Here is a 72,089-nt window from a genome sequence, read left to right as displayed (position 1 = left end):
CTCCTAGCGTGGAAATGTTTGTGAAAACGTGTGCAAAGTCTCCGAAAATCCTAAAAATAAGCTCATATTTGAATTCCCCATAAAAAAACACATCATTCAGTAAAAACAAGGCCCCACTGATCATCTACTCTCTGAGACGATTCCAGGGATGTCTGGCTTGAGTTTCTACCACCAGGGAAAGTGGACAAAAGTGCCCGAGATCAGCCTCTTAATTTACCCAGGGCCTCGTGCTTGGCTTTTGGCATGAACATTCAGGAAACTCCCTTGAGTATTTTATTAAATATCTGAACTTTGGAGAGGAGTTGGGGGACACACGACACATCAAATCACATCTACAGATCAAGACGAAGCGAATGGAAGTACTCCTAGCGTGTGAACATGTTTGTGAAAAATGTGTGCAAAGTCTCTGAAAACGGAGCAGTGGCTGTGATGCTAGCTTTGCGGCTAGCGGTTAGTTGTTATTGTTTGAAGTTGTTGCTATGGAAACAACATGACGGAGAAAAAATTAATATCTTCTACATATAATAACGGACAAAGTAAAGAATGAAGTGTCGGCTATGTTTAAATGTTCGGAATTTGACCGTGATGGCCCTCTTGAGTTGCCGTAAAATATGACGAATATGACGGATGACGGATGCGACGGAAATACACCCGAACATATCTGGTAGCCCGAACATATCTGGTACTGACACCGGTTGGTCAATCCCCGACCCGTATTGCGCATGCGCAGATCCAGTAGAAATGATAAAGTAAAAGTCTGCTGCTTGTTGTTCTACTTGGCCAACATGTGTGTGTGTGTGTGTCTCACGATAATTAGTTTTGTTGGATACATTTTCCCGGAAATGATTGCGATAAACGATAATATTGTCGTCACCGTTGTATGACCATTTTAGACCACAGAATAATGATAATATATAATAATAATTCAAGTACATCCTTTCAAACTGCTAGTCACATCCTCATGTAAATGTAAATGTATTGAGTTCATTTTAATTTATCGTACGATAAGTTAATTAATTGCTTATCGCGACAGGCACACAATAAAACAGTGGAAACAAACATGTGTTTGACTTTCATTAGTGAATGAAACTTTGTGCCCTTTATAGTCTGTGTCCAATATTGTGTATTTGTATATATTATTGTATATATATATCCTATATATATGCTAAGGTCCCGCTGCTGACACGATAGCAGTCATTTAGTGCGCATATGTGTAATTAAACCATGAATTAAACCCATGATATCAAAATCTCACTCCAGCCAGGTACCCAAAGTTGGCAACCCTGTAATAGACCTTCAGAAACTAGAGTGTGTTTGGCCAGTGTACGACCTTCTCTCAAATGCCACTGGTTAGTACAGTGAGAGTTCCAACACAACTTATTATTCAATATCAACCCCAGTCAGTCCAGTTCCAGCTTACACTTGTACATCATTTCCCCTACAACTAAAGACCTATGAATTAGAATGTCAAAAGTGGAGGAACCAGGAGGAAGTACCAGAGTAAAATAAATGAAGACTTATGTCATGCAGGCATTAGGAGAGCAGGAAGTGTATATGATGAGCAGTCTCACAACATGAGTCAAGACGTTTTTCAAACACAGTGACTGACCATGCTGGAACAGATGAGATGTAAGGTGAGTATATGAGTGCGTCAAGATGTATCAGAAAGTAATTGCCAGCTTGACTGTGTGTACAATCCAACTGTGATTTCCATTTCTTCTGCAGACAGTTACGACTGGCTCTAACAGGAGAGAGCCTTGACTTTTCGAAGCTGTACACATCTTCATCTGAATTTCCAAGTATTCAAGAGGCTTCATCATGTTGTTTGTGAGTATCCTCAGCAGAGCAAGATGGATTAGCCCCCAGTGTAACCCATCCAAGTGAAAGCACATCCTGATAGCAGGGCTCCAGAGAGAGGCAGAGATCCAAAGTCGAATTTTATTATTGAAAATGGTTTCTCATATTAATATTGAATATCTACATTCTGAGAGCCATCATGTTCCATCTCTGTCTCTATTTCCCTGTTTGCCTCCCTCCCTCTTTCGACCTCCTGGTTTCTCAAAGGAGAACTGACAAACTTGGCATGCAGACTCGTGCAGACAGAAAAGCATTTAGTTAGAAGGGGGGTGATGGAGAAGGAAAGACAAAGAGTGAGAAAACTAGAAGGGACAGAAAAAAAGGAGAGGAAGAAAGGGGTAAAAATCTCCAAATAGTTTCTGCTCATCTATCTCAGTGCGTTCCACTCCTCTTCAATTGCTTTTGCTCCTCCCTGCCTCTGTCCATTTCTTCTTCCCTTCCTTCTGAAGTCTGAAATCTCTAAGGAAGCTCGCTCGTGAGGCCTAATTTATTTACCACCACCCCAGCTGTAGCACTTCGTCATTAATTTACCAATGTCACATTGGTGTGAACAGTAGGACACCAGCTCATGCCAAGCAGCAACTACTCGGAACATACATGCAGTAAATCTCATCCATAAACATGTACTCTATTATTACTATTCCCCGCAGAGTTAAAGCACTTGGTATGAACCACTAATGAGCCCGATCCGACCTATATATTTAAATCATCGATGTTCTTCTAATATCAGCTGTTTCAACATTAGCATGAATCGCCCTCATGTGCTGTTTAACACCACTACATGGTAATAGTGTTGTTTCCATTTGTTTAACAGCTAAATGAGAGCAGTTTTAATGAATGTGGAAAAGGAAAATAATCCTAGCCGAGCCAGACTTTTACATTTCAAGAATTTAGTCAAATGCATTTGCTAAAAACACACACACACACACAGCGATAAGGTGTTTGGAAGACAGAGACCATCTGTGTTTGTGTGTGGGTGTGAAATAAATAAGTATATGTGTGTTGAGTAATGGAATTTGCAAATCTTCATTGCTCACTTGCCTGCTAAATATTCAGGCTAGTATTACATACATTTTGCATCACTGGGAAGAACATTCCACTTCATTAAGACTCACGTGAAACATATACATTCATGATGTAAGAAGATAATACAAATTTGATGGAAACCTTTCAATTATACAATCGCGTAATGAAGCAATAATTCTCAATGCTGGCTTGGTTTACCACAAAATGTCTGTGTTGATGTATTAATTGATCATTTGAAAGTACATTTTGAGCTTATTTTTGTAGAAATAGTGGAGGAATATTCAGCTTTGCTTTTTAGCAGCAACACAGAAGGAGGGAGGAAGGCCATAGATGGTTTCATGGGGCTGAGATTAATGAGATGAAACTGCAATAGCTCGCTGAATTGTAACCTCTGTGCATTAACAATGTGCGATCTGCCCTGTTGAAATGTAATGTCATCTCAGTCTCAGTGGGGCGCAATGTAGATGTAAAGTTGTCAATGTGGAAATGATGTGTCTGTGCTGTGCAGCAGAAAATCCCTTAAGTGGATAGCAACTTTACATCTCTTTCAGACTGCAGACTGACCAGGATTAAAGCTGCATTTACACTTCGATCTGACAGGGTCTGCACATGTTGTCCTACCAGGCTCCAAGACCCTCCCATGAATGAACGTGAGTGAAATGCTCCTTTGCTTTGGTTGACTTGTAGGCATAGGAATAGTTGGAGACTCAGTGAACAATGATTACCTGTGACAGTGGTCTAATGAGAGTGTCACGCTGAGGTTCACTGAGTAAAAGGGATAAGCAAAGTAATGACGCTATGGTGGCACACAAACATAACTAGCAATCGTAGAACCTTTAAAAACAAGTTTGTTAAACACTGAACACTGTTTATAACTTTTAACTTTTAATTAAAAAGTGGCAACCTCTAAAATATTTAGCCAAAAACTGAAAATAAGTTAGTTGAATTGCCACTTGAGCTGGCTTGAAAACCTATTCTATCTAGCAGAAATCAACATGTTTACAATTAACAAATAACCGTGTTGGTCCTTAAAACTGATTAACCTGTTCAAGACAACGGTGCTAGGGCGGGGGATTTTTATATAACTCACTAGTTTCAATTATATTTGGTCTTAGAGTTGTGCAAAAGGAAGGCAGTGACCACTTTAACTAACGACAGCGTTCCCTGCTCGCCCGCTGTCTGCTCTGCTGCTCTGCTCTACCAATTATCCAATTCTTTGCCCGTTTTTAGATTGACTAAGGGCTAGTTGGTGGCGTCATTGCAAGATTTCGATGACCAGAGTGGTCCACTTTATCTTTTAAGAAACTGGTTGACATCATGGACAATATTTTAATGTTTATTCATTGTATGCTTTGAATGCCACTATGTTTACTCCTGCCCCAGTGCTACAATATCTGTGCAAATTAACTACATTATTTATGACGAAAGTTTGTGGAAATGGAAAATGGTTAATGTGTGTTTTAAGGTTAAGAGGCTTAATGTAATTGGCTATATGCATAAGATACAGAAAATAATAGACTTAGTCAAGGAAGTCGAACACAAAAAAATATTTTCTGATAGCTGCATAGCTGGAGGTTGTAAGAAAGAAAATGGCAATGTGCATACAATGTTTGAAAGCAGAGAGCATGTCAGTGAGAGAGAAAGATGGGAAGGGTTTAATATTTAATTATTCTTACCATCCCCTGCAGTGAAGACCCCCCATTACTGATGGGGTCTGCATGGGTATATATGTGTGTATGTGTGTGTGTGTGTGTACATAACTTCATGTCTACATTCATCTGTTAAAAATACTATCTGAAAAGGGCCATACTGTAGATGAATAGAACACAGAGTAAGGTTAGAGGATGATGTTTTATAGTGATGATGACACTCATGGTCACAAAATCACAGGCAAAGATCATAACTAGAATTATAATTAAACCACTGCAGCTTTCTTTGGTGTCTTTTGCTTGACTGACTGAACACAAGTGAACAGTTCATTTGTATTTGTTATTAGTTTTTTGTAATTTAATCTGGTTTAAGTTGTACAAACCACTCCAATGGAAAGTATTTGCCTTGCTCTGGTTCTGTACTGAAAACATACAGAGCTTTCCTAACAAACTGTAATCATCTTTGTATTGCATGCATAAAGTGACTCAGGGTTTCCCACATACTTTACTTGGGCGCGCCGCCCAGGTATATTAACGTCAGCCAAAGTATATTTTGCGACCCATTTAGGTTTAATCTTTTTGTATCCGTCCGCAAGCATGACGCCATCTGTGATCGATTAACTACCCCTCCTGTACCTGTTCGTTCTGCTATCGCGTGAAGGGTCTGCTTCATGCGCTCCACAGCGCGAGGCTCCGGCGAACAGTTCAGTTGCATACAGTATCATTTCATATGTCTGAGTGATTCTCCATGGTTTACAGTTTAAAAAGAAATCTCTCTAATCTCAGGATAATTCTCTTTAATTTTGCACTGCTGATTAATTCATTGTATCACTGTCCACAGTAGCCATTATGAATTGCCAGAGAGAATGTTTTGAAGTCAAACCCACTCAAGTGCCTCAGGCTTTCTAAGTAAGACACCAGTCAATAAAGCTGAGTGAGTGTTTTCATGTCACAGAGGTGAGAATCTACATTTATACCGGAGAGCAGTTTTTAACATACAGTGAAGAAATGCCAAAAGCATAAATGCAAACAGTGCACACAGACACAGATAGGCAGAGGCAGCAAAGTATACAAACGCACACACAACATACTGTATACTACAACAAATGCCTTTATACAAATGCCAAACACTTTACTTTAACCTTAATACAAATGTACACAGTGTTACTTCAGCTGGTTTCCGGTGTTCAGTAATACCGTCTGGCTGCTGACTTGTTTTGTGTTGTGTTTATGTGTGAGCATAGAAGTCACAGCAGCAGGGAGGTGTTGATAACTTATTTGGCATTTTGACAGTGATAAAGGACATGTGTTGCCCTTAGCGATGCTGAAAAACACACACAGGCATGCAAATACACACTTACTCAATGTATGGCAGTCACCTTTGTATATAATGACTATATAAACTCAAGAATGATATTTATAGAAACAGAAATATTGTACTACTTTGCCCACATCCTGTTTGAAATAATTCCAGGGGATGTATCCTTTGACAGGAAGAAGCTATAATAAAGACAACAAAGTAAATAAATAGCAGCATTTTCTTTCTCTCTCTACCTCTCTTTTTGTCTCTTTCTCTCACACGCACATAAGCTCATTGTGTACACATATTTTGACCCACACAAATATTGACGCGCACAAAGACAATCACTTAGGCATGTTGCAGCATGCATAATCATTACATCCTCTGGGCAACCAAAAAATTAAACAGAAGGATACGCTTCATATATCACAGTTGTTCCTTTAGGGCCCAAAGATGGCTGCAAGTGAAGCTTTACTGTGTTGTCAGTACTGTCAATGTGGGGGTGTGTGTGTTTGTATACATATTTTAGTGTCACTATGAGAAAAAGTGGGAATCAAAGTTGTTTGTGTATGTTCAAAGCACAGGCCCAGCGAATAGTGACATTCTTGACAATACCACAACAAAGCACACAACGTACTATAACCCACATAAATAGTGTTTGTGCACCCTGCTGCATGACAAACGTAAAGAGGGATGTTAACATAAATTAGAAGGAAGAATTGCTTATATATAAGGCAAAAACAAGAAAGAAAATAGTATTAAAGAAAGAGGTACAAAATATTTTCTTTCCATGGGCACACACAGCATGAGATGCCACACAGTCTGTATTTTATTAGCATCAATCTTACAATATTTACAGTCTTCTCCCTGTTTTCATTTTCCATCCTCTAGACCGCTGCGTTTAATTTTTTCAACCAGAGCGGCTTTATGTTTTTCTAAACATTTAAGCGTGTTTTCTCTCCCCTTGCTGGAGCACTTCTGGTTGAGAATGATCAGTGGTTCTGTAAGAGCCATAAACAGAGAGACAGGAGCCTTTCCTTATCTGAACATACACAATGCAAACACTCTCATGGCGGGTGTGTTGAATTCACTCATTATATGACAAGAAACATCTGTTTATTTGTTACACTTTATGTGTTACGTTTGTGTTTTGTCTCTTTTCTGTCACTCCTTTGATGGTTTTGTGTGTCTGTGTGGTCTCTTATACACATCCCCTGTTGATTCTGATCTGAGTTGAACCCTTATCCGATTGGATCTTTCTCGCTCCCAGGGGAAGGGTCTGGAAATAGGCTTATCCTCTGATTGGATCGTTTGCCCCTGAGGGAAGGGTACAAGGGAGGTCAAAAAGCCTCCCTATCTTTTGGTTATGGCAGACAGGGATCCCGCATTAACAATCAAACACATACAGACACTAAACACATCAAGGTCTCTGGGGATTACAGTGAAGTGTTTGATGGCCCCATAGAGCAAAAGCAAAGACATTAGTGTGATCGCCTCCACAAAGAAAAACAAACATTCAACTTGTTGACCTCAATGACCTGCGAGAAAAACAGGAGCTATCCAGGATTTATGAGGATCAATCAGCAGTGTGTTGTGTTTGGGACATAGAGATGGATATGGTGGGATGCTGGCTTTGTGATGCTATGTGGTTGGTTTTTTGTCTCACAATACTACCGTATAGATTTTCTGTTTAAAATCATGAACTGTTTTCAAAACATATATAAAATCCCCAACAAACAAGTTAATGGGATGAAGAAGGTTGAGGATATCACTGTTCACAAATGAAAAACGAGTCTTCAGGTGATAAGATTATAAACATCAAAGGCTATTGCAATATGTGAGGCACCTGAGGCCTGTAAACACAACACTGATGTAACAAGATTTCTAGGTTATAGTCTCTCCGATTCTTTTTCTGGAAACCAAGTGAATCTTTTTTTATTTCAGTTTTTGGTCTCTACCAACTCCTCCTGAGGTAATTATCTGTCTCGTTAACGGCTAAGTATTCCAATATCTTCGCAAGCTAGTCCTTAAACATCGTTGCCTGTTAGGCGCTGGAAAGGAGTTTTCTTCAAGGTTGTGTCTTCCTGGTCGAATGTACTTATTGTAAGTCGCTTTAGACAAAAGCGTCAGCTAAATGCAATGTAATGTAATGTAATGAAAGGGAGCGCACAAGGAGGATTATCAGATACCTGAGCCTTCTAGGAACAACATTAATAAAAGTGATGAGAACGGACTAAAACAGTAAAGCTGTTGGTTGTTAAAGAAAACAAAACCAGGTACTACAAGAAACAAAAACAGTCCTGTGCTGAGGAAAAAATGCCTAGTTACAATGATCTTTTGGGTCACCACTATGAGCTTGCCTTTCACAATGTACTGTACATATTTGATACATTGTTAACATACCATTTTTGATTACTGCAGCTATAAATGAGTAAGGCTAAGTTAAAATAATTAAGTCCATTAAAGCACACAATGCTTAACCGTCCTGCAAAAATAAGTTGTCAGTTGTTTCAATAGCAAGGTAATGTGCAATTATTAGCCTGTAGCTAACTCAACGGTGTTGTTGTCTCCGTATCAAGCACCATTAGGCTGGTAACTTACAATTGTTTCAGAAACATCAAAAAAAATTGACTCGGTGTGAATTTTAATGCTGATCTTCAATTTTAAATTAAACAGCTGTTGAGCACACATGCAGTACATTTGCATGGCTCTCTGTCCTTAGAACACACACACACACGCACACACACACACACACACACACACACACACACACACACACACACACACACACACACACACGAACAGTTGGTGTGTATGTAACACTTGTCTGAGAAAAGATAGAAATAGATCAAGACGTGGCTTGTCATAGCAGGAGTTAGCCATAATGACAAGAGGTGTTAGATGCAGAGGAGATGGGAAAGGAAGAAGAGAGGAGAGCGAAAGAAGAGTGGTATACAAAATACACAGAAGAAGTAGAGTGACAGAGTGGGAGGTGGAGAAAGATACAGTCAGGGAAAGTTGCTTGACTGCAGGAGAAAACATGTTAAGACTAAAATACAGTTTTAAAATAAAAATATTTTAAATTGCCTATGTATACAAATCTAATTTGACTTGATTTGAAAAGCAAAAAATACACTCTTGAAATCCGAGACTACAGAGCTAAATATACATTGCATGGTTAATATAATAGATTATTAAGAGAAAAATTATTAACTACAATTTTAATCAATTTTATTTGTATTGTCCTCACATTTTTCTACCATTAGGCATTACCTTGGAAAACTGAAAACATTTGACGACTAATTGCACTATTATCTGACATTTGATAAAAGATCTGACTTAAAAAAAGACGTGGTTGATATATACCTTTTTTTTATTCTGATGTTGCTGCTGCTTTAATTTAGCAGTGTGTGGGCAGCGCAACCCACTCCCAGAACCACAGACCCTTCATGCAAACCAGTTAGACACATCTGTTACCTTGTAATCACATGTTTTGCTTTGATTGACCAGCTAACCTTCTCTAGGGCTCTTGATTATGGCATGACTGGTCTTGTCTGACCATGTTTTAACTCATTATAATTACTGATTTAATGGACTATATGCTAACAGATTTTCTTGATAAGGTTGGCAAATGCTCACAAATGTTTCCTGAATAACTGACTCTTGGTGGTTGTTGTCTAGTGATGGAGATATCCATTGTCTATTGGATAATTGGTTTCAACAGTTCATAAAAAAATCAAAACAGAAATTGATCCACTGATATTGATAAGAATGTTTTTCATAAAAAGTCAATGTGGGTACCTATATATAGTTCTGACAGAATGACCTCTTATTTGAAAGAATAAATAAACCACGCAAACAACTTTTCAGGCTGATTTGCCCAGTCAGTTTGTTTACTCCGGGGTTCTATGTTCTCCCCAAATGTCTGCAGAGGATGTGTCAAGTTGGCCCCAGGCATGCTGCCAGCTTACCTGCAGAAAGTGTCTTCTTCTCCGTAGAAATATAAATAAATAGCCACGGTGTTCACGGGAATCTATTGGTTTCTGTGATGGATATCTCCCCCTTTCTACTCTGCTGACCTTCCTCCTTAACCTTCCCTTCCTCAGCCGTTTAGCATCCCAGAAACAAAACCTGACACGCTCATCCATGCGCACCGCTAACATTACAAACACACATGCAAGGTGCGCATATGCACAAACAGACACGCAAAGACACAAACAAATGAAGCCAAGCATGAAAGACGTGTTGACAGGTCTGAGAAAAGAAAAACAGATATTCAAATGTATTTAATAAGTTACACAACGTTGTCTAACACCCTATGAGAAAGAGAAAGAAAACAGCCACAGATAAGCAGGTAAAGATTGGCACGACAAAGGATCTTGTACTTTAGAAATACAGGAGAAGCAAAATAGAGCCAGAGAAGGAAAAAGCAAACACAATTTGCTAACTTGCTGAAACAAAAGTCCACTTTTCAGCCTGATGACAGGTAATCAATGTGGAGAACAGAAGAAAATATGATAACATGACGGATCACAAAGAGAGCACATGCTGCAGCGGCTGGACACAGAGGTAAAGACACACACATAAACGTACTTACACACACATGCACACCACACACACAGAATTTAAAGGTCATCAGCAACTCTGAGTACCCAGAAGACGCCTGACAATCAACAGAAGAAAGAAAAAGATGGAACCACAAGCAAGGCTGTAATTTGGGTACTGCGAGTATTTTGTTCCCTTAAAGACGAGTGAACTTGGTTTTTGTTTCAACTGACCTTCAAATGGCATCCGGTCTAAAAAAACATTGAAGGACATTACATTGTTTCTCTGTGCAGCCATCAAAGCATTGTCAAAATGAGATTGAAAATATAGGCCACATACCAAACCAGCAATTTGACTGAAAGACAACATGTCAGCCCGGCAGGCCGCCACTTACCTCCCGGTCTGAGTGTGCTAGCTGTTTCAATCTTAGCAAGAGAATCGCCTTACTGGAAGAAAGAATATCCATCCTTCAGCGGATTAAAGAAGCCTAACAGCTCCCCGAATCCCACGTTAGCTTTGGCCTCTCTAATGCTATCATGGCTGGAGGGAAACTCTACTCTAATGTGCCAATGTGCCATGCTCAGAACCAACTCCTCCCAAGGCTGGAGAACCCTGGGGCAAACTAGGTGCTAGACTGAAGGCTTCGACCAGTTCTACCAAAAAGAAGCTGTGGACCTCTGTCTGTGAGAGCAAACACAGCAGGAAGATTCATTGTTCCCTCATCATTCCAGGATTCCATCCAGCTTGCCAACTAATGTCACATAAACAGGATTTTCATGTATTACCTCCCCAAAGGAAGCGTGGACTGGAGTGTTAATCTACTCCATCCATTCCACATCACACTCCTACCACGCCATCACATCAAAACTGTGACTCCATAGACCAGAAAAGTCAGGATGAAGAGGGCAAAATTATTCTGTTTTCCAGGTGTAAAGGACCAGGAAATAGCCGAATCCATTATGCGGAACTATCGAAGGTTGAATTGAACTGTTGTTCATATGACAGAACCAACATCCCTAATAAACAGTACCAACTGGTCAAACTGGACAACAACCGCTTGTTAAAGCTCCTGGAGACTATAGTCATTATCACAAAATCAGCTTTTTAGGTCAAATAAGGAGTATTTTGTAAGAATTAGATCATCTCTTTTGTTCAGCATTGTACAAAATGATTCATTATATTGTCTTCAAAATTCAATCAACCGTTTCCAAAAATACCACAGCTTCTCCTCAAATATGAGCACATTACCCCTATTCTCGCCTCATTGCCCTGGTTACCCGTGTTGTTTGGAATTGATTTTAAAAGTGTATTCCCTGTTTTTAAAACAGTGAGCAGTCTTGCCACATCTTATATTATGGATTCTCTCGCCCCTTACACCCCTCCTCAAACTCTCCTATCTGCAGATCAGCTGTTGCCCTCTGTCTCCATGGCAAAGCTTGAGACAGAATGTAAGGGTTCCATAATTGAGGATAACCTTCCATTGGGAGTCAGAAGCTACCTAAAGCTAAACGATGATGATTTTATTAATTTATTTTCTGGATTGCACTTTGTATTTTTTCGACTTATTATTATTATAGAGAAAACAAGTACAACATGCTCATTTGGGCCTCTGGCTTTCACTTAATTTGTCATATATAGCGTTTTTCTATGATCTCTTCTTTCCTTTTTCTGATTAATCCAGACTCGTACCGATGTTCTGAATTCTGAAAATCACATTATAGATATGTTTAAATTAGTTGTGTGTCTTCCGCAAAAATAATTTCTCTCTCTCTCCAATAACACCACTGTCAGAGCGAGACATAATGAGGGTTTATGCACGTGTGTCTGTCCCAATGTTGAAGAGACATTCATATCTAGGCTGTGGCAGTGCTCTGTGAAATGTGAGCTCTCATCCCTTTGCATGATACTGAATGAAAGTCAAATGGATTTACACAAGTGTGTGTTTCCTTGTGAGAGTGAGCCAGTATGGGATTATACGTGGCAAGGATCAGTTGGAGTTTCTTTCGGTCTATTATTGTCACTAAACCATTTGTGTCATATTGTTCCTGCCAAATTAACGTGAACTGCAGTTTGTGGTAATTTTGCTCGGCTGAATACACCTAAAACGTTTCCATGAAACAAAGAGGCAAGGAGGTATCCTGGGGAGCCATGCAAGGACACGTTTTCAAGGAAGCAGGGGAGAAATATTAGTATGGAGCTGATATTTTACCCAGAGCAGCGAGGGTAATATAGGTATCTAGAAGGCATTAAAGCTTCGTGCTGCAGCTGGTAGCAAACTATTTTCTACCTCCGGGCACGAAGAAGAAACCTGTATACAGGTGTTGTTAAAGTCTTGTTTGTTTGGGGAAATACATGTGGAATATGCCAGCAAGCATAGTCTCAGCTAATTATTCACACACACCCACAGTGTAATAAATGAGTATGCTTAACCTCTGTGTATCCCGACACACCCCCCCACCCTCCTTATCGGGGGCAGGTGACACAAATGAGGGTGGCTCTAGTAGTCAAGCAGAAAATCATGCCGTTATTGGGGTATTTACTATAACACACACAGAAACGAGCCATTCTCTTGGGACAGTCACGTCTCTCTGCTTGATAATCTATCTCCATTAGGCACAAGTGATAGGTTCTGATTAATAGGGACGCAGGCTATAAACACCCATACACAATCACACAAAAATACTAACATAAACTCTTATCAGCTTAGCACCACCATCAACATCACAATGATTTATTATTATCGTGTTGGTCACAAATGAGAATACAATTTATACAATTATGGAAGGCATTTATTCTTTTTGTTGCCTGCCTAATGTTTTGGTTGAGTGAAGAACAATGCAAATTAATTTTAAAACCGTTTTTATGGCATCCCACATGTTGATTCATTACTACGATTATTCAGTTAAAAAATATTTTTCGCTAAATATTTAGATATGACATTTATATGTATTTAGTTACATATATTTAAAGTGTTTTGTAATGCATTTGTCAACAACTAAACTCCTCTCATATCTTCCTGACACTGTATAACATAGATCTATGAGTTGACACATGATCACAATTGATATATTAACTGTTTACACACATGTGTCTCTACTAGGCTATTTTTATTATATGTACAGCACTTTGGCTCGACCAAAAATCGTTTATAAATGTGCTATATAAATAAAACTTGATTTGATTGATTTGAATTGATGTACAAAAATGTAACTATATTGTAAACACTCATTAAAGTCTATATACTGGGTATCATTACCACTGTTGTATAATGTTACCAACTATTTATACAGTTATGAAGTCTTTACAGGAGGAATTGTAGAGCTCATACCTTACATTAAATAATGATAATTTTCAAATACATCATCAACCTGCTCTCAATTAAGTTGTTGTGTGCTTTATTTGTTTATGTGAGGAGCTGATAATTGGTGCAATATCACAACAACTATAAGAAATTGTTATCTAAATCTTCTGATTTGGTTTCAGATAGACAGTAACATGTCACACATTCTCTATTTGTGTCATGAACACAATCATTTACTCTATAATAAGCAGTAAATTCAAATGACAGACGAACAAATCACGCTTGCCATCACTGACAGATGTAGTGTCACATACTGTAGTTGTAATTTGCAAATCTATCAAAAGCAAAGTATTAAACTTTGGATTTTATCAACATGTAATGTTTTTTCTTTATATTTTAAAGGCACTATAAGGCAAACATTTTTCAACTCAAATTGGATTTGAGTGAATAGGAGGTGATTCAAGACAAAGGTATGTTTGGGAATCAGAGATTTTAGTTGCCAATTCTGGCAGCCAATTAAAGTAGCAACTCAGTACGATATGTTATATACTGTACCCCAAACACTTCTTTTTAATTAACATTTGTGAATTATTACACTGTTGTGTTTTTGTAACCTTTTTTATTTTCCCCAAACAGCCAACTGCCTAGATGTTTACAGTAACAAGCTCATTTACCGTGTGTGTAAAGTGTGCAAGTGCTGTGTTAGTGACACCAGACCGTTTCCTCTTAAAAAAACACAACAGTTTTCTGTAATCAAGCTCGTACTTTCAATGAAGGTGCCATAAAAGAGATGTTTATGTTAATAAGCAAATGTATGCACGCATAATGTCTGTGTTTGTACATCACAAACAAAGTGAGGACCTACATGTAAATGCAGTGCTCACAAGCTCACAAACTTGAGCAGACGTGTCTCTGTCTATCCAAACAAGCAGTCTTTTATCACCCTCTCTCTATCCATCTCTCGATCTTATCACTTTCTTGGCTTTGCACATACAGCAACAGATCCAGAACAGCTCTTTGCAGTCACCCTTTCATCATATAACTAGAAATAGATTTGACTCAAGAGTTTTTCACACAGAGAGCTCACAATACAAGCTTCTCCACTCTGACATGGGCTCTAGACACAGCCATTTTCATTTCTGCCCGTGTCTAGTTCCATTGAATCCATATCTGTTCTCACAGTTGACATGAACCATAAGTGGCATGTGCACACACAAACCCCCCCCCCCCCCCCCCCACACACACACACACACACACACACACACACACACACACACACACACACACAAGCACGTGCAATTCACCTACATGAGACAACAGTGCATTATTTCCCCTGTGACTTTGAATGGCAGGGTTGAGTAGGAACATTGAACCAGATGCTCTTTAATCCTGTAATGAAAAAACCAGCCAACCACGCATGCAGGCAGTCACACACACACACACACACACACACACACACACACACACACACACACACACACACACACACACACACACACACACAATAATCTGTTAGACACAATGAAACAACACGGTCTTTTAATCCTGATCCCTCTCTCCCTCTTAATGATGACACTAAGACTCCCTCTTCTCTATTGCAACTAATCATTTATCTGTTTATCTCACTACGCACACGGAGAAACACAGATTGCCTTTGTGTTGCAGTCTGTTCCATTCCAACAGACTGAGAGCAGGACTGACAAGCTGGTTAGCAGAGTGACAGACAGATGTGCAGAGAGACAGCTGCACACTGATCTGGGGTCGGATTGCGCCAGGGCGACCATGGGTACTTAGCATTCAGGATTAAGTTTGGCAAAGTAAATTGGGTATGTTTTACACAATGTCCATGCCACCTGAAAATGAGAGATGTTTGTATGAGCATGTAAGTGTTCATACATTTATAAGGATGGGGTTATATGTCTAAAATGGTATGCATGCAAACTGCAAGCAAACTCCAGTAACCAGGCAACTGATTCACTTCTAAATCTTTTTAAACCTCAGATACGATTGTCATTGTTTTAGAAAGTGAGCACACAAATAAACACAATCCCTATGTGTCAGGTGTGTTGCACTTAGAATAAAAACACACCATTTCTAAACTGTAAAGCATTTGAAAGATATTTTCTCATAGACATGCTGGCATCCAGAAATAAATGACAGAGAGAGAGAGAGAGAGAGAGAGAGAGAGAGAGAGAGAGAGAGAGAGAGAGAGAGCTAGAGAGAGAGAGAGAGACGCAGCGCTCACGAGCTCGAGAGCGAGCTAGCATGACTCTCTCTCCTCTCTCTCTCTCTGGCACTGCCTATCTTAGCATTTCTCTTCGCCCCTCCGTAATCACCGCCCCCCATTGGAGATGGTAAAGGGTGGTAATCCACAGTTCCACCCAAACAGATCTATTTTACGCTCAGCACTGGCTGGGCCTCAAAAATCAATTAGCCACTTCTCCTTCTCCCTCGCTCTGTCACCCAATGCTGCCCAGAACCAAACTTCAACCACACACATGCCAAATCACACACACAAACATGCACTCACACACACATTGTTGACAGAAAGAGATTAAGCATGCATGCACTTAGACAAATGCACACGTGCATACGCAGCAGATGATACACAGATCACTTTAACACGCTCACACACACAGTCACGCCTGTGGGCCATCTAACTGCCACCAGATATGAGGGTTTGATCAATACAGTAATATCAGTGTTTACCCCAGCCACACTCTGCTCCAGCTTCTCTTTCCTTTTCACCTCTTTTTTCAGAGCCAGAAATAAAAAAAATAAAATCATACACCCACATTTATCATACATTGCTGTTTAGTTGACACACGCGTAGTTAGCCTTGTTGCATGTGTATGATCCAAACACACACATCTATATATATGCACAACATACAGAAGTATTGGAGAGAGTCGGTGTGAATAGGAATGGGTTGTTTTCTGTTCTGCCGATTGCATACAATCATGCACATTAATGCTCAGTTTGTATTATACATTTACGAAAAGCGAGCCTTTGTGCATCTGTCTTTGCATTTGTCCTGATGTGTCTGCATCTATGTGTGTGTGTGTACGTGTGTGTGTGTGTGTCAGGATAATGGCTTGTTTGTTTATTTGCCGTTTGACACCGGTCCGCCCTCTCCTATTGATTAGTGCTCCTGCCTCTCTCTTTAGATCTCCTCCCAGTTGGCTGGTTATGAAAACACTATTGTTGGGCAGACAAGTACTTTGCCTAAAGGCTCCAAACGCTCTGCGCTGTGATTTCACAGGTGGTCATAGCAAGGCATATCCAATATCCATGGGTGGAATCGACCACCAATCCCTAGTTGTGATTTCACTAAACCAGTACTTAAAGGTTAAGTCAGTCGTTCACGAGAATTACTGTTGATATTTGAACTCATCACCCAAACAGATATCCCTCTGTATGAACGCCACCTGTTTGACTGGAATAGGGTTCTGTGGCACGGTCTGATCCTCTGTGCATGTTTCCCATTTACAGAGCCAGGGCTGAGTGTGATTACCAGATTTATTTTTCAGTGCACAACGGACAGCTGGTTGACCATGTGTAGATATTTTATGAATTTAACAAAAAATGTATTGGATTACAATTGCTAATTCCACCTTAAATGTCTTCCTGCGACTCACATTAGCCAACCTTTTTTGTTTCAAGGCCTGGCTTTGTCATTACCATTCTTCTCCTGCACACATCACATCCAGAAAGCCATTCATACAGAGCTGGTTTCAGGTCTGATGTCTGTAGGCTGGTTGAGTAGGTGACATATTGCGACTTGTCTCGTGAGTCTAAAACAAAGTACCCCCTGGTGCTGCAATAAATCTATGGAAACCATTAGCTGGTGGCTTGGGACTCAACCTCATCATTTAAAGACACACATACACACTCACTCACTTACTCAAACACACTCCAGCCCAGCACAATCCAAATTCTGCAGACTTCCATTGTGCTTTAGCTTGATGTTTCTGAAAGCCCCATGCTTTTAGCAATAGTTTATAGCTAATCTCTTTACAGCCTTACATTTGTTTCATCAATACCTGCCATCTAAACCTAGGTGTTCACCCTGTGGCCCACAATGCAACTGAAACACAAAGATTGCTGTGAGCGCAGAGGTCTTCCTTTATCCACCTTGTGTATTAAATGCTCCATCTATTTGAGTGAACATTTGAATGTAAACAAATATAGTCAGAGCTAATGGAAAACAAGTCTTGCTTGTGTTTATATTCCTAATATTTCCCTTCTCCCATCAGAGGAATAAACACCCTTTTTGGCATTCTCTCCCCCCGTTAATCCATCTATCTCTACCTTCCCTGCATCCCCCACTCTATGGTATCTCCCCACCACTCACTCCTATCTCCATCCCTCCATCTTTCCATTTCCTCAACATGCTTACCTCTCTATCCCCTCAGCCTCCCTCCATCCCTTGAGGAGAGAGATACTATCTGTTCAGCCCTCCCTCCGACACCCCTGTCCCCTTGACCCATCTGAAGGACAAAACAGCCCAAGCCAGCAAACTTAATGTAGCTAAGGCCTAAACGCTTTAGAAAAATCTCCTTTTGTTCTTTGTCCTTCCTTGAAACATGCCTGCAGGACAATTTTTCCTGTCGCCCAAAGTCTTTGTGCACCTCTAGGGCCTAATTTTCTCGAGTCATTAGCACGTATTACTGTCTCCTTTGCTTCTAACTTCAAGTGAAACTCATCTCCAGAACTCCCTATCTATCTGTCACAGCTCCATTAAAAAAAACATCGTCAGAGGGTCATGTTAACATAAAACGAAAGACTGAAAAACCTATCCAATGACCCACTAATTTGTGAGAGAGGAATAGAGACAAAGTGAGGACTTAAGAAAGGACAATCGCGAGCCGGAGAACTCAGCCAGCAGTGAAACCCAAAGTGATGGTTTACTAAATGCGACAAAATGAGGAGAGACCGTGATTAATCAAACTGATGAATGACAACCTCTGGGCTCATGAATCTTTAAGGGAACAAGGGAAGGAGATTAGAAGAGAACTGTAAATGAATGTGCATTTTTCCAATGTAAACACAAATAAATAAATCCTTCATCCTGCATCTATCACAACAAGCTGTGTTTTGACCGTTTTACGTGTCTCTGTTTGCTTGTTCCAAGAGCATACTGATATTTACACTAACTACCCGCTCTGCAGTGCCAAATTAAATTAATCTGGAGGCAGCACAAACACAAAAAGATCTAAAAAGTGTGCAGGTTGTTTTGTCAAGCGAGTGCTGTGCATAGCAGCTAGGCTGCCTGCTACTTTGTCAGCTGACATCTAACAATCTGTGGGCAATGTTGGCCTGGTTGTTTAAAAAATAAACACATCACTGCCAGGCTGGCCTAAGTACAAAGCTTTCTCATTCATACTTGCATATCTCAAGAAAGGAGGAGTATTACCCACACACAAAGAAAGTCAGATGCACAAAATAATACCTCCCGTGAAATCAGGAACACCTGCATCGTCCATTGAAACAAAACTGTGGGACCGCATTACCTCACCTCTGACTACAGTAGGTCAACTGCATCTTTATTCCAGAAATCAGCCCTATTAATAATTCACCCAACTCCATCAATATTTTAGTCATAAGCAGTCATATTTCTGTCCTGCCTGTAAGACTGCATCATTAATGGCCAACGTAACTCTTAGAAACAACACAGCAGCAGAGAGTTGGTGTACGGGTGTTTCTGTCTATCTGCACGTGAGCTTCTGACCCGAGTATGTCAACACGCTCTCATCACTATATCTCATCCGCCATCCTCAAATCACTTCTGCAACAGTGATTTAACACTCTGGGCGGCGCAGTCTATGCTGCTGATTAAAAGGAAATTAGTCTTTATTTTTAAACCGCATCATCAGTTCAGACTTATCTCCAGGCCTCACTGGGAAGTACCATGATTTCATGCTGAAATTGCTTTTTTTGTGCAGCTATCAAGTTTTCAAAGCAATTTACTGGAAGTGTAATGGCTTTCACATTGTTGTGTAGTTCATAAAGAATGTCAGGCCTGACTTAGGGCTGCAGTGACCACGCAGCTTTGGAGCAATAAACAACACCAATATCCCCAACTGCTTCTAAGATGAGGAGTCAGAAGGCATTGTTCTCCTTGTATTTCAGCAGACGCACTACACTCAAGCAATTAAGCTGTATAAAGATTTGAAATGTCTGCATCGTTTAACAAAGACCTAAAAAAGGATAAAGATGCTGCATATCATTTAAAAAAAACATTTTAGAGGTGAATGGGGCAGGACTGCCAACACATGAAAGCCATACCAGCGTCACTAACACGAGAGCTTGCAAAAAATCTTCACAGCTCCCTGGTTTCATTGTCATCAGTATTCACTGACCAGAATGGATGAGAGTAATAGCTGGTAAAATGGTCTGACTGTCACAGAGCAAATTACTTTCATTTTAACGCGGCACCATCAAGCAGTGAAAGCCATTGACATGTAAATAGGAGACCAAAAAAGAGAAAGGCACTTACACAGAAGTCATTGGCATGTAAATACCATCGGAGTGAGATGAGAGATGAAGGAGAGAGAGAGAGAGGGGGGAGACTCAGAGAGGGGGAGCAAAATATATAGATACATACATACAGACAGTCAAAGCGACAAAAGGCTGTTGAATTGTGAAGTGCTGCAATGGTCCTCATTCTCATTCAGGTGTAATTTAAATGAATAGGTGGGCAATTTGATTGATAGAATCTTGGATGAGGCTTTCAGTTCTGAATGTAACTCATGAAGAATGGAAATAACACTCTGCTCTTTATGAGCATCCCTCTCCCACATGCTATCTCTCCTCTCCAGCCAAGTGCAGCGCCACCCATGTGAGACAGAGTTGTACATGAGTCACATAATATCCTCTCTTTGCACCGAAATGGCTTCCTCAACGCGTCAAGCTCTGTGCTCCATTGGCTGTCTCTGTTGCATCTCAGGCCTATGCTGTATGAGTGATGACAGGGAGCAACTGGCTTCCATTGGGATCTAATCAAATGTGAGGGCCCATGCGGCTGCAGCCTGATAGAGAGGCGCTTTAACAGAGCTGCTCAAGGGAGACTCATCCATCAACCTGCAACCAACCAAAGAGCACCGGGCTACCACTGGCAATGATGGAGAGTTCGCTGACTGACTCAATGGAGGTGTGTGTGAGTGTCTGTCTGCACGTGCATGCATAAATATGAAGGGGCAACAGATATACAGTAAGAGCGAAGATAACCATGTCATCCCCTGCTTTAACCCAGACTTAAAATGAGCTATGTTTGACGTATATCTGATATCTGACAAGATCAGATAAGGCCTTCAAGAACAGCAAAGCAGCATGGCTCGTGAAATGTAGTGTCAGTATCACTGTCATATCATTGAAGGAAAGTTATCAGCCAATACAGATAGGGGTCTTTTGTTGTGAACTGCATGAACAATAGATTGTGAGAACAGATCATGACAAGATTATCTTTTTTCTTAGCTTTTGGAAGAACAGATAGAAAAATGAAAAGCTGGATAACCCGGAGCGAAAGAGACGAGAGAAATGAAATGAATGAACATCTGATAAGAATCAAATGGTTTACTGGGTTCAAGATATAGCATGGAGTTGTGTGTGTGTGTGTGTGTGTGTGTGTGTGTGTGTGTGTGTGTGTGTGTGTGTGTGTGTGTGTTGTGTGTGTGTGTGTGTGTGTGTGTGTGTGTCTTGCTGTTTCTTTATCAGTGGAGACAGCAGGCCCATGAGGTCAGTACCTAATCACAGTGGAGGTTAGATTTCTATCCCCCCCATTCTCTATCTTTCCATCTCACTATTGGCCTCTCTCTCAGCTACTGTCTGGGATCCGCTATGGGGCAAAGGATTCAGATAATATTACTGATATGTTTCCAGGTAGTAACAGAGTGGAAAGCATTTGGATTGTTTTGGCTAAAGTAAGTAAGCAGGGGAGGTTTAGCCAGGGCAGCAGCAGGGGTTGTGTTTCTAATCAAGCATATCATGGGCGTTATGTTTATTTTGTGCTTATTTATTGTTTACTTAGTCACATTACCTCTCTGCTGTGTCCCTTCAGCGACACAGCGATAATTCACTCCCATAATTAAATATCTGGCTGAAAACTCAAAAGCCTGATTTTCTCCAATTGAATTCCCAATTCCTCACAGATACGCTGCATCAGCTTACTGAGGCCCTGGGTTGGAAGATGTTTGGAGGCAGGGAATGAAAGTGGATATTGAGAGGGAGGGGAAGATTGAAAAGGAAGTGGGAAGAAAAGTTCAGGAAGGGGGATAGGAAAATAAGTGGATAGAGAAGGAATAGGAATTCCGACAGGAGCGGAAAGTAAATTAGAGAGAGAGATTTAGACCAGAGAGAAGCTGAGAGATGTAGACTTTTGTACCAGAACAACATTTGGCCAACTCTATCAATCTGGCAGTGGTCCAGGCACTTAGGGATGGGTGACACACACTGTTGTGTGTGTGTGTGTGTGTGTGTGTGTGTGTGTGTGTGTGTGTGTGTGTGTGTGTGTGTGTGTGTGTGTGTGTGTGTTTGGTCACTGGAGTTTAGAGATTACCGCAAGAGGTGATGCCAAACTGAACAGCTGTTGACATACAAACCGTATGACATTGATTTATTTTTTGATTCCATCTTAAAACCCTTTCCTAACCCCTTAACTAACACACTCTCTCACACACGCAGTTATAAGTCAGTATGATTGATATAAAAGCTGTCATCCTCACTCCCTTGCTGTCAGGCTCCTCTTATCTCCATGTTGACACAGTGACAGGGCTCCATCTATCCAAAACACTATGACATACACTCACACACACATACGTATTGGTTCACACAAACACACACATCAATACTCATGTAAACAAATGTGCACATATAAGGCCTGCATGCAAAAATATAGCACATTTATATTTGCTCGTTGCAATTATTTATGTCCTCCGTTCAACTCTTTTTTGCCTTCGTCTTATCTTTGAGGCTGCCAAAGGGACCCTGTTTCTCCACACGGATCATTTAACTTTCTTTTGAAATCTTACTCACACACACTCATGCCACACTTGAAGGCCTGTGATGTTTGAGCTGATTCTACCAAGGCTTCCACCAGGGCACATCTGTCATGCAGAGTCTGGGACCAGAGATTTTGAGGGAGATTTAATAGGAGTTACAGCTGGATACTGGGCCAGAATGACAATAGCAGCCTGCCTCCACACAGGAAACTTCAGGAAGCCACACACACACACACACACACACACACACACACACACACACACACACACACACACACACACACACACACACACACACACACACACACACACACACACACACACACACACACACACACACACACACACACACACACACACACACACACACACACACTTGATATTGCAAGATCTTTGCATCAGAGCTTTTTAAAGTTGAAACTTTAGTCAACAGGTCCATCAGCTGTTAGTGGAGGCAGAAAAGCTAGAGTAGGGGTCTTCACATTTGTCATGCCATGGAACAGGAAGATAGACTGAGCTGGAACCCAAAGTCTTCTAGAAATGTATAAAACTAAGTAGCATATTATGGACTACAATGGGCATGTTTAAACACTCCTTTTCATGTTGCATGCAACACTAAACTATTAAAATAATATTACATAACCACTATTTTTGCCAATCTGGATAGGTGCCACAAAGTGATTCAGTACATGTTGGCTAGCTCACATGATTGCATGAGAATGAATGGGTAACAGTAAGGCGAAGGCTATCAATGCTGTTTGAATAAAGTGGGATGGATTTTATTTATAATTTGTTTCGCCATTTTACTTTAATCCGTGATTTTCCTATTACATTTACAAAACAAAAAAAATAACAAACATTTGTTTAGAGGTCCCCCAGCAATTAATCTGAGTACCCCCTTGGTATCATGGATCGAGATTTTAAAAAATGAGAGAAGCATGGGGTGACCAGAGCCATTCATTATGGATTACTACTACCCTCTACTGGTCATATGGGTAACCTGCAATATAATTCTGTCTTCACTTCTATGTGCTTACTCTCATAAACACATGGCATGGTAATAGTTACTAACATCCTAATATGCAAGGTAACACAACAGCACAAAGTTCAGGGCTTCCGGAGAAAAAGCATATATTGTTGGCTTTAAGAGCAAAAATAGCCTACATACTGCACTCACTGAAGCACCTTGCTCTGCTGTTAAAGGACAAGCCAAATCCCCACATAATTAGAGTCTAGGCTATTTTTGTCCAAGGGAACAGGGCTGTTTTTTCACCTCGTTTTACAAGACAATCAAACAACGCATCAGGACAATCTCACTCGAGATACATTTGATTATTTTCCACAATGCAATGATCTCACTAGCTTAACCTGTTAAACCCCAAGGTCCCCGTCGGCGGGGACCCTGTTTTTTTTTCACGACACTGTGTCTCAGGGGATCTTAATATTTAAGAACCTATTAATGGAAATAATCTCAGCTAACTGACGATACAAACCATTTTTACCAAAACAAAACACAAGTCTCATAAGAAGCATCTAAATGACCCCTTAGCGAAAAATGCTAACGGTCATTGGCACAGAACTCAAGATAAAAGTACCCTTATTACTTATCGTAGCTGCACATACAAGATATCCGATTAAAGCTGAGGTTCCACAGATTATTTAGGTATATAGTATCATCACTGAGTGATCCGGACTCGCGACAGGGGAAGCAAATACAGACATCACAACACGTACCTTTACGGAGCTTCTAGGGAGATCGTCTCACCGTAGCTGTCAATCTGATCAAAAGACGTGTTTAATGGCATTAAAACCAGAAAAAACGCGGCTGAATCGGTTAATCCATAGGTTTTTAACGTCTCTGTATAAAAAAAAATATTTAATTTATAATCCATAATTCCATTTTTATGTAACAAATCGGAGAGCAAATGTTAGCTGCTAATGGTAGCCACCAGAGTGGCTGCTGCTTCCAGTCTAGGCTATGCGGCAGTCTCACACACACACATTACCAAATAAGGACTATGTGGGAGTTCCCCTCGATTCCATTGGCTCTGATGGTCAGAAAGAGATGTCACATGTCAAAATCCAGCAAGGGGGGCCAGAGATATGGAAAATCCACCCAAATGGCCCCAGAAGAGGTTTTTTTGTTGCTAAATCTGTCTAAAAAGGTCAAATATCCAGTGACGTGCGGTGAGGTTCATGGCTGGTGAGGCAAATATTATATTTTGACCTTAATCGAAATATTCGGTTATTTTCAAAAGCTTTTTTAGTCTGATGCTTCAATTCATTTTAAACAGACCGTTCAACAAAAGGATAGGCCTACCCACAATTTAAATATTGGATTGTTCTTTCTTAGTAAGATCCCATGTTCATTACAATTGTGGTCTTACCTTGACTTGAAGATGAAGTCCATGCTATCCTTCTGGACAACAATCTCTATTACTTTTTTGTAAAAGTCCTCCTTATCTTCCTGTAGTCTAGTTGAGTCTAGTTTGTTGTTCGCGTCTGGTCTACCGTCCCTGCGTAGAATAACAGTAGCAACAAGAACCTGTGGGCTCACTTGCGCCCCCTTCAGTGCGGCAGAGGTTATGGCTGCCTCCCCTGGTGCTTTTTTCATTGCCGTTGTATGATGAGACCAGCGAGCCTAAATATCATATATACGTGAAATAAGTTATTTAGAGACTATGGATGGTGAGGATAAATGTAATAAAGGGATCTACAAACATTACATTGGTGACATACAGTGAGATGGTGCAGGCATGCGCTTAGTGCCCGCTTTCCAGCCAGTTTCTGTGGGGTGACGCATTCTGAGGTGAGGCAGAGCTCATCTGTGCCTCACCTCACCCCACAGTAACTGGCTTGAGCGCGCTCACAAAATAAGTGCCCGCGCTACATTAGTGCCCGCGCTCCAGCCAGTTACTGTGGGCTTACGAGAGGCTGAGCTCGTCCCTGCCTCACTTCTCATCGCTACCCGTAGTTGTAGCGGAGCTCGGCAAATTTGCTGATTTTGACTATAAAAAGCGATTGGAATCATACAGAAATCACACTTACAACACAGATCAGTGGAGACATTTTATTATTATTACTATTTAGTTTTTCTTTAGTTGTTTTTCCGTTACATTGGAGTATGACAAGTGAGGCTCTGCCTCCCCTGCCTCCCCTGACTGCACGTCGCTGCAAATATCACTTGTTTTGCATCAATCTTGATACAGGGTACTTATTATATGTTGTACTTTGGATTCCTAAAGCTTTTAGTCTACTAACCCATCATCCAAGGTTAGTTTTCACCAGTGTTGTGCTAGTTACTGAAAACCAGTAACTAGTTACCATTACTAGTTACTTCATTTCAAAAGTAACGCAGTCACTTTACTGATTACTTACACAAAAAATGATGCGTTACTGTGAGAAGTAACGTTTTTGTTACTTAAAAAAAGGGCTCCCATTAATGCCCTTATAGCCTTCATTTCAGCACTGTTATTGCATTGGAGAATAATACAATCTGTTGATCAACTTGACATGCATTATATATGCAATCTGGATTGCATCGATTTTTGTATATTCTTTCTCCAGGTAGTTGGAACAAGTTTGCCGTCCCATATGCCGTGTGCCGCCCGGACATGGTATCATGCTAACTAGCTATGAAGGTAGATATGGTGCAAAATGCGAGAGCGTGAAAACCTGATGTGAGCACTTGTAGAAAAACAATCTGAGTTTGTGTACATACATTTACACTTGTATAACATATCCACGTAACTGTGAACCAAATGTACACTTGTATAAAATATCCACGTAACTGTGAACCAAATGTACACTTGTAAAAAATATCCACGTAACTGTGAACCAAATTTGAAGTCACAGAAGAAAAGAAAAAGTTTTGTAGCTTGTATAAAAAAAATTAACTTAGTTATGAAATGTTCACTTGCGGAAAGATACATATTTTTTAAATATATTTTCCATTACAACTGCAACTTTATTTATGACAACCTCTCAAATCAGTCATTACAACTTGACGAATCTGCTCTGTGGCAGTATAAATCGACGAATCTGCGGTCTTGACTTTTGCTACACTTCTTGTGATAAATGTGTCGCAAAAGTAATTTTCACCTGTAGATGTGGGGGGAGGGAGGGGGGTTGGAGCGAAGGGGCGGAGCTATCAGAACAACGAGGCTCGGGTGACTGGAGACTGCGGGACTAGGGTTCGTGTCGCTACCAGTCCGCTGACATGGCGCATCAATCAACGGTACATTTTGCCCATTACTTGCCCAGTATTACTTTGAATATTATTATTGTGATTGAGGATTAAATCCGCTTTGAAGACCACCGTTTTATATCGTGCAGTTTAGCGGCAAAATAACGTCAGTCAGCCAGCTAACGCTAGCTTTGTTGAGTTTATGCTAGCTAAACAAGTAGTGGTTGTAGTCTACAGCAGTAATTAATATATTATAGCCTACTGCTTTGGCACTAACGGTTGATAACCGTTTATGAAAATAAAACCAATTGAACTGTACTGAAATAATGACAAGTTTTATAATTGTCTTGGGCTCCTGCTGTGTTTTTAAAGCCTTTGTAAATTATCCATGCTATTTTCTATTTAGCTAACGTCGAAGTAGTGTATGTGAAATCAGCCTCACAATAAGATGTGTGTATATTACAATTATTAATGTCATATTTCAAGATGATTACTTAGATATTACAATATGGTTGGTTGAGCTGGAGTTCATTATTGAGTTTACACGTTAACGTCACAGTCATCTGAAGAACGAACCCAAACCTTGTTGTTTTTATTAATTGTATTACCAAATTGATATCAAATAAACAGTAAGCATTGGTAACACAATTTCCAAAGTTACAGTAAAATAAAAAGGACCCTGATTCGGACAATACACAATCCAACATGTTCAACAGAAGAGAATCAGTTATATTGTTTGTACACATGGTTCTTTACATATATATATATATATCTGTTTGTTTAAGGTGTCCAGGTGATGCAGACAGGCTGGACCAGAGAGTGAGAGACAGAACTGGACTCCTCACAGCAGTGAACTTCAGCTCAGGTACAAAGACTCTTTTTTCATACTGTACAAAGAATCAAGAAAGATATTGGTTTAAATGAATGAAGTATTGACTTGAATACACTGATATACATTCCATTAAACAATACTAGATCACCTACACACCAGTGAAGTTGAGGTTTTTTTCCATGCAAAAGGTTACATTTAGATGTTAACAAGCAATATGACTTTGTCAGATTTCTAATTTAATGTATTGAAGGCAAAGATATTTAACACATAGTGAGAACTACTACTATTTATCTCTCAATATTGTCTGTAAAAAACGTGGTAAAGGTTATTCTTTCAGTGAGACAACGGAGCAAGCTTCTACAGTTGCACTACGTTTTGATAACAGTTCAATATTATTTTGATAATAACATATTTCAATGTTGATGAATTTCATACTGTTCATTCATAATCTGATTACAATTAAAAAATAATTATATCAACAGCCCCTAAACACACAAACACACCTCTTTCATAAATAACACACTTGTTCTGCAATAATGTTTTATGTTTCCTGTAATTTTTGTTAGGGAAGGACATGCCTGAAAGACACGACATCTTCTCCTTCTCTGAGGGTCAAGAAGAACATCCAAGAGGAACATTAAAAGCTGATGTTATGAGATTTTAAGACCAGTACAGGACATTCACTAAGAAACTACTTTTATTGTGAAAAAAAAGATCTGCACACCGAATATTTTTGTAGTCTATCAGGACCATCATTTGTTTGTGACGCTGCCTGCACCTCAGAGAAGGGGTGGTTATAGTCAGGCTTATAAAGTGTGGTGAAAAACATAGTCAGCTGATGGGATGCATCTATTTCCACATCTACACTCCATCAGCTGATTATTTCTATTTGCCTCACTTTATGAGCTTCACATCACTTGTGCCTTGAACCGCAGAGTTTGCAACGTCACAAATAAATGGGGCCAATCTTCAGTCAGATGTGAATGTGTAATCTATCATTTTCAGTAAGAATAATGGACAAAAGGAGTGCAAATACAAATACAATTTATTCAAATGTGAACAAAAAGTTAATCAAACATGTTTTAAATAAAAAGCACATATGGACAGAAGGTGTGAACCTATTAAATGTATAAGTAAACACATGTAGTCAAATAAAGTGACAGACTAGGCCTGTGCAGTTGGTATCAGCTATGCCCAGCATGGGCTCCTCCATCAGGCCTGGTCCTCCTCGCTGAGGAAAGACCCTCAGTCCTCTCCAAACCAACAGACAGGACGTCCATCACACGGAGGTTTCTCCCTGAAGTCTCTGCAGCTCTCTGGACACCACACTGTCTCAATCCGTCCACACTGAATATGAGAGGGGGGAAATGAAAATAATAAATGCTTTAGACAATAAGAAACATAAAGTTGACTGTTGAGTTGCTCAGTTTTTTTAGATTGTCAATACTATTACTGTATAACTAATATCTCAGGTTAAGAGGCACCTTCAAATAAAGATTGGTCTTTAAATACATGTTGTCTTTTGAATTGTTTGTCTAAAGTCAAGGATCTAGAACTGGTACTTAGTTTTAATGATACAGTCTGGTTATTATGCTGTTTGGAGGAGGCATCACAGGTAAGAGCACTAACTAGCTTCCATCACATGTACCTTAGCTTGACTTAAATGTATTAAACGTATAGTTCAGTGATGGCAACATATAAATAACTAATGTCATGCAAACATATTAATATTTGCTTGATTCCAGAGTTGAATTTAGCACAATTGCATACAAACGTTAAGGGATTTTAAGATTCTGAAGTCTTCGTTCTAAATAGAAAATAGCATGGATAATTTACAAAGGCTTTAAAAACACAGCAGGAGCCCAAGACAATTATAAAACTTGTCATTATTTCAGTACAGTTTATTTTCATAAACGGTTATCAACCGTTAGTGCCAAAGCAGTAGGCTATAATATATTAATTACTGCTGTAGACTACAACCACTACTTGTTTAGCTAGCATAAACTCAACAAAGCTAGCGTTAGCTGGCTGACTGACGTTATTTTGCCGCTAAAATGCACGATATAAAACGGTGGTCTTCAAAGTGGATTTAATCCTCAATCACAATAATAATATTCAAAGTAATACTGGGCAAGTAATGGGCAAAATGTACCGTTGATTGGTGCGCCATGTCAGCGGACTGGGAGCGACACGAACCGTTAGCCCCGCAGTCATCCGGTTCGACGTGACTGTGTGACTGACCCGAGCCTCGTTGTTCTGATAGCTCCGCCCCTTCGCTCTAACCCCCCTCCCTCCCCCCACATATACAGGTGAACATTACTTTTGCAACACATTTATCGCAAGAAGTGTAGCAAAAGTCAAGACCGCAGATTCGTCGATTTATACTGCCACAGAGCAGATTCGTCACGTTGTAATGACTGATTTGAGAGGTTGTAATAAATAAAGTTGCAGTTGTAATGGAAAATATATTTTAAAAATATGTATTTTTCTGCAAGTGAACATTTCATCACTAAGTTCATTTTTTTTCTACAAGCTACAACACTTTTTTTTTCTTCTGTGACTTCAAATTTGGTTCACAGTTACGTGGATATTTTATACAAGTGTACATTTGGTTCACAGTTACGTGGATATTTTATACAAGTGTAAATGTATGCACACAAGCTCAGATTTTTTTTCTGCAAGTACTCACATCAGGTTTTACACACTCTCGCATTTTGCACCATATCTACCTTCATACTAGCTCCCTGAAAGCGGGTGGCTCCACTGTAGAAATAGCCTGCATGTGTTCTACAATATACCGTGCAATGGCTTTATCAACTTTTCCCTGGCTAGCAGTCCCTTGATTAAATTCCAGCCGCTGTTGCTTACGTAGGTGGAGGTGGAGTCGCGTTGGATGAGTCTGGGTCTGTGCCGATCTTAGTATAGCTTCGTCCCAGCATGTTGTTTTTGCATATGTTTTAAGAGATTTGAATTACTGGTTTGGGCAGTAGATAGGCTATTTGACCCGCCGGGACACAACTTACATTTAACAGAAACTTTCTTTTCTTTGTGCTCGACAAAAGTGAAATAGTGAGAATATCTCCAGGTGGAGAAACTAGACTTGAGCTCCGCCGCCGCCATGATAGTCTTGTTAGTAAACAACACAAACACGCCCACAGCCCGTCTCCGCATGTGACACAGGAAGTATCTAAGTACATTTACTCAAGTACTGTACTTAAGTACAGTTCTCATCTCTGTTCGCCTGGCTGTTGACTATATAAAAAAACTAACGCAGTAACGGAGTAACGCACCATGTAGTAACGGTAACTGAGTTACTGAATTTAAAAAGTAATGCGTTAGTCCACTCCCAACACTGGTTTTCACTATACTGTAAGTAGCCTACAACATGTTTTTTGGACGGACACTATAATTTACAGTTTTTTACCATGTTCAATCTGAATTTTCTTTAAAATAAAAAACATCTATATTAAATCTGACTTTTCTACATCCAACTCACAGGTTTATCATTACTTTGAGAAAAAAGATTATTAATTTAACCCTTTTAGAAGGGAAGATATGGTCATTTGTTCTGGAAATGTCATTTTCGAGCCTGAAACCTGAAAAACAGGCTCGGGGTTTTTAACAGGACTTCCATTGAACTCATTGATCTTTCTCTCTTTCCACTACATATACGGTCAAGGTCAGTTTAGCTTTGGAGTTGATGTGGTTGATTGCTCTTTTTACTGCACTGATAGTGTACAGTTTTACTATTATGCTGCTGTGTTTATTGTATTTTTGTAACTCTGGCACAACAATTTCCTTTGGGATAAATAAAGTATTATCTTATCTTAGGAAAGCCTTTCAATCCTCACAAACATGTTGCAAAGAAATATGATATCCCTCTCTCCATAGGTAGAGCTCTTATATATTTGCTGTGACAGAGATTAATGGAAGGCCATCGCTCATTTATGGTTATATAAGCTAAGTCAACAATTTCAAAACTGGTACACACCCTTGGGCATTGTTCACACACACTACCATGCACAAGCTTGGTCAACAACGTGGTTAAGTCCACACATGCAATCCCCACTATATCCTTTTAGCCTATAACCCACACATGAAAGAGTGTGGATGTGTTAGGAAGATTAGACCAAACCCTGTTGTCAAACATTTGACAAATCCATCACTTAGATCTTGTGCAGAGAGGCAGGGCTTTTAGTCCATGAAGTAAGCCCACTTAGTCCAACACAAAGTGGTTAATTGCTCCAGATGATTGTCTGCTGAGGTGGAGAGGAAAGGTAGATAATAGGCACTTACAAGGTCTGAGGAGGGAGGGATGGCTGAGAATGAATGGAGGATGTCATGAATGATGCCTGCTGTGCTTTCTATGATATCAGATTCCTCATCAGCAGAGGCCTGTCCTCTATTCCTTCCCCCCTTCCTGTCTCAGTTAACAGAACAGTGCCTGATTTGGCTACCAGCGACAACAAAAGAAAACAACTTCAGGAACGTAAATTAAACATACCTGCAGATGCTTCTGACTATGTGTGTGTGAGGACAGCGGGACCCTGCAGGCGGTGTGAATAATTAACAGGGCCAGTGAGCGAGGCCAGTGAGCCTAGCCTCACTCAGCACAAGCATACAGCATTAGATAACCTTATCTATCCACCCGTCTTGTGTGCATGCGTCTGTGCAGTTGGCTACTTTCGATGATCCTACCATCTGATACCTACAAAACCTCTTTGCTGCCTGGTAACAATTCCCGACAAAAAGCCTATACATCCCCTATCAAACTGAGACTGTCAGCATCAAATGCTTCACCATCTGCCAGGACTCAAAAGTATGCACTGTATGCCCTTATCTGTTCAATATTGTGTACTGATAACATGCAACAGCAAATAGGAGAAGCAACATATTGATCGACCATACATCAGAAACTACAGTACAACTTTTCATTTACTATTTCATCAGTGTTCTTTAACTTTATTTTCTCAAAACTAAGGACAATTGAAATGCCTTGGCCACTTTTTTGAGGAAAAGAAGTATCAATCATCTCTGCAAACAAAATATGTAATTTTTATTCAGCATTAGTATTTTGTTTACACTGTTCTATTTACAACATGGACACACATGACAGGCAAATTGAGGACTTTGTCATTTGAAAATAAAAGTGAAAAGGTTTTTGAAAAATAAGCAGAGACATCTGATATTTAAGTGAGAGGAGGAATAACACAAGAATACAATGACACCAGGAAGTGAAAAAGTAGGACAAAGAAGTGGACAAATGGAACAGGCAGTGCACTATTGAAGACAGAACAAAGAGAAATTCAAGCTGATGAAATGCAAACGCCACAAGAACAGAGACATGTCGGACTGCAGGGAACAGACGAGTAAAGAATGGGCATGGGTGGACATTTAATCAGAGCTTTAACATTTATACTGAAAATAATGAAAAATTATGTATATTCACAATTTGTGTTTTTCTCTCTCCAGACCCTGTTCATAGCTTGTGCAGCACTTGCAGGCCCACCTTGCAAACCCATCAGTTGAACTTTAATAGAAGATGATTATAATGACAATGATTCAAGTATAATGGCTTGTTTTCAGCAGGGCTGGGTTGGACTTTGCAAGTGTAGTCGTAGCTCACAGAGAAAGGAACACTTTTATTTATTATCATACAGGATATGTGAATACACATGTGGTTTGAATTATCAGCCCTCAACAATTGTTGACATTTAAGTGATAGCATTTTCTTTCGTTTCCTGTAAAAACACTGCTGTATTGTCCATGCTTGAGTAAGTTGCTAAACAATATCTGAATGCCAATGTTCCAAATCCAAATATAGATGTCTGTGCTGTGATGCTTGAACAATGGAGGAAAATAAATGCATTTATTTAGACCTGTGATAAACCATCCATCTGCAAGTCTGGGAAGACATTCCCTCCTGAAATGCCCATTATCACAATACCAAATCCGGACTAACTCTAAAAATACTATTCTGCTCGCCCTGTACTTTGATCTCATCGACAGGGGTTCAAGTAAAGAGAATTTCTTTGCAAGGATCAGTGTCACTTTGACATGGTATTGTATTGTAGAAGTAGTAAGGAACTAAGTCACTCCTTACACCCTTCCTCCATTTGCATTAAGAATTAACAGACAGCCTAGAAACCAGAGCAAACTTGGAGTGGATTGACACATAAGATGAAAAAAAGCTACAGGGTGCAACTTTGGTCTTATTGAATGAAATAAAGAATCAAGTGCATGGATGTACACTTAATTTGATGACTTCACAGAATGGCTGAAAAGCCTAGTTATTTTAGTTTTTTTTTTTAAAAACGCAATTGCTAAATCTAATATAATTTAATTTGCAGAAGTCTTGAATGGATTTCTACCTGAACTGTGTAATTTGAAACAAGCTTTGTTAGAAATTAACATTCAATCCAATCATATAGGAATGATGTACAAAATCAAGTGTAGCACTAAAAATGGCCAACAAGTGATGAATTCTCACTAATCACTTATAATGGATGAGGGATGCAGAATAAAGATAGTGGACTCACGGAGCGAGTAGTCATAAATTAATAATGCTCTGACTCATCCCTGATCACATGACTGCATGAGCTTAAGCACATCTAGAGCAGTCTCTGCCTTTCCACAGTATCATTGGTAGTAGCCTTTATTGTATTATATGTTTGAATGATAACATGATATTCCTTTTCACATTGTTAAGCCAAATACAGTTGAGATATTATTTACAAGAACAAACAGTAAAGTCACGGGATGGCCCTAACATGTGAAAAGGGAAACAATTTGAATGTTTTCAACACTGATAAATCTGAAAATAAGACGACCATGAATTCTGTGGATAATGCAACTGTAGAAAGCAAAGACCTGTGCAAACGTATAATGATTGCATCTCTCAGTCTTTGTTTTGTATGTTCCACTTTTAGGACGCACACAATATTGTAAAGAGGGAGTGTACAATTAACATAATGCTCTAACACCATTGATACATGTCATACATTAAAAATAAGAATAAGAGGTTAAAAAGGTCCTTCATTAAAAAGCTTTTTTACAGTAATAAATAGATGTTTTCTCTATTTACAGTTTACCAGACATTTGAAGAAGCAGAGTTTGCAGTTAAAGACATTAAATCTAACTATTTCAAAAGTTATCTATTTGTTTTCTAAGGATGAGTTGTTGGCGCTCAGGATTTCTCCTCTTCATCATCCTTTCACTGGTAATGAAGGCAGGAAGACAACAGAGATCATGTAGGAGAGACAATTTCCTGCTAATGTGTCTTTCCTGTGTTTCATTCTTAATCACTTTCCTATTTGGTGTTGTATTGCTGTAGCTGCTTTTGTTAAGAGTTTTTGTTACATTTGCCTCAGTGCACACATACACATACAAACACACAAACACAGATTTTGAGCACCCGATGCATTGTGTATCCTCCTACAGCCTCTTTCACGCTTTGAGTAGCAGTTGCCATTCGACACAGAACTAAGAAACTCTTTCCTTCAAAGCTTTTATAAAATCACTTAACAAAACCTAGAGCTGAGTCCTTGGGGCAACTTCCTCCTCGTCCTTCTTGGCCATTTGAAACATTAGTTAATCTTCTTCTCGTTTTTCAAGGAGCCATTGCGTTTTTGCTTCCCATTGGCCAGGCTCTCGCTATGACAATGTCCGTTGGCCATGTTACCGTCATCGTTGGAGACGCCATTTCCTCTTCTCTTGTCATCGGTCTTCCCCCTCAGCATTCGTACCAACCGTCGCAGTGCAAAGACAAACAGAGCCAGGGCCGCTCCTACAGTGAAAATCACATCCAGCAGGAAGTACTGGTAGGGGGACACGTCGTACACAGCGGAGCGAAGGTGGTTGGCACCGTTGTGACGCAGGATGTAGCTGATCCAGTAGACGGCCCTGGTCACTGGATGGCCTGGCTGGTCTTTGTGAATGTTGGAAAGAGTTTGTGCTTGCTGGCGGTACCTAGGTAGGAAGAAATGTGGAAACAACCTTTATCTGCAATCATTCAGCAAGCTAAAGGGCTCTATATCTGGTCAACAGATGGCACTAATGAACCATAACACTCATATACAAAGCATTTGTGTGTGACAGTGCATACAAGACTTCGAAATCTAACCTGCTGTCTTTGATGACGCTGTTCAGGGCTGTATAAAGGTCTTCCTCGGTCATGTACTTCCAGTGTAGCATGATACCCATACCTTTAGCTGCCACACGAGTCATGGTGTCATAGTGGTCTCCAAACAGGGGCACACCTACCACCGGCACCCCGTGATACATGGCCTCGTAGATGCTGTTCAGACCACCGTGACTCAGGAAGGCCTTTGTGTTAGCGTGGCCTGGACGACAGGAGGGATGAAGGATGTTCATTTGCATGTTAGGTGTTAAGTTCACAAGTCATTTTTCGGTGCATATTTTGCTAGGTTATTTACAGTTTAAAGAGTAAAGCCCAAATATGTCTGCACACTCTGCAGTACTTCACTGTTGCTCTGCACACGGAGGTCGGGTAGGATGGTTTACAGTTACGGCCCGTCCACACAGCAGCGTTAAAAAAATCTTGAAAATCTTGGAGGTGGGCGTGTCTGAAAGCTTGGGGATTTTTTGCGAGCAACGCGACCAACAACCAATCACATGAATCTCCCGACATACAAAGCAATAGCAATGTTAAAACGAAGTAAACTGGATATAAAATCCCCAAACAGGCAAAAACCTACCAGTTTCACCCACTGTCTCTGCCACCTCCCTCCATGCCTGGTTCCTCCGGTTTGTATCCCGGTAAGTTATTAGCGACTGGTCATAAAGAACCGGGTGATTTGCTACCGCAATTACTAATTTCTCCTCCATTTTCAGGAATATAGAAAATGAACTGCGGTCTGGCTCTCCCAGCTTGCACGCGGTTTGATTGGCTAGCGCTTGTACTGTCAGATTTGCATAAACGGGATTTGATTGGCTGACGCTTCCACCTCAGCTTCAAAGGTTGAACATTGCTCAACTTTTGAATCCTGGAAATCTTCGCTTTGCTTCCCCACAATGCAGTTCGGCGAAAAGTGAGGCAAAGTTACGTCACCCCAGAAGCCCATTGACCATTTTTAACGCTGCTGTGTTTGACGGCCCGTTAGAGGAGTACGGACTGTATGTGTGTGTATAAGTGTTTATTTTCTAACAGTATATTTAATCAAATATTGTTTATAGTTTTTATAAAGAAATACATTTCAAAGTAAATGCCCTTCATTCTTTAATAAAAATGTCACCATAAACACGGCCCAACTTATTTTCCGTCTTAATCTGGGCCCTTTATGTTTACTTGCATGGTTTAAGGTAATTTAGCACCTAAATTGAGATATAGACAGACTGGTGTATTTTGAAGGCTTGGCTAACCACAGTTCTATAGCACCAATTCAGAATATAATGCTTACTGTCAATATCTGATTGTTGTGCATCCCTGACTTGCACAAAGATAGCAAATGTGGCTTACACATTCACATTATACCATCCACAATGGTTCATAAGTAGGTAAGGGAGGAACCCAACCATGAAAAACAGTACACAACACCATGAGTTAAAGCATGTTGTATAAAACACCAAGCATCAGATGTCTGTTAAGAAACACCTTGAAGCAATTCAGTTGCTCAGTAAGTCAAATTGACTGTTGATAATATACACATGATGGGTGGACTACACATTACAGTAAGTGGTGTTTGTCCTTGAGGTGTACTTACCTAATAGGTCATTCTGAGGCATCCAATCAACAAGCTTGGTGTTATTGCCAAGGTTACTGGGTGGAACTCCAGAGAATCTAAGAAATCAAAAAAGACAATAATGATAAGATGGTTTAGTTCACCATCACAATGTGTGAACACCAATTAAAATCCCCTAGACGCTATTCACACATTATTGTGTGGCTGGCTTCATTGCGAAATGTGCTCCTGCAAACACCTACTGAAGCGTGAACCACTACGGAGGAGAGCTAGGTGTTTATATGTCTATCTGTTGGTCTGCCAGCATGTAGATTTCTGCAACACACTATTGTGTTGCAGAAATCTACCCGCATAACTGTTGCTTCAAGGTGTGTCAAAACTGTGCAAGACACAGTTATGACACTTTACTGGTGTGTAGTTGAGATCAAAACCATGGGCGAGTTTGAAGATAGGTGCGGTCAGAGCAGGGTATGGGAGAAAGAGTGTAAGGGGCCATTGTCATTAAGACTGGTGTTATTTTCAGGAGACACTTCGAGCCAGACCTTAAATCTATTTTTTCTGAGATTAGTTTAGTATTTCCTAAACTAGCCATTTTACTAGCTGTCTGAGGGTAATGTGTTTTTAATACAATATTAAAATACTGTTGGGGCTAACGAGTTAATGTATTTCACTTAATGTTGATCTTTCACTGGTGATACTTGAGGGACATAGCGAGGGCAGAGGATGTACAGTATGTATAATTGGTCCTAGAGATACTGCAGAAGGCTAAATGAGGAGTCTAACAGTTACATGATGCAGAAAGTGAACAAAGGGGAAAACAAGAGTTGATCTATTTTCCTCAGAACAGAATGAAACGGATGGTAGAGAATGTGTACAACATTGTGTATGTTTGAAAGTGTCTGTGTTTGCATGTGCGGAAGCAATTTCCACCAAATGCAGCACACAATGAGCATTACGACCCCATCCGTCCATCTCTGTCTCCTTCCCTCCCTAACCCAAAGTATTTCATCTCTCTTTCTCTTTTCAACAAAGCACCAATTCACTGTCCTGCCAATCAAAGCCTACATTCATGCAATTATCAATGACTTGATTCATTTGACTTGGTTCCTGTCACTTTGATTTGCCCTCTTCCCTTTTCCATCAGTTTGGAAGGACCGAAAGCCAAATTACCATTGAATATCAAATACTAAATCTTGGGGCTTAAGAGGCTCCTGCCTTTAGCAACAGATTTTAAACCAATGTAGTCAGATAACTACATGTGGAGTACCATTTTCTGCTACCTCAGTGTAAAAGGTCGGTGCCTGATGTTGCCTTTGTAGTTTTTTAGACACAAATTAGAAATGATCAAACATTCCTAACGCATGTTGCATGCAAAGTTAAATATATCACCTCACATTCCAACACACAACACCCTTTAACTATAACGTAGGGTTACGTATGGTAACCCATGTTATATAAGCACAGCAGAGCCCTCTACTGGACTCTATGGGTACTCCCCTCGATCCTATCTATGCACGCATTCTTTCACTGAGACTCATACCCGTAGCCAGACCCCTAGGCGGGCCTCCCTTTACTTTCTCTTTTAGCTGAGTAGCATAGGCAGCAGTGCTCCATAAGCAGAGGGCTCCGCTGTGCTTATACAACATGGGTTACTATACGTAACCCTACGTTATATCTCTCACAGGCTCCGCCCTCTACTGGACTCTATGGGCACAGGGGGCGGAGCCCGACATATACCCGCTCTGCTGTCCCGCGAGAATACCGCTCCATCCCCCTGTTTGAGACCGGCTTTCTGTTTAGCAGCCGCTGCGCCTCCCTCACCTCTCCCATAGCCAGGGAGAGAAGAAAAAAAACTGTTTCTTGTTCTTTCCATCCTATTTATCTCTCGCTCAGTTACTCAATAGCTGCTTAGCTGAAAGAGAAAGGGATAGCAGTGAGCGGGCAAGGCCGCCTCTTATGCAGTGGATGCGCTCGCATTCAGGTAGGCCCGCCCAGGGGGCCGGCTACGGGTATGAGTCTCAGTGAAAGAATGCGTGCATAGATAGGATCGAGGGGAGTACCCATAGAGTCCGGTAGAGGGCGGAGCCTGTGAGAGATATAACCCTGGCAAGCTTACTGACAACCATAAACTGATCCTCCTAAATCACAACAGTGACTCTGCCCAGCCCCAGCTACTAAAAGGCACTGGCTTCACAAACCTGTTTATTCCATGCCACAGAATGCTGCTTTTCATATTCTCTTTTCCATGTGGTTAAATTGAAATGATTGCAGGCACTTACTAGACAAGCAGTCCCACACCTTATCAACTGTGTTAATGAAGGCATGATCAAGAGCCAGTAGGATGCTTTACTCACAGGTCTCACTAAAAAAATCTATTAGAAAGCTGCAGCTAATTCAGAACGCCGCTGCTCGAGTCCTCACTAACACTAAGAAAGTGGATCACATCACTCCTGTTCTGAAGTCTTTACACTGGCTTCCTGTGTGTCAAAGAATAGATTTCAAAATACTGCTGCTGGTTTATAAAGCACTGAATGGTTTAGGCCCAAAATACATTTCTGACCTCCTGCTAAATTATGAACCATCCAGATCTCTCAGGTCTTCAGGGACTGGTCAGCTTTCTGTCCCCAGAGTCAGAACTAAACATGGTAAAGTAGCTTCAGTTATTATGGTCCAAATATCTGGAACAAACTCCCAGAAACCTGCAGGTCCGCTGCAACTCTGACTACTTTTAAATCCAGGCTGAAGACTTTTCTCTTTGCCGCTGCTTTTAATTGAACTATTCACATCTTAGACTGCACTGTAACTTTTATCCATGTATTTTTTCTTTTAATGTTTATTTTATTATTTTTTCTTTTTAATGACTGATTTTAAATGCCATTTTCTTAATGTCTTTCGTTTTTTGTAAAGCACTTTGAATTGCCTTGTGTTGAAAGGTGCTATATAAATAAACGTGCCTTGCCTTAATAAATATATACAAATGTGAGCAGTAGGGTCATAATTATCTCCTATTTTTCACCCACATTCTTATCTCCTTTTATTCCTCCAACTTACATGATCCCTCTTCGTAGTAGTAAAATACTGCACTCATTTGCATATCATACTGTGAGACAGGATGCCAATGTGATATTGTCATTAATAAGAATTATTTAAGTAAAGTGTTTACTAAGTAAAAGGAGAACTTTTTTTTAAAGAAAATTCAGAGTTTAGTTATCCATCCCCAGTGGGTCAATTATAACATAGTTTGGACTTTGAACAGCAGTGCTGATGGTCATTTTAAAAATGTAAGCTAAATAGAAACAGAATGGAAATGAAAATCAAACAAAAAAAGCTAAAAACATTAACTACAGCAAAACTGGAGTTCAATGCTATGAACTAAATAAATGTTTTTATTGTAGAACATTTAATCTAATTGTATCATCCCTGGTGTCAGTCGTGACATCATTGTAAATTGTGAGTTTCTACAAGTGAAGACCTGTGCACACCGGCACATGTTTAAACATTAACCCAGCAGTCATATACCTTGGGAAAGGTCAGGTTTGGGAGGGGCATGTATATATGAACTAGGATCAAGGCTTTGTTCCTGCAGTCTACATAAGTAATGCCTACATGGACATCCTAGGATAGATTGACCTAAATAAACACATTCTATTGTTTATAAAGGTTTTGCAACTTCAAGCCAGACCTTTTTGATCTCTAATTAACTTTTCTTCAGTCATCTATGGGATACAAATTACACAGAAACCATATGCGTGATTGTGGTAAATTATTCACCAACTCTAAACACACAAATATGAGAGCTAAGGTTCAACAGGTTAATGAATAACATTTGAAGACATTCCTCAATCAGCCCAACTTGCCCTCTTCTTATTTGTTGTGTTTTCATATTCAGGTCATAGTCAGTAGATCATACCCATGAGACTCTATGTAAATGATAACCACAGATTAGATTATAATCAAATCTTTTTTCCCTTTCTTGGCAAGCACAAACATTATAGATAAGGTTTGCCATGGCTCAGGAGGTAGAGCGGTCGTTTTGTTATCACAAAGGATCCTGGTTAGATCTCTCCTCCAGAGTATTTTAGTGTCCGTGAGTCAAACCCATAACCAAAGTCACTTATGTCAGCATATCAATGGGTGAATTGGTTGGTTGGTATGTTTTGCTAAGCACTTTGAGTGGTGGGTAAACTAGAAAAGACCATTATAGATGCCGTCCATTTTAGATAACTCTGAAGGCCCTTTGATGTAGTGATGGGAATTCCGGCTCCTTTTAGTGAGCCAGATCATTTGGCTCGGCTCACCAAGAAGAGCTGGCTCTTTCGGCTCCCAAACGGCTCTTCATTTTACCACATATACCTTTTATAATTCAGTCAAATGTAGCCTGTTTTGACTAATGATGTATATGTGTACACATATATCACTTTTATTCAATACATCCTTTGTTATTAAGTATTCAAAAGTAAAAATTACATTTGTAATATAAATGGTTTGCTGTGGCCAATTGTTTTCATTGCATTTACAGACCCTTGTAACTCTGTGATACCACCCAATGATTGCACTGACCACGCTACACAAAGCAGATAGCAACACCTATAAAAACTTAAGCATAGACATTTAAAAAAAGGATAGCTACTGTATCGACATTTTAAAAATTGTATTTAAAGAAAAAGCCCTAACAAAACAGCAGGGCTCTATTTCAGTATTAACTAAAGAAAAAAAGACAGCGACAGCTGACAGAAAATCTTTGCTGAGCCTAAAGATAATCATAAATAAATAACATGGTGAAAATAAATATATTGCAATGTGCAAAACAGCAGCATCCAACAGTCTCTAATCCTTGGATATTACATGTCACAACATGCATGCATGCATGCACGAAGCACCCGTAGCGCAGAGATCATCATATCGTCTTGTATTACTTAACAAAAAGAAAAAAACCGTCTCTTTCGCGGGCGCGAGCCGGCTCCCGTTGTACACTTAAAAGTCGTTTGCGACCGACACATCACTACTTGGTAATGGTATATAACACTATGAGAGACACACACATGCGCAAATAAATTTACAAATTATTCCCCCGTTAAAGACCATATTTCCCCATTCCCATGTCTGTAACAAATGACTGTCAATGTTATGTTGATAGAACACTGTGAAAAACTAACCAGCTCCCACGGGCACATACAGTTGCAAGAACCCTTTGGATTCTCCACACATAGCGTTGTGTGTTCCTTCCAAACAACTCAACTTTGGTTTCATCTGTCCACAGAATATTTGGCCAGTAGTGCTGTGGAACATCCAGGTGCTCTTTTGCAAACTTCAAACGTGCAGCAATGTTTTTTCTGGACAGCAGTGGCTTCCTCCCATGAACTCCATTCTTGTTCAGTGTTTTACGTATCGTAGATTCGTCAACAGCATGTGCCAGAGATTTCTTTAAGTCTCTAGCTGACACTCTAGGATTCTTCTTCACCTCATTGAGCATTCTGCGCTGTGCTCTTGCAGTCATCTTTACAGGACGGCCACTCCTAGGGAGAGTAGCAACTGAACTTTCTCCATTTATAGACAATTTGTCTTACCGTGGACTGATGAACATCAAGGCTTTTAGAGATACTTTTGTAACCCTCTCCAGCTTTATGCAAGTCAACAATTCTTAATCGTAGGTCTTCTGAGAGCTCTTTTGTGCGAGGCATGGTTCACATCTGGCAATGCTTCTTAAGAATAGCACATTCAAAACTGGTGTGTATTTTTTTATAGGGCAGGACAGCTTTAACCAACACCTCCAATCTCGTCTCATTGATTGGACTCCAGGTTGGCTGACTCCTGACTCCAATTTGCTCTTGAAGAAGTCTTTAGCCTAGGGGTTCACATTTTTTCCACCCTGCACTGGAATGTTTACATGGTGTGTTCAATAATATGCACATATAATTGTTTGTGTGGTATTAGTTTAAGCAGTCTATTATTATTAGTGTTTGTCTATTGTTTTGACTTAGATGAAGATCAGAAGACATTTTATTTCCAACTTATGCAGAAATCCAGGTAATTCCAAAGGGTTCACATACTTTTTCTTGCAACTGTATGTGGTACTCTGCAGGTTTAAAAGTGAGGCACTGAACTTTATGTTTGACTTAGCAAATGAAACGTTTTTCCTTGAGAAGAGAACAAAGGATTCCCTACTCAATATTGTTTGAACAAGTGGACGACATGAGATTATACCATGGAGCAAAGTAGGGCAGAAACATGGACTTTGGTCCCATGTCAAATATTATCACAGAGAAACAACATAGTTGCCTCAATTTTATAATGTGCTATTGCACAAGGGCTGAAGGATATGAGGAAAATATGCGACAAAGTTAATGAATATCCCAGTAACAATATGACTTGATAAATAAACAAATAAACAGACGTTAAAATTATATTCCCACGCCTTGCTGCTGCGCTGAATAAACCAATATTGCAAGTTGACAGTTCTGCTGTTTACAGTAAGTGGCCGTGTCAGACCTGACCTTTACCTCACCTACCTCTATTAAGCTAGAGTTGACATGCTGAAAATCCAACCCCTGCAGGGGGGCCTGGGGGGATTCTCCCCCAGGAGATTTTTTGAAATACTAACATAAAATACACATTCTGGTACTCTCGAGAAGAAAAATAAATAAATCTATTACTACACGACATATTTAAAAAAAATGAATGCCATTTTTGTTTTTTGTTACTTTGTTCTGAAAGCTGAACCTGCTGCTCCTCACAGAGAGAAGAGGGAAGAGGCTGTGAATTACTTTACATTGTGGATAAGGGTGGATAGCCCCCATTGTTCTGTGTGTCAAAATGCCCACCCACCTATCAATCATCAAACCGTGGGGTCTTATTTCATTACGTGTTGATTTCTATCAACACGTAATGTTGTATCGATGTATATAGAGATGTACTACCGCAAAAGTATTCTCCGTCGGGACTTCCTGCAACAACACCACGCCGTTATCTTGATTCTGATTGGCCAGAAGACATTATCAAAGATGTTTTATTGAGTTGGCAGACTTTATTTTGCTTACTTTAACATCATTTTTCATGGTGGGGCTAAGCCATTTCTTGGTATGGCTGTAACCTACCCCAGCCATACCCTGGCACCGCCACTGAGCTTACCATTGATAAAAAGATACTAAATTGGCTGTAAATAGAAAGGATGTATGTTTCCATCATGTCTTTTCAGACGTATGAAACCAGGCATGTGAAACTAGATAGAACATTCTGAACTTTTGACCTATGCGCATTAGGGGTCGACCGAGTGAAACTGCAGCGGAGAAACTGTGACGCGCTGGGACGACTGGGACTGTGACGGCTGCTAGTGGAGCCTCTCAGCAACTCTGCTTTCTGCACCACAATCTGATGGTGCTGAATTGAGACTACTAAATGAGTGCAACTCAAATATCAGAAGTTCTGGGCCTTGGGCCCTGGGCCTGGGCTTGGGCTCTTTTAGACTGCTTTAGGACATTTGACTTGTGAACCTGTTGCTTTTGTTCTTAGACCTTGTGTCTTTGTTATTTTTTTGGATTCTTGTAAATCCTCTATTTTTGTTAAAACCTTAATAAATCCGGTTTGTACTTTGTACATTTCGACCCAATTTCTGGTCTCTCTCGTGGTCTCTGAAGGTATCTGCTTGGTCTTAGAGTGAGGTAAGAACACCCTTCCTTGGAAAAGGCTGACATTAGTTGATAATTTGAATTTGAAATTGTTTAAGGGGAATAGAAACTCTGCTAAGGTTAAACTATAGTTTCACATTGGTTACTGTGGTTTTGATTGATGTTGAAATATGACATATGCTCTGCTGATGTGGTAATATCACTGCTGTGATATTAATATTTAACTCTGGCTGTGTTTGACATTACATTTGCATTGTTTTAATTGGTATATCTGGTGATCAAAATGGGGGTTTAGGGATTGTGGGTCCTGAAGCTGCCCTAATTACCAGGGAGTCTCCCAACGACACAGGGTTTCTCTTCCAGGGGCAGTTTAGATACTGCTCTGGGGTTCTACCAGCCCACCAACACCTATTCCGCTATACACTCCGTTTTGCTATCCTGGCGGTCGGAGATCAACGCTTTAGTGCCTGAAATAAGTGATACGATGGGCAGCATGGTGTTAGAGGCCATGTTGTAAGCGCCCCCCTAAGCAGATTACGTTGATCTTGCGTGTAGATTCTGGGGGGTTTAGTCCTAAAAGGATTGGACGGACGTTTTCTGGAGCCTTATCAGCACCGGATCTCGGTATCGGAGACGGCCTAGATATTAACATTGGTTGTATCGAAGTTAGATTCCTTTTCAACAGCTCAATGACAATTTAAAAACCGATGTATTGTGCACAGTATAGCTGATAATGGGGGTTCATATAAAGCAATACATTTGCCCCTTGAGTGCTGATTGGAGGAGATACAGTAACTTGAACCTTATTAGAAAATCATTTTCACATCTGTCACTGTAAGTGGTTTCCAGAGTGAGAGAACAGGTACTTTACCTCCAGACGACACGCTGGGGAAGCCTGGCGAGGGCTCCTGCCAGTTTGTGAGCTATGTCATGGGAAAGGTACTTGACCCCAGCTCCAAACGAAACGACCACAAAGCCATGCTCCGCTGTGTCATTCACCCACGCCTCAAAATCCTGTGGGAGAAATGAGAGAAAGAGCTAAAAATGTTCATTGTGTAGAGGTTCATAAAAATGCAAACGCTTATAAATGTGTTGTTTTAGTGAATAACCCTTTGTTCATCTAACATTTTTAACCTCACCAGTCACTTATTTTATAGTAGACTTATTTATTTGGGTTACGACCCCCTCCACTCCACTAGGGGTCTCTGCCTTTGTGTTCTGCTGGCTGGTTCTTGTTTGTGTTTCAGCTGATCAACCTGATGAACTACAACTGGGCCGTCGACATAAAAGGCCAACACTAACCCATACTGCTCTCTCATTCTTCTGTTGGACACGGCCGCGTATTTGTTTCTGCACATTTTCACACACCCATACACGCATCATTACTGATAACTGACTTTCACGTTTATTAGGTTTCTTTGAAGACCTTTGGTTATATCTCTCACAGGCTCCGCCCTTTACTGGACACTATGGGTACTCCCCTCGATCCTATCATGCAAGCATTCCTTCGCTGAGACTTTCTAGACGTAGCCGGCCCCTGGGCGGGCCTACCTGAATGTGCGCGTATCTCACCGCATAAGAGGAGGCCTCGCCTCCTCACTGCCATCCCTTTCTCTTCAGCAAGGCAGTGAGTAACTGAGTGAAGAGAGACGGACAAATACATCTTTTACAAAAAGCATACGAAGAACAATGGACTCACCTGTGGAGCGCCCCTGTCTTTCGTGTCCGTGTTTTAATTGAAGGTGACGACCCCCATGACCGGTGTATCGAGTGCCTGGGGTCCGACCACACGGCGGCCAACCTGGCTCTGACTGCAGTCTGCAGCGCCTGCCGACTGATTCCTCGCTCCGGCCGCCATCAAAGGCTGGCGTTGTTTGAGGGGTGCTACGCTTCGCCGGTGGAGGACCCAGAGTTCGACGTGGTGGAGATGGAGGACCTCGAGCAGGGAGTGCTTTTCGTCTTCGCCATCCCAGCGGCCCGGACGGGTCGGAGAGAGGGATGATGATGACACCTCGTCGTCCGAGATCTACGGTGACCGCCAGGAAGGCCATCAGCAGAACAGGTCTGCACGACAGGACTTCTCGGCGGTGAGGGCTATGGCGGCAGAGCGTGCAGGCTTGCCGCTCCCCTCACCGTTGCCGGTGAGCCGCCTGCGTCAGGGCTTTTACGGCCTGTCCAGCATAGCCAGCCTTTGTGTCACCCCCCCCTGCGAGACATCTGGCGGTGTGTGGAGGCCACGTGGCGGCAGCCACTGAGAACGAAAGCTCCGGTGGCTACTTGGGCTGGAATCCTCAGAGTGGAGGGCCACCCGGACACATCTGATTCCGCTGACAGCTGGGTGGGCAGAGGAGAGAAGGCCCCTGCCCCCACTGTCGCGTGACCGCGAGATGCTTGAATATCTGGATAAGATATTCAGGCTCGGGGCGCGTCCGGCAGTGGCTCAGTCAGGTCCGGCAGTCGCTCAGTCAGTAGGGGATTGGACTGTGAGCCGTAGGGTCGCCGGTTCAAGTCCCTGACCAGACCTAAAAATGGAGTGTGGACTGCTACTTGGAGAGGTCCCAGTTCACCTCCTGCCCTGCCGTGGTGCCCTTGAGCAAGGCACCGGACAACCCCCTTCCCCCCTCACTCCCATTGCTCCCCGGGCGCTGTGCAATAGCTGCCCACTGCTCCTAGTACTAGACTCCTGGTACTAGGATGGGTTAAAAGCAGAGAACAAATTTCACTGTGTGCTGTGTGCTCTGCATGTGTGACCATTAAAGAGGGTTTCATCCCTCCCAATATCATTATTATTATTATATAGATGGCAGCGGCGGCCATTAATCTAGGTGTGTTGGGAGTGTCGCTGATTTCCCCTCAGCAGGAAACACTCGCCTGAGGACGGGAGTGATTATTCGGACCGCTGCGTGGGCCAGATGAATAATCTGGTCCACGGTATGGCTACCGCAGCCGGTCGAGTGAGGGCCCTGACCACCGTGGCGTCGCGTCACGTGTGGCTAGGTTTGACCGCACTGACCAGAAAAGACAGATGATCTCCTTGGGGCCCCCGTTGCCATGGAAGGGCTCTTCGGATCGATATCCTCGGTCACCCAGCGCTTCAGCCGCCTGGAGGGGGAGAGGGCGCAGCTCAGCCGCATGTTGCATGCTCGCCCTCAGGTCCCTCCGCATGGAGGAGTGCGCCCGGCGGTGGTAAGGCAGAGAGAGAGGCGCCGGGTCAGAGCCCCTAGAGCTCCTGGCGCGCCCTCTGCCTCCGCGGCCCGTCCTGAGGTACCGGTTCAGTACCGGCCCCTACAGGGACAGACTGGTCGAACCCGGCGGGCTCCTGCTCCGGCCCCAGCTCCGGCCCCCGCTGCAGCGAAGGGGTACTGGGTGGGGAGCTCCGTCTTCCAGGAGTTGACTGGCGGCGGGAGGAAGTGTCCCGGCAGAGAGAGGGGAATTCTCCGGCCAAGACGTGAGGGTGAATCCCGCCTCCTCCCTGTTTGACCCTTTGGTTGCAATAACATCTTTCTCCAATAAAAAAGATAAATTGTATTCCAGTTTGAGTGTCTCTTTTTCCCCCACACACCCACACTGCCACGTAACGTTGACAGTACAGTTTCCCCACTCACTGCCCAGGTTGTAACTCCAGTAAAGGAGGCAGCTAGTGCGCATGTGCGGGTGAGAGTGATAAACCGCGCTATGCGGGTACAGGGACATTATGGCCGGCGTAGCAGGGTTAGGAAATAATTAACGCCAAGTGTAAAAACTCCGCTTGATGTTTTTCACTGTTTGGGTGAAAACATCATGGCGGAACGCGCGCGGTCAAGGACCTCAGTAGAGAGTCGGCCCTTCCTGTGTCGACCCCCCCCATGGGCAGAGCTTCCCTTCATGGGGAGTTTTGCAGCCGGACGGGTCGCCAGAGAATACCACGGCTTTATTGCTGGGGCCCCACAGTTGATTGCACATCCCCTAACACAGTGTTATGGGGAATGGAAACGCAGCTGCGTGTTAACGGAGTGGATGGACAGGACGCTGAGACTGGGTTATTCACTCCAGTTTTGCAGCATCCCTCCTCCGTTCACAGGCATAAGAGAAGCAAAGCTATCATCCTGAGGTTTTCTCTCAGCAGAGGTTCAGGCCTTGGTGCAAAAACAGGCAGTGTCTGCTGTGCACACGCAAGACAGAGAGGGGGGGGGCATTATTCCCTGTCTTCCTGGTGCCCAAAAAGACAGGCGAATTCAGGCCCATTCTGGATCTTCGCAGTCTGAATCTCCACATTGCACGCAGAAAATTCCAGATGTTAACTATAAAACAATTACTGGGACTGGTGCAGCCAGGCGATTGGTTTACAACCATCAACCTGAAGGACGCTTACCTTCATGTCGGGATTAATCCGAAACACAGAAAGTATTTGCGTTTTTGCCTTCCAGGGGGTGGCCTATGAGTACAACAGGCTGCCGTTCGGCTACTCCCTGTCCCCGTGCATGTTCAGCAAGTGCGCAGCCGGAGCATGAGAGTTTTCTTTTATCTGGACGACTTCATAGTTATGGCCAGGTCCAGGGAACGGGCAATGTTTTATACAGCCCAATTGATCCTACACCTAACCAAGTTGGGTTTTGCGATCAATTGGAAGAAGAGCATCAGGCGTTGTATTTGGGAGTGGTGCTCGATGCAGGCAGGCTATGCGCCACCCTGTCAGAGAGCAGACAAGCATCCTTGCTTCGGGCAGTTTGCAGACTGCGACAGGGGGGCAACAGTGACAGCTTTGACTGTCATGCAGACCTTGGGTCTCATGACGGCAGCTCATGTTGTGGTCCCGCTTGGGTTACTGCATATGCGCCACCTGCAGAGGTGGTTCTCCAGCTTGCGTTTAGATCTCAAGAGACACAAACCGCGTCTGGTGACCATCCCCCCTCAGTGGAGGGCAACCTCTGGTTCTGGGGCTCCCCGGATCACCTCTGGAGGGGGTCCCCGCTGAGACGGGTGACCTCCTACATCAGTGTTGGATGGGGAGGGACCTGCCTTGGGAAAGCTATAGGGGGGCGCTGGTCTCTAACAGAGACACGGCACAGCAACCTCCTAGAGCTGCGGGCAGTAGTGTTGGTCCACCAGCATTTCAAACTTTTAATTCAGGGGAGACATGTAATGGTCAGGGGCCTCATTTATAAAAGGGATATACGCTCAAAAAATGGCGTACGCCAGTTTCTACGCAATGTTTGCGATTTATAAAATACTAACTTGACGGGAAAACGTGCGGTCCTCCACGCAAACTCTAACCCATGCGTACGCACTAAGCATAAAAACGGGAGAGACGAGAAACTGCGACACCGCGTTGGCAGAAGGAAGAATGGAGAGAAATATGTGGAAATAATACCATAAACAAAATGTCGCCCTCTCAAAAGCTAAGGCACACTACTACTCCTCACTCATCGGTAACCAGCAACACCACCCCCGTATGCTCTTCTCCACCATAAACCGCCTACTCCGCCCAATTGACCCCCCCAACCCAGCAGACGCCCCCGAGCTTTGCACCAGGTTCCTTGACTTCTTTGAGGACAAAGTCAACTCCATCCACCAGGAACTCCAGGCCTCTGCCCCATCCCATCCACATGCCACACCACCTCCAGTCACTGTTCGCTCAACTCAACACCTGCCTCAATGTTGTCTCTCCTCCTTTGCACCAGTGGATGCCACACAGGTTACCAAACTTGTCTCAAAAGCTAAGGCTACAACCTGCTCCCTCGACCCCATGCCCTCTGCCCTGGTCAAAACTTGCCTACCCATCCTCTGCTCCACCATTGTTAAAATTATCAACTCCTCCCTGGAATCAGGCAAGGTTCCCGCTGTCCTCAAGATAGCAGCTGTCACCCCCATCGTCAAAAAACCTGGTCTCGACCCAGAGGACCCCAGCAACTTCCGGCCGATCTCCAACCTTCCTTTTCTTAGCAAGATCATGGAAAGAGCAGTTGCTGCCCAACTCCACCATCATATGTCCGACCATGAGCTCTACGAACCCTTCCAATCAGGCTTCAGATCCAACCACAGCACAGAGACGGCCCTTATTAAAATAACCAATGACCTCCTCATAGCCGCCGATTCAGGCCTCGTCAGCATCCTTATCCTCCTGGACATCTCCGCCGCATTCGACACAGTCTCCCACACTATCCTACTCAACCGCTTATCCGTCTACCTTGGCCTCTCTGGTACAGCCCTCTCCTGGTTCCATTCCTACCTCTTCAACAGGCAACAGTTTGTGACCATCGGAAAATCCAGCTCTCCCCCAGCCCCTGTCAACCAAGGTGTGCCGCAAGGTTCGGTGCTCGGCCCCCTTCTATTCAACATCTACATCAGGGGTACTCAAATACAAATCTTAAAGGTCCAAAATAAATATTTCAATAAGACAAAGGTCCGTTTATTACGGTCATTCAAACTTTTAAACAATTGCAACAAGATTCTTAACACGAGGTTGCATAAACAAAAATAATCTGTATGCAGCAGTTTTCATTGTTATTGTGTCTGTGCTTGACCCCTCAGAGACGCAGTGTAAGAGCTGCACAGTTATGAATAAAGGCAGCTGCACCCTCTTTCATTCAGCATTCCCATTATTGCTTTATAAATGTCTTGCCCCCTTGTGTGTCCACTGAGGTTCGTCAGGCCCAACACATCTTCAACAAACTCCCCCTTTGCCTCATCATAAAAACTCACAAACACCAGCAACTGAGCATTGTCAGTGGTGTCAGTGGACTCACCCACAGCTAAGGAAATGCACTGTGCATTTTTTATTCCATCACAAAGCTGATGAATCAAATCACCAGCCAGTATTTATGTTCTTCTGGTTGCTGTGGAATCTGAGAGGGGGATTTGCTTGATTTGACCTGTCATTTCCTCTTTTTGTTTGCCTTCAACATGGTCTCCATCACTTCAGTCATGCATTATTTTATACTGCAGTTATTATCCAGTGGAAAGTCCTTACCTACTGGCCTAGTTCAATCAAAGTGGTTACTTTTTTTTGGCTGGGCAGTGTAGTTTTACACACCGTCTGATTTGACTTTCTCAGGACTTAAAACAGTTTTTTGGGGGCAGACCGCCTCAAAGAAAACAATATATTTACACACGTAAGGTCATCATCTTAATAGTTGTGTATGCTCATCCGTGAGCAGAGCATGAAGTTGACATGTCTATTACAGCTGAATGCGGCGATTACCATTTTGTTCAGCAAAACGCCTCACAAACGTATTAAGATCAACAGCTTTAGTGCGTTTTGATTCAATGCTGAGTACAGCCAAACTGACAGTCTCTTCTCTGTCATTGTAGACCGTAAATACCTCATTCCTTCAGTGCTTGGGTCCGAATGCTTCTCGTTTTGCGCCGTCCAGTTCAAAATGAAATCGCCGCCAATCGTATATCCACGCTCGCGCCAGGACCGGGGGAGGGGTTACATGACGTGCATCTTGTGCTGCATTCACTTGCACTCGGACATTAGAGACTTTCTCTCATAAATGTCCGATGAGCCACAACTTTTCTTTCAAAACAAAGCTGCCAACTGGGGTGGCAGGGCCTATTTTTAGGGTGTCAGTTGCCACCCCGGTAGGTGAAACTAGGCTACTAGCTACAGTACAGATGGAACTAGATGAGCTGTTAACTCTCGCTCTGAATTTTTTTTTTTTTAATTCTCTCTCTGACTTAGACAGGTTGAAAGAGACACACACATTTTTCCCACCCGCATTCCGCGAAGACCCGCCCTACTGTGCCTCTGATTCGTAGATTGTTTGGGGGAAAAAAACGCTGACTGGATGCTGAATGTGATTGGACCAAAGCGTTGACACACACAGGTGGAACACAGTGGAACAGTCAGACATGCAGAGCGCTGTTTGCAGTGGACATAGCGGAGAATTTTTACTCGTTGCGAATGCGTTGTGGCGATGTCTCACATATAATACAGAAAGATAATACATATGAAAAGTATAATTTGCTCAGAGTCCGGAGATAGTGGTGGTTCGGTCCGGATCCGGACCGGAGTCCGTAGTTTGAGGATGCCTGATCTACATGCTCCCCCTCGGTGAAATCATCCGCCGACATGGTCTCAACTTCCACTCCTATGCCGACGACACCCAACTCTACATCAGTACCAATCCATCATCCCAGCTACCCCCACTGTCACTTGTCAACTGCCTCCGCGACATCCAAGCCTGGATGTCAAAAAATCTACTTAAACTCAACAATAACAAAACAGAGCTCATGGTTGTGGCCCCAAAAACACTGCTCCGGAAAGTTGGAGATCTGCTCCTCACCATCGATGGCGGCTCCATCCACCCTTCCCCTGAGGTTCGCAGCCTGGGCGTCACTCTGGACTCTAGCCTCACCTTCAAGTCCCACATCAGGTCTACTGTCAAAACTGCATTTTTTCACCTACGAAACATCTCCAGACTCCGGCCCTCTCTCCCCAACCCCGTTGCAGAAACATTCATTCATACCTTCATCTCTTCTCGTCTGGACTACTGCAATGGAGTTCTGTTCGGGGTCACCAGCAAAGCCCTGGACAGGCTCCAGTACGTCCAGAACTCTGCAGCCAGGCTCCTCACCCACACTAAGCCCTGGCAACACATCACCCCTACCCTCATCCATCTTCACTGGCTCCCGGTCAAGTCACGCATCCAGTACAAACTCCTCCTGCTAACTTACAAATCTCTCCACTCCCTAGCCCCTCCATACATCTCTGACCTCCTTCAGCCCTACACCCCCTCTCGTCACCTGCGGTCCTCTGACAAAAGGGCTGCTCTCCATCCAGCGCTCCAAGCTGAAAACATTTGGCAACAGAGCCTTCAGTGTCGCAGCCCCCACCCTCTGGAATTCTCTCCCCTCTGCAATCAGGAATGCAGACACTCTGGACACCTTCAAAAAACACCTCAAACACCATCTGTTCACTCAGGCCTTTGGCCTCAACTAAATATACAGTACTCAGCAACCTGTTCCTGTTTTGTTTTCTTCAGCCTATGTATCTGTATGATTATTATTACTTTTTGTTTTGTTACTTTCCCATTGTAAAGCGTCCTTGGGTTTCGTGAAAGGCGCTATATAAATTGAAATTATTATTATTATTAATCATATGAAGAATTCATTTTCAAACATTGATTAAAGCCAATCTTAAAATGATTAAACAAACGCCTGTTTGAGACTCCTCAGTGCACACAAAAACATAACTTGGAGAAATAAATAAATACGGATGTTATTTAAAACCACCTTGAATATGTTGTCTTAATGTTATGAAATGTTTTCTCATAAATGATGCGGTTTTGCATTTCTATAGGTTGTACTAGCATGGTTTTATATACTACCATGTTTAATCATGTTTTATGCCGTTTGCTAAGACTTGATAAGTGGCTCATAAAACACAGGAGGTATGGAAACTAAGAACACCATATGTGGTAAATTGTACAGCTAATATAACACAACACATAGTTGTATTTCCTTGAACTGGTGGATATAGAGTTGCTGCAGTGGAGACGCTGCGCACAGCTGGGACACAAACCACCAAATACGAAAACATAATTCAGATCCAGTCATCATGACTCCATTCCGGAGGGATTCCCCGATCATTTCTTAGAGTTTCTCATCAAGGGGGGGTCTCCTGTCCCCGGTACAAACACACTGCCTGAGGAAGGCTATGTGTATTTTTTTTGTCATGAACCTTTTTCGGACCACTTATTTATTTAGGTTGGTGACGATCCGACCTCCATGCTGCTACTCTGGTTCAAACGGCATCCACCAAACGATATGATTTATCTCGACCTCCCCAAAATAACCAAAATCTGACACGGTGTGAGATGTATTTTGTAGCTGTTCTGTCGTCATTTCCTGCTATCTTCTTCATAAAGTCAGTCAAAATGAATGAATGAATGGGCGTTTCTTTGACTATTTATAGGCAAATATGGGCGTTACGTGAAGCTGCACCGCATTTCGAGTCGATTGTGATTTATAAAGGGAAACCGACGTAGGAAGTGCTGTACGCACTTTCCTCGCCGGTACGCAATGTTTGGTGAATCGGAAAATGTCGGAACATTTCTGTACCTATTTTTTGGATTTCTACTACGTAAGCAACCTTCCCACGTGAATCCTACGCACGGCGTTATAAATGAGGCCCCAGAAGCGACAACAGCACCACAGTGGCATATATCAACAGGCAGGGCGGAGTCCGCTCCGCCGCTTTGTTGACCACAGTGGAGAAATTGTGGTTATGGGCTGCAGAGGTGGTGTTATCTCTGAGAGCCCTCCACATTCCGGGTCTGGAAAACAGGGGGGCCGACCTCATGTCGAGGGGCGGGCCCCTGCCAGGCGAGTGGGCACTTCACCTGGAGGTGGTGAAGCGGATCTGAGCCCGGTTCGGGACAGCAAAGGTGGATCTGTTCGCCAGCCGGTGCAACACCCACTGCTCCCTGTGGTTCTCCATGGCTCTGAGCGACGACTCGCCCTTGGGGGTGGACGCGTTTGCACACGAGCCATGGCCAAAGAAGCTGCTTCACGCCTTTCCACCATTGTGTCTCATTCTCCCACTCCTGGGGAGAGCCAGATCTCTCCCCAAGTTTGGGGGGAGATCTCTCAGGAGGCAGTTGCAATTGGGGCGTTACCCACTATGGGCCAACCTCTCCAGGCTTGGCTCCTGAGAGGGACAGGCTAAGGCAGGGTGGATTGTCTGATAGTGTTATTCAGTCTATCCTGGCAGCTAGAGCGGGATCCACCACAGCCTGTTACAGGCCGAAGTGGCTGGGATTCCTGCGATGGTTTGAGGAGCAGAAAATAGAGCCCCTATCTTGTGAATTGGGATCTATTTTGTTGTACTTACAGTTGTTGGTGGACAGAGGGCTTGCTCATTCCACAGTGAAAGTGTATCCAGCAGCCATCTCGTCCTGCCATGAAGGATTTAACGGCAGGTCAGCTTTTTCTCAGCCACTAATGTTGCAGTTTTTTCAGGGGGTCAGGAGGCTGCGCCCAGTGGTGCGCGCCTCCGCCCCGCAGTGGGACCTGCCGCTGGTGCACAGGACCTTTTGAGCACCTGAAAGCACTGTCGTGGAAGACAGCATTGCTACTTGCCTGAACGTCAGCCAACAGAGTGTCTGAGTTAACCGTTTTATCGGTGCACCCGAGTTGTTTAATGATCCGGGGTGACCAGAGCGGGGCGACACTCAGACCGAACCCCTCCTTTGTGCCCAAAAGCCTAAGGAGTGCGTTCAGGTCGAGGGCTATTCAGTAGGGGGGTTTTAATCTTCCCCCCCATAGTGGGGCTCGGGAGGCTAAATTACACCTCCTCTGCCCGGTGCGTGCGCTGGCATATTATGTGGAGTGCACGGCTGCCCTTAGTCACACAGAACAGCTGTTTGTGTGCTTTGGGGGTGGGGTAACTGGAAAAGCTCTGTCCAAGAAACGCCTGGCAGGCTGGCTCTGCGAGTGAATTGCACATGCCTAGGGACAGGCGGGGAGAGCCTTCCCCACGGGGGTCCGTGCATACTCTACACGAGCTATGGCTGTGTCAACAGCCTTATTTAACGGCGTGAGTGTGGAGGACATATGCACGGCGGCATCTTGGTCAACGCCAGGCCCCTTCATAAAGTTTTATCTCTTGGACATGTCTGGCTCCTTTTCATCGTCTGTGCTTGCTGGGGCTACGCAGGAGGGACGTGACGCGCACATGGACCCATAGGGGTTGGAGGACTCTTTTTCCCCTGCTTTAGGGCAGGAGGGGGGAGTCCTCCACGTTATAGTCAGGTTGTGCTCTGTCAGCCGCAGCCTCTTTTCTCTCCACGGTTACGACCAAGGGAAGGGAGAGGTGAGTGGGCCGCAGCAGCTGCTAACCAGAAAGCCCGTCAGGAGCAGTGTTTTTGTGGGACGACAGCTCGTGTATACATCGGGGCTCCACCCACTGTACCCATACAGTCCAGTAGAGGGCGGAGCCTGTGAGAGATATAATGAGGGGTTACGTATGGTAACCCTAGTTATATAAACACAGGCGGAGCCCTCTACCTCTGGGGCCCTGTCTGTCCTATGCTGCTTGCTGAAGAGAAGTAAAGGATGGCAGTGAGGAGGCGAGGCCTCCTCTTATGCGGTGAGATGCACGTGCATTCAGATAGGCCCGCCCAGGGGCCGGCTACGTCTAGAAAGTCTCAGTGAAGGAATGCTTGTATGATAGGATCAAGGGAAGTACCCATAGAGTCCAGTAGAGGGCTCCACCTGTGTTTATATAACAAGGGTTACCATACATAACCCCTCGTTTTGGTTATAGTAAATAAATACGCTTTTTCTTACACTTCACTTGTCTGGTCTCCCATCTTTGTTGCAGCCTATGAGCCAGGCCGTAACATTTATATTTTGCAATGGCAGTGAGGAACCTCGCCTCCTCACTGCCATCCTTTACTTCTCTTCAGCAAGCAGCATAGGACAGACACGGCCCCAGAGGTAGAGGGCTCCGCCTGTGTTTATATAACTAGGGTTACCATACGTAACCCCTCAAAATCATCTTACCAGGATGGGAAAAATAAGTTGATCACTACAATTAATCAGCTGAGGTCAATCTGAGGGTGAGCAGATAAATAGCTGACATCAATGGAACAGACCCTTTAAATAAACATTTATCACTGAAGCATGTTTCCCACACATGACTTGAGGATGAATGAGTTATAGCTTTACAGACAATTGATAGAAAATGTCATACACCTTACACAACTTTGCAGAAAAACTCTATCAGTCATCAAAGGGTACCATTTGATAAGCAATGGGTAGATACAAGGAGACTCCCAAACTATAAACCGCTTAACAAGTGTAATCTCTTGTTATCATATTGTGTATAGTACAGGTTGTATAAATGTCCCCTTCCTTATCTTTGTTTTTTTTTTAAAACAGCCAAACAAAACAGCAGTGTAGATGTACAGCAATGATAGGAACATGTACAAAACAGGGAATAAATAAAAAACAATTAATCGTTTTTTATTTAGAAGTATCAGCTATTCCTGTCAAAGCTTAAGATAGGTTACTAAACTTAATGGTATAATTTTCTAATGATTTTACATTATTATAGACAGAGCCTAAGAACAAGAGTAAAATCTACAGTATGCTTTCCTTTGCGCAAACATTATTCTTCAGTAAATGTGACATGAATTTAGATCTCTTCTGAATTGCTGCCTGTTGCACTTTGCTTCAAAATAAACATATAAATGAATCTGAGAGTAGCATATTTTGCCATGATATCATCCTCAAAGCACTCATTTGTACCCATTAAAATTATATTTCTGATCAATTAATATAAAATTAGGAACCAAACAAATGCTGGTTTCTTATGGGGACGTCAATAAAAAAAAATGCTGTAAGCAAACCTGTCTTCAACTATCAGCAGTGCTGTTGAACATAATGTATATCCTGATCTAAAGTAAATGGTAAATGGACTGTACTTATATAGCGCTTTATCCAGTCTTTACGACCCCTCAAAGCGCTTTACATACTACATGTCATTCACCCATTCACACCCATTCATACAGAGCAGTACCACTTGCTCTAGGACCTAACATTCACATACATTCACACACCGTTGGCCATGCCATCGGGAACAACTCAGGGTTAAGTATCTTGCCCAAGGATACATCGACATGTTGGCTGCACGGGCTGGGATCGAACCCACAACCTTCTGGTTGAAAGACGGCCACACACCCTCTCAGCCACAGTTGCCAAAGTCCATTCGAAAACATTCATACATGCATCAATACAACGGAGGTCAAATTAATTAATTCTTCTTCAAATTAAACAGCAGTATTTCTCTCCTGAAACCACATACTAGGTACTTTGGGTAATCCAAAACTATTTCCTGAAGAAGATAATAGCCCCAAATCATGCAGTTGATGGGCTGAAGAGGAGCTATAGACTCATGTCATTTCACCAAGTTAGCATTAAATTAGGGTATATCCATGGAAGTTATGTGTCCAGGTTTGTTTGTTTTTAGACACTTCTTAAATCCAGATTGATGTCTGATATATCAGAGCTCCAAGTCATGATTACAACTTGGACGTTGAGGTCAACATCTCTTTGCGGTAAACACCATTATCTCATTACTTTTGAGATTCCCTGAAGGAAGTTGACTGACTCATTAGAAAACAAAGACCCCATTGACCTTGTTACATGATCACATGAATTCCATATTTAAGAAATTACATCTGACATCCATCCTACAGGGCATATACTCACTAGTATACTGTAACTTTGGGCTATCAGTTAAAAGTTTCCGGAACATTTTAAATGTCAGCACGGTAGTTATATCAAATGAAAAAGGAATAAGTCCTGCGGCACTAATCGGTTTCTACCGACTGACAAGACTTGATGAGGAAGTGAAAACGATAGTCTTGACACGCCTTTGTAAAATGAGGCCAACAATATCCTCCTTCTCCGCTTTTCCTGATCTTAGTTTCATCCAAAGGTGTAACCCACATTACTCTGAAACTAGGTCTGGTGCGTGAAGATGTATGGTCTGACAGTGGGGGATCAGGGAGCCGCCATGTTGGGAGTAATAGAAGTGAAGGACATGCAGATGGAGGGAGGCCTATGGTCCAGCTGCGACAGTTATGGCTGGCACTGGCACGAGCAACATCAGGGGCACACTGGACTCTGTGTCCCAGCAGTGCAGCCCTACTGTCCCTACAACGCAGCCTCAGTGACCCCATAAAAGAGTCTCAGTGTCCCCAAAGCTCTGCTCAGAACAATGGCCTCGTTCTCCCTCCACTTCCATTATAACTCCCTCTTCACAAAACGGCACAATGCTCCCCATTGGCTGGAGCGGCATTCCAACACCACCCACAGTAGATACCGACAGCCTGTGCTCTCGGCATCCGAACGCTGGACGAACGCTGGACGAACGCTGGACTAACCCCCCCCCCCCCATCACCACCCGCCTCTTCTCCCCATGATTCCCCTCGCTCTCTGCTCAAAATCAATCCTCAACCGAACATTGTCTATAAAGGATCGCATTGTAGCAGGATTGATAATACAAGTTACCAATACAAGGGAAGACAAATGGAACAAGCAAAGGGTATATACAAAAGAATACTAAAACTCAAACTGACAAAGAACAAAATACAAAGAGAATCATCTGTGTATTTTGTGTTTGGGTTTTTTGTAAGTGAACTTCATCATATACATTTGTTTACATCAAGTATTTTTGCCCTATGGTTAACCATGCAGTAACATTACTTTACCTTATTAGAGTGATGTGGGATATGTTTCATAGCAATGATAATATATGAAAACATTGCATTTGATATGGTGTTTGAGTCCATAGCTTAATGTATTGGGTATGTTTGCTGGATTAGCGAAAAAACTACATTGTTTACCAGTTATTTTATCCTAATAGTTTCTCACTTCATTTGATATTGATAATGTGATCTAAAAGTACTCTCAGAGTGAAACACTGCATAAACCGTCAACATTTTTCAGTCTCTGAATGTGCTTTTTTCCTGCCTGTGTGTCTCTCTGTACTGACCTGTGGCAGTGGGTTGGGGGGCTTGGTGAGGATGCCTCCTATGTACACCACGTGAGGGAGGGTGGGCCTGGGGAACTCCAGAGCCATGTCGGTGCACAGCATCCACAGCCGGCTGCCCTGCACCAGGTCAGACATGGCCACTTGAGGCGTCACTCCATGTTTCTTCATAATCCGGTCATACTTGGGTAATGCAATATAACGGACTCCAAAGCGCTGCACCAGGTAAACAGCTGTGTTGGCGATCCTCTGGGGCAGAGACATGCGGTCTGTCAACAATGAGTTGAATTCGGGAACATATGAAAGGGGGGCTGGGGCACCTGCCTCCGCGGGGTACCAGAGGCCTGTGCTGAACACCGCATATTTCACACCCAGGATATGAGCAATCACAAAACCACACATCTCATTAGGGTCCACCAGCAGCAGGTCAAACTTGGCCTCCTTGAGGCGGGTCATTACCTCAACACTGCCAACCACAGCATCACAGTTCTGGGAGTAGTGGTCAAGGATGTCAAAAAGTTCAAGAAATGTTAGTCTGCCTGAGAAAATGTTGCTGACTTTGGACTGAAGGAAATTGTCAGCTGTGGTGCTGTTAAAGATCCCTGGGTAGCGCTGTAAGTGGAAGTTAGGGGAAGGGGGTACACCACGACCCTCTGAAATTAAAAAATGGGTCTCATGGCCCTCCTGGTGTAGAGCCTCGGCCAGCGTCTTGAAGATATACAAGTGTGATTCAAACATGATGGGTGGAACCACGATCACTTTAGCAGCCCATGATGCACTGGGACTCCAAGGGAGGAGGCCAAGGACGAGTAGTAGTGACGAGGGAAGTAGCATGGCTGAAACAATAAAAACAAATAGCAATTGTTACACAGAGACATTCATAAGAAAAAAGGTCATAATAATTAATGATGTCCAGCAGGTCTAGACACATAAATACATTGTATGTTTAATATTAATAATAGGTTTGGCAAATGGGCCAAAAACTGTTTGTCTTTCATCTTCAATGAGAAGCCTGACATGAAATCACAAGTCTCAGAGAAGGTAAAGAAAGAAGGGGAAGACTTATGTAATTAGTTTGTCATCTTAACTTTGTATCTACAAATATTTTACATCTTACATTGTTTGCATCAAACTTCATGCAATCTGGTCTTTACTATTTTTTTGTCTGTTTAAGTTCTGGGATGAAATTCTTGGAGCAAAGAACAGGAAAACAAAGAGTACACCAGAGAGCTTTAAAGTTATCTCGGATTTATTGGAAGTTACGGCCAGAGCATTGACATAGAGATTTTCTGAGACACAGTAATGACACAGCCTCTGCCTTAACCAACTCTGAAGTTCTCTCCCCTGTCACTGATACTTCACCAATTCTTAGATCATTATCACCATTATACTACAAGATGTTGGAAATCCTGTCCCTGGCAGGGTCAAACATTTTCTTGTCATTGTCTAATGAAGAGATTGTTCTAGAGACAGCTATTGTTGAATCCCAAGCGTAGAGAAAGGGCCAGCTATTTGATACCGGTAGAAATCCAGAGGCTGTTATGGAGGTCCCTATGAGTAATTCCCTATTACAACGTCTCAGTATATGTTTGGTTGCATTGGTTTCTTATCCTCAAGTGTACCTTTGCTAATTATCCTTTGCCTTTCTTTATCTGCATTTCCATTCCACCCCTTCATCCCTCCTCTCTGAGCACAGCCATCACTGACTTGGTGTGGGCAGTACCAACGTCATTCTAAACCTTCGGCCTCTCTATTCACAAACACAAAGAACTATTATCAGGCCACACTGTCAGAGCCTCTGCCCTATATGCCTACACTCCCCCTCTCACTTGGATTAATCATTAACAATGGAAACCTCTTGATTAATAATTTCTCGCTTCATTTACATATTTGTAGCCCACCATGTCCTTTCAAAGCTTACCTTTTGGCGCACTGGAGATAAGAAAATATCTATTTGAATATGCTGTTCCAAATATTCAATTAGAGGCCAAAAGAAAATAATGAATAACACCTTGAGAACAATTGTTACACATGTGTTGAGTATTAAATCAGCATTAAAATGTGCTACACCTAGTTAAGTAAATATACAAAATTGAAGAGGTCCTTTGTTAACCTGCGTGTTATCTGTGTGGAGTGTGATTCCACAGTCCAAAGACAGAATATTAGGGGAGTAGGAGATTGTAAAGTGCCTGTAGGTGTGGATTTCATTCTGCGTCTGTATGTTTTAGACTGGCAACCTAACAAGTAATATCTCCTGATGTCATTACCGTTACACCTCAATTTATATCAAATGGCACAGCCCATATTGTTTATGGGGACCACCAGATAGCATCCTAAGTGGATTATATAGTGTATCTGCCACCTGTCTGTCACCAATATGAAGTTTATGCCCGGAAACGGTAGGAAAAGCACTTAAGGTGGCCACCATTTTGTTTAGCAATGTCCTGAAGATAACGTTACAAACACTTCTCAGCCCAGACTGTTGATGGTAACTATAGAAACCAGCCACTGTCTACGGAGGACTGCAATGCGTCAAGACTTAAATTACTAACAATGGAGTCTGGTTACCCTGCGCACAGGGAGGGCCGAGGAAATGATCTGATTAAGAGATTTAAAGAATAGAAAATGACACCGACGAGATGAATAAGGCACAAAAGTTCAAAAGGAGGGAAACGCATTCAACATTTTGTAAAGAACGCTGTTTATGAAGGCATAATATTTTATAGTAAACAGATAAGAGCTGGAGCTACGTAGCCTACGGTATTGTGAAATAATAATAATTTTCTACAGCTACATTAATGTTATGTTACAACACTGTCATATTGTGATGATTTAATCACAATTACCCATTTAGACTTGATTATTATTACCAGTAAACAATACATGTGGACCATATAACAATGTTACACAAGACATTGCCTTGAACATCAAATACATTATTTTATATGATTATGCAAACAGGTACTATACAGATAACTGAATCTGTTAAAACGACATCACAGAAGAGTTTATTGTGCAAAACAAACTACAGTTAAGGCCTCAACAAACAACATTTTAAATGATGGCATAAATAATTAGAAATTCCCATCATATTTCTGCTATCATCTCAAATGAAGTGCCTTGTATTGCAGCTTTCAATTTTTTAACAGAAAATTATTTTCATCTATTGAGAGTGAGACAAGAAAGTAATTTTACAGTGATTATCATTCTCAAATACCATAATCTGGACTAACATTTTTTAGATTTAGCTCAGCGGGAGGAACACCCTTGCTGTTTCCACAGTGGGGGTCCATTAGCTCAAAGCACCCCGTTGAGAGGGGAGATGTGACTTCCAAGAACTGATATTAAGTCAAACACAAGGCAGTCATGCAAATGATGATGCCTCATATATATAATTGAGTTACACTGATCTTGGGTTTGTTTGCTGCAATGTTATCCAAATGTGGGCCCTGAGGCCAACTGGCAAGACTAGAATAGTAAAGCTTTGTGTTTTGGAAAAAAATGAAAGAATAAAACAGTACACAGACAAAATGAGATTACACACAGGGTGTACTTCAAGATTCAGGTCAAATTTGAGATGCCAAAAGCTTTAACGTCTAATTTAATAATTGCATGCAATGTTTATCATACCACAAAACAGATTATGATAATCTAATCTAAAATGCCAACATAAATTGTCTGGTCTACAGAAGGTCAATAAAACAGTCATGTCTGGAAGATAACGTTATTGCTTTTTAATATAAGATTAAATATGCAGCCTACTGCTCTTTGTCGATAAATTAAGCTAAGGTCCAGAGCCTTTAGATCTTAAATTTGTGAAAACAAAATTAAGGTGGGACGATAACACTTGTTTTTCCCATGCCAGGGAACACGAGGAGATGTTTATAATAGTAACAAGATCTCTCCGCTTGCCCTTATATATGTATGCTTCATCAGCATCTGACAAAAGATATACATGGATATAAACAAGCCTGAATGTAATATCCTCAGTAAAGTGTACTCCTTATACATACAAGCTACGTAATTATCCCAGCCTACTAGGCATTCAGCATAAGAAACCCAACTGCCCATATTACCTCAGTCAGTCCAAGGCTGTTTTCAATGTAACTCTGAAGATCAGACAGACATTTAATGTCATATTAAACGTCATTCCTTCCAACAGTCTCCTTCCTCATGTCTGTAATGTTTCTTTACATGCCACTGCTGAATGTTATTCTACCTCCACCAAACCCCAACCATTGGCACACAAGAACAGGTCTGACAGGCCCAGATTGAAAGCAGAGGGTTTCCAGTAACCATCAGCAGTATCTCATTAATATAATGTACTTCAAATAAAGAAGCACTGGTGAATGTGAAATATGGTTGCAAACAAGGATGCACAGTTAAAAAGGTAGTCAAACAACATATATATTTAACCAATGGTAATTCATTGGATAACTTTAAGCCTATTATGACATTACAATTAAAAACCGTAATATTATTAATACTTTATCTAACAATTTCTAAAGTAGCCTGTCTTGCTCTTGATATATTTATAATGTTTCACTTATTACCAGGCTCTAGGTAAAGGCAAGCAATACCACAATGTATTCATGGAGGATGTCAACTTATTCAACATTGTTCAATCATGAGCGGATCGTTTTGACAGGAAATATCCACTGCATTCAGGCCAAATAAGCTTTGAATGTTTTCAGGCCATACAGTAGAGGTTTCAGATCGAGCTCTTATCTTCTAAAAACAGTAACTGCACCATAAAGTGACGTGTGCAATTTTGATATCTCAAATAAAACTCTGATAATAACTCGTAAAATGTCAAGCCAACACAGCTTGTCAGGCTGACCGTGTTTTATGACAGTGTTTGCTCTTCTGGAGTTAAACAGGGTCCAACATAAAATCCTGAAGTCTGATGACCTGATTACCTAAAGCAAGCAAACAATTATGCTTTTAAGGTAAAACTGGAATAGCAAAAATAAAAGTAAATCTTTCATTGTGATGCTACTGAAAATAAGAATACCAGAATCAATCTACTGGTGAGTTTACAAATACTTCATGACAATTCAGTAATCGCCTACGGCGGCATTATTGTAAGGGAGAATTTGCAAAGCACATGAACGCAACACAGCAACCTGGCCTGGCTACACCTGCTTCTCAGGAGGCTTTCACCGTCGCACCTGATCTTCCAGTAAAAGCAGTCAAACAATACGGTAAAGTCACACCTGTCAACTTAAGTAATATCAGATCACTTGTTTTAACTATAAGCGTGGAAAAAATAAAGACAAAAGTGGAGTTTTGTCGAATAAAGTTCGGAGTTTACGATACACCTGTTTTGTAAGTGCTCGCCTGTGTCGGCCTTACCTTGTGGTTTGAAAGTTGCCCAGTAGATGTGGAGGAGTGAAACTGTGGAAGATGTTATATCAATTTAAAGTTTTAGAGAGGTCAAATGTGAGGAAAAATGGCAGTTAAGTAAAATGGGTCCCCGGGTATCGAAGACGGGCAGAGGGAACATTTGACACCCAGTCCCTCTCTCAGGGGCGGGGCTAGCGCGGTTTCAAGATGGAGAAGAAGGGAGCGGCGCAGGGGAAAACCTGTGGTTGGTGGAGTGAGGCACACAAAAGGTGGAGTGGGGAGTATCGGCCACACAGGTGACTGAGAAACAGGTGACTGTGAAACAGGTGACTGTATCTGTGTTGATACTCTCAACACTTGGGATGATGTAGCTCATGGGCCATAGGTTAGTGAGTTTTAATAAAGGAGACCATCAGGGCCAGCTTTCTTTCCTCTGGCTGACATCATTTTTGTTAGATTAAATATATTATTGATCAGTTGTGATTCGATTACAGAAAGATATTGCCTTTGAAGGCGAGATAAAACTTGAACTGTTATGTGAAATGTTGAATTATTAGTGAGTTGTGCTGTAGTTGTATTAGGCAGGCTAGGTATTATATAGCAATGTACAATTTTTCTAATAAGGTATTTTTAAATGGTTTGTAAATTGTAGTATGTATTGTATTTTGCATTCATTGATTGTTAAATTGCTTCATTGGTCCAAGGAACACAATCCAAAGACATTATTTTTTCCTAAAGCAGCATAGAGATATTTAGATGTATGTAAAACCGAAAACAAAACGCAGTATGAAGACAATCCGTTAACAATAATATAAAATTGAGAAAACAACATATCTAAAAATATAGGAGACAGGAACCAGAGAATATATGCAATAATTGTTTGATAAATGACTTAAAAAATGTATCAAAAAATAAACTAACTTTTAGTTTGAATACTTGTTTCAGCTCTAATCATTTAAAAGTTATTGTTATTTGGTTAATAAATCATAAACCATTATTTGTATATCAGATAGTAGATAATGGCTTTTAATATATTAATTCTGCAGTTGTACATGGTGTCAATAAATAGATTTATGTTCAAGTAAATGGTAAACGCTCTAACCACTCCACCCACACAGAGAATTTTCACAACCTAGCTAAAGAAAAGTGATTGCATTTTAATGCAATGTAAACCATCTATATAGCCAAGCATAAGTATATTTTATTTTATAGACAAATAGATCTATCTCACTGTATACACAGATCTCAGTGTGTGTGTGTGTGTGTGTGTGTGTGTGTGTGTGTGTGTGTGTGTGTGTGTGTGTGTGTGTGTGCGATGTATGTGTGAGCGATGTGTGTGTGTGATGTGTGCGGTGTGCTCTTCTAAAAGATTGATGAAGGAGGGCTGGAAGATAAAGTTCCTGATGGTGCTGGAATTTAGCACTCTATTCCACTTACACCATATCGGTGAAAACACTTTGTAATATATCTTTATAATCAGCAAAATAATTAGCTCTCCACAGCAATCTGTTGTGCTGAGCCACGTAATAATAGTGTGTGTGTGTGTGTCATTTCTATAGGTTGACAAAAATGCCATTAGTATAGTATTAAATAGGGTACCAGCTTATGATTTTGAAGATTGTGTCTTAGTCTTGATTGATCCACCAACTCATTTATTTTCATTCGATACAGCACATTACGCATGGTACGCCCTCCTGAACTGTAGAAGTAGAGGAAAGCTGTTGTGTCACAGTTTACCTGGAGGGAACATTTGGAAAGGGGCTTGGTCAAACTCCCAACAGGCAAGAGAGGACAGATGCTTTTCAGGCAGAAAAGAGGCAGAGATAAAGGATTTAGGTATTGAGGTCTTTGTAATAATGCTGACAAATGGACTTGACTGTCACACAAACAGGTAGGTCTGTTTACATGTTAAACACACACAAAACAACTGGAGGGAATGTACATCATTTTGGAGGGTGGGGGTTAGAGAGCATAGCCATGGTGTGTGTACTTAGAGACAAGTGGATGTTTCTTCTCTAACAGTGATCCATTTGTTTTGCATCAGCTCTCCAAACACACACACACACACACACACATTGATGCTGTTAATCTCTTACGATACATTCACTGCCCTTGGCATCTCATTTCCTCAGCTATGCCCTGACTCATCACAATATGCCACTCTGCTGTTGACTATTGCCCACTTCGCCCTCCCCTCCAAAAAGGGTCTGTATAGGATTGCAGTTTATTCAACAGTTAACTCGTGTTTTGTCAGTTCACTTTTTGTTATCTCTCTCTCCATGTGTCCCTTTCCCACTTTGCCAACATACCACATTTCTCTCTGTTTCACTCTCTCTTTTCTACCGCATCATTCTCATCCTCTTTCTCACCTCCCCCTCCCCCCCTCTGTACTGCCCCCTCCCTTTCTCCCCCTCCCTCTCTTTCTCCCTGTACCCAGATATCAGGTGCGTTACCTGAGCTCCATATCAATAGTTAATCACCCTGGGACACCCAATCTACAGAGCATGACACAACTCTCCCGTGGAGAGTTGTGTGTGTCATTGTGTTACTGTGTGTGTGACAAGACAGCGGAGAGAGTGGGGGTGCTAAGAGTCTAAGACTTGCATATTTCGACAGTATGGACAAAGAGAGAGAGAGGAAATAAAAATGGGCAAAGATGAGGCAGCACAGGGACTATAGATTGTGCAGGACTCTGCAATAAAATTAACACACAATGCAAATGTTCTGATGTATGCCTTAGTTCCGGGGAAATTGCTAATTCACCATGAACTTACTAAATAAATAAATAAATAGTCTGTGCCATTATAAAGTTGCTGATTAAAAAACTGAATTAGACTGGGAATGTACAGCATCGGAATAAACACAAAAAAACAATAACAACAAAATAGAATATTGGAGAATATAGTGTCAATACATTTAAATGATTTGTTATTGTGTGCACTCAATTTGTGAGGGCTCTGGTCCAGACATGTTCTGTTCTGCTCCCTAGTGTACAAACTATGGTATTACATGTGAAGTAACACAAAGTCAGCTCCTAACCATCAACTTGGATACATTTGATAGATGTCATTTTTAGCATTTAAAAAAAACCTTTATTTTTCTCTTATTTGCAGCACTGCTGATTAAATGTGATCAGCGTATGCGGTCTTCTGAGAAGAGATTCCAAGGTTATTGGATATTGGGCTGAATACATATGTTACTTACTAACCCTCTACCAGATAATTAATTTATAAGATAGCTCCAACAGCAGTTACAAAAAATGCATATGTTCTGTTTACATGGAATGGTCAAGTCAAAATATACATCAAACCCTCGCATACCTAAAATCTAAATGTTGTTCAAGGGGCTTGAAAATATATATAGCATATGACTCCCTCCATCCTCAAACCATCTGGTAAAGAAAAACTCCCTGGAAGAACACTTACAGAAAAACAGTAAGCTTGGAAAGAGCAACAGAAAAGGATTCCCATTTGTGCAGAACAACCTTACTGTAGATACCTTATGATTTAAAGTTTGCTTTAACAAATAAATGACGAATATATAAATAAATATATATATAATATGTTGCTACTTTATTTAAAAAAAAAAAAATGAAGCCACTAATATAGTAAGATGAACTGTGTGAAATACATACCTAAGTAAAGGAACTGTACAAAACTAGCAGTTGCCAGTTTATTAGATACAGCGAGGTCACACTAATGCAGTCCAATACAACCTTAAGGTTTTAATGTGCAGTCTTTATTCCACTGTTTAGTTAGCCGTTAATTAAACTGTATGAACATTTTGAAGGCTGCAGTTGGCTGAATTGTTTTGCGTCATAATCAGATTTGATTGTATCCTTGGTGATATAACTTGGTTGGGAATAATATTTGCCCGTTGTATTAGACTGAATTTAACAAACCACTAAATGTAACGTTTACAAACCGAGTGAGTGCCTGGAAAAACACTTTTTTTATTAGAGAGTTAGTCATAGTAAAGAAGGAAAATACATTCTGTCAGAAGGCGTACTTGTGATAAGATATAGAACAATTCGTTTTCTCTCACAGAAGGCAAGGAATGAATGATCTGTTCTGCATGGACTTGTTTCTCAGTAAAGTTGCCAGAAGTCTGCAGTAGTCAGATCTGTCTGAAGTGATGACCTGGTCAGCTCAGGGAAAGGACAGCCAAGGGTTTGGTGGCAGCAGAATATTAATAAACTGGCTTATGTGTAGATGCTTGAGAACAGTCTGGAGTTCTGTCTGGGCAGACAACATTTTACAAGTGCTCTGGCATGCAAAGCGGACCACTCTTGGAGTAGAGGTTGACATATGGGAGAAACTGGGAGCAGAATTAGCATTTGAAGGAGTAGCTGGTTGACATGTTTGAGGATAAAGGAAGGTGGTAGAGTAATGCAGAGAGAGAACGACTTCCTTTTTCTATTTGAAGGGTTCAACTTGATTCTAAATAAAGGTGTTTCTGATCCATTGGATGTGAGGTGTAAACATGTATGGAGGCGTGTGGCGCAGTGGATAGAGCCTTGGTGTTGGGATAAGGGGGTCACAGGTTCAAACCCCACTGCAGTCAGCATGTCGTTGTGTCCCTGGGCAAGACACTTCACCCCAAATTGCTCCTGTGGGGATTGCCCACAGTATTGAGTATGTAAGTCGCTTTGGAGAAAAGCCTCTAACAAGTAACATGTAATGCAGGATCAGCTTTGAGTTGCAGAGATGCTTCTGTGAGAGTTAAATAAGGAAGAAGGATTTTCTTATCTTACCTCACATTATTCACTCAAAAGAGTCTCACATGTGTCCCGTAGTCCAGCATTTTCATGGGAAAAAAATGTAATATTCACAAAAACCCAATGAATCCTGGAATTGGAACATATCATTCCTAGGATGTAAAAATATGACTGAAACTGAATACACAGCATGTTTTGTAAAATTGTTCACACATGAATTTCTCCAATTAAAGTCCTCAACACTATCTGAGACGACAAACATTGCTTTGTTTGAATAAATCAGAAGCCTCGATAAACTCTTTTTTCACGAGACCTGACATCTGTAAGAAAACAGTTCTGGAAGTGAGATAATAGAGATAATGGTACATGCTTCACAGTTAAAATTGAGTCTAAGACTTGGTGGATAATACCATTCTTACATGGCTAAGAATGCATTCTGCTAACCTTCTTTGGGTTTTAAAGTTATGTTGTTTTATAGGCGTAAAAAGGCAATAGTTGTTGCTGTCTTGTACAGATTATTCTTGCAAGTATGCAAAGAGATTTGATTAATTATTGAAGGGGGAGTTGTAATGCAAATATTTTAATCTTTTTCAGATGAATGTCCAATGTGACTTTGACACCGTCAGTATTGTACCAGCCGTAAGTTATCAATGTGCATCGAGTAAGCAGCAGTGATTAGGTGCAGTGGTAATGAAATCCATTACAACAACCAGTGATAACGCTTTGTCAATCCGATGAAATATTTTGTTTGAACTCAGTTGTCATTTTCCAATGAATTTTTACAGTTTTAGCATAAGATCATATTGAGAAGTTTATCATAATTATTTGGCAAAACAGAAGAAACATATTTTAACATATACTGCAGTCCACTAACACAAGTGCTCAAAAATAGTAATTTGTTGTTGTATTTGTTATTTGTTTGTGCTAATACACTGCTTAATGAGTGTATGCAAATCAGGTTTGTCCAAAAATGAATGAATTGTTGGTTAAACAACTCTTTGTTTAGATTAATTTGATTTGGAGCCCAACTTTACATTGTGCACTAAAATCGTCCTGTTTCAGCTTCACAATAAAAGTGCTGTTCTTTTCTGTTTGGTGTAATGTGTAATGATCCCCACAAGGGGGAGAACCATCACCATAACCAATACATCTACAGTATGTTGTTATCATTACATTCATAATATTCCAGGGACTACGTGAGGACATTCTCATCTGCATACTTTTTACCACTCTTTTCTTAATTGTATGCATGTTTATTTCCTGATCACAAATCAAAAAGGCTCTGTGTGTGTTAACCACCTGAACATGTTGCATGTGACTCTGGCTCGCCCAGCTGCAGATCAAAGACATCCTGTTGATCATTTAACTGGAAAATTGTGACTGTAGATACATATCCGATGGGGAGGGCAAACTGATGCAATAATAAGTAAATGCTAACTAATATAAAATGTACACCTGGGTGCATTTACAAAAGTCATTCAGGTATCACTTTAGAAAGGCAGCTACATTACTCTCTATTTC

At 41.6% G+C, this 72,089-nt stretch overlaps 1 protein-coding gene across 1 annotated transcript; it reads right to left on the bottom strand.

The window, feature by feature from the left end:
* Positions 1-32,725: 32,725 nt before the first annotated feature.
* Positions 32,726-66,053, bottom strand: ugt8 (UDP glycosyltransferase 8). Its single transcript, XM_034211679.1, has 6 exons — positions 65,861-66,053; positions 60,509-61,341; positions 45,893-46,035; positions 37,418-37,494; positions 35,818-36,037; positions 32,726-35,663 (listed from the first exon to the last, which is right to left on the bottom strand). The coding sequence occupies exons 2-6, from the start codon at positions 61,337-61,339 to the stop codon at positions 35,282-35,284; spliced, it is 1,653 nt and encodes a 550-aa protein (XP_034067570.1). The 5' UTR covers positions 61,340-61,341; positions 65,861-66,053; the 3' UTR covers positions 32,726-35,281.
* Between the last annotated feature and the right edge of the window lie 6,036 nt (positions 66,054-72,089).

Source organism: Gymnodraco acuticeps, unplaced genomic scaffold (assembly GCF_902827175.1).
Source record: "Gymnodraco acuticeps unplaced genomic scaffold, fGymAcu1.1, whole genome shotgun sequence".
NCBI classification, from domain to species: Eukaryota; Metazoa; Chordata; class Actinopteri; order Perciformes; family Bathydraconidae; genus Gymnodraco; species Gymnodraco acuticeps.
The sequence above is the reverse complement of the archived record's forward strand: the minus strand, read 5'-3'. Positions and strand labels throughout refer to the sequence as shown.

Coding starts and splice junctions, on each gene's coding strand:
- ugt8 (XM_034211679.1), bottom strand. CDS start 61,339: ATGCTACTTCCCTCGTCACTACTACTCGTCCTTGGCCTCCTCCCTTGG. Junction 46,036..60,508: donor CCCCCAACCCACTGCCACAG/GTCAGTACAGAG, acceptor TTTCTCCCACAG/GATTTTGAGGCGTGGGTGAA. Junction 35,664..35,817: donor AGCGTCATCAAAGACAGCAG/GTTAGATTTCGA, acceptor CTTCCTACCTAG/GTACCGCCAGCAAGCACAAA.